This window comes from Camelina sativa, chromosome 15, assembly GCF_030686135.1.
Source record: "Camelina sativa cultivar CO46 ecotype springtype chromosome 15, ASM3068613v1".
In the NCBI taxonomy this organism is placed as follows: Eukaryota; Viridiplantae; Streptophyta; class Magnoliopsida; order Brassicales; family Brassicaceae; genus Camelina; species Camelina sativa.
In genome coordinates, this window is record NC_141894.1 from 30,225,558 (window position 1) to 30,278,681 (window position 53,124).

Sequence of the window (53,124 nt, forward strand, 5' to 3'; positions counted from 1 at the left end):
ATTCCAGACTTGCCATCCAACAGGAAATTATTCCTGAAGATGTATGTGAATGTCTCTTCACAGCTCTTTGACCTCCTTAAATCATGACAACATTTAACAGGATGGACAGACCGGCATGACAGGCAACTATTTACCACAGTTGCTTTCAGATTGTTGATTTTATATATATCCTAGGATTTCCATGATCTGTCCTAGCGCACGTCCCTGTCTTAGATCAGCACAGCATAGATGGAGAGGTTAGAACTCACAAATACCAACGGACTTCCTCAGATTCGCGAACCTGTTAAATTCCAAAGGCTTAGTAAATAAATCAGCTAACTGAAAATCATTGCTTACATGGTCAATCTCAATCAGTTTCGCCTCAACTAGTTCACGAACAAAGTGGTGTCTGATATCAATGTGCTGAACAGGATTCTTGGATATATTTATTGCACTCAAATTATCACAATGAATTAGAAGAGTATCAGAATCCATACCATAGTCAGAGGACATTTGCCGCATCCACAGGAGCTGTGTATAACAACTTCCTAAGGCAATGTATTCAGCCTCAGCGGTTGATAGAGAGACACTGTTTTGCTTCTTGTTGTGCCATGATATCAGGTTGTTGCCCATGAAGAAGCAACCTCCACTTGTACTACGACGATCATCTACCGAGCCTGCCCAATCTGCATCGCAGTATCCACTCAGGCTGGTATTGGTGTCCTTGGTGTAGAAAATACCAAAGTTCACTGTCCCTTTGATGTACTTGATGATCTTCTTCACCGCTAGTAGATGTGACATCTTGGGCTTGGCTTGATAGCATGCACAGATCCCCACTGACAGACATATGTCTGGACGACTTGCTGTCAGATACAGCAGGCTTCCAATCATTCCTCTGTATAGTCGCTCATCCACATCCTCCCCTCCTTCATCTTTTGAGAGTTTTTCATTTATGCCCATAGGGATCTTTGCTTCATTACTCTTCCCTAATCCAAAGCGTTGTACCAACTCTTTAGCATAAGTGCTTTGAGATACGAAAATTCCATCATGCGATTGTTCAACTTGCAACCCCAGAAAATATTTTAGCTCTCCTACCATACTCATTTCAAATTCCTGAGACATGCTTTTCACAAACTGTTTTACTAATGGTTGACAAGTGGAACCAAAGAAAATGTTATCTACATAGATCTGAACAAACATCAGCTCATTGTTGTTGTTAAGAACAAACAGCTGACTGACACGAATCAGATTTGCATTCAAACCATCGACCAAGAATACATCCTTCAGATGCGGTTGAGATTCACCCCCAGTAGTACCTTTTCCTTGGATTGTGCCTTTTCCTCCATCTCCAAAAGTAACTCTCCCTCCAACAACATCTTCTATATGGGATAGATTTTCAAAGGCATTTGTCATATGTCTGGAGCACCCGCTGTCAAAGTACCATTTGGCCTGATCAACCTTTGTTCTTTCAGCTGTGTATGCTGCTTAACAATAGAGCTCATCTTTCCTGACATACCCTTGATTGTTTCTCCTTACAGTTGGATAGAACATGCCATGTTGCATCAGATTTGACACACGGTTCTGAAATTTGTAGCACTGTGCCTTATAATGGTTTAGATGACCACAGTACCAACATCCTCTTCTTTTGCTGAGCTGGACAGGTCTCTGAGCAGTCTACATATTCATTCTTCTGTGTTTCGGGTTCTCCTTCGTAGGAAGCTGATCATGCTGACCAGTCGTTGTAGGGAAAACCTTATCTTTCAGCTTCGACTCAGATTCCAACCCTTTGACGAATTGAGTAGACTTGTCAGTGTTAGATCCTTGATAACCCAGACCCCACTTCACACTGCTTGATCTTCCAGTACTGAGTAAGGTATCCAGATCTTTAGTTCTTTTACTCAGCATCTTGATGTTATTCAGTTGTTCCTCTAATTGCTTCTCAAGTCGCAGAGCCTTAGCCTTCTCTTCACTCAGTTCTTTAGAGAGCATTCCAGTATTCAGCTGCAGAGTATCCCTCTCGGAAGTCAATTGGTTGTTGTCTTGAGTCTTTTGAACCACTGTTTTGATGAGAAGCTCTATCTGATCTTCCGCCGACAGGTCAGCCTCCTCTCCATCCGAGTCAGAGTCAATCTTCTTGTCTATGCCTTCTTTTACCACCAAAACATCATCTTCTTCGTCTTCCTCAATGACACACAGCAGTGCCACAAAGCTGTTCAGAGTCTCACCTTTGCTGTCTTCTTCATCTGAATCACTTTCACTCTAGGTAATGTAAGATTTCTGCTTGTTCTCACGCGAAGGACAATCAGACTTAGTATGACCATAACCGTTACACCCATAACATTGTAGAGAACTCTTATGTTTGTTGTTTGGACACTCATACTTGTAATGTCCATATCCCTCACACTCAGCGCATTGTCGCTCCTACTTATCACTTTTCTTGTACTCCTTATCCGAATCAGTTTTCGTGAGTGGAGTTGTTCCCTTCCGCTGACCTCTCTCCATCTTGCGAAAGTACTTCTTAACTAACAAATCCACCTTTTCTTCATCTGCAATCACCTGAGATTCGGCAAGCTTTTGTTCTTCTATAGCTTTGAGAGCAAACGACTTTTCATTCATCTTCTCTTTCTTCTTCAGCTGTATTTCAAACGCTTGCATCATTCCAACTACCTGATTGTACTTGAACTCATCAGAATTTAAGGACACGTCTATGGCAGACCTGTGTGGTTGAAACTTGTCAGGCAGACTTCTGAGGAATTTTTTCACCAGCTTATTGTCCTTGTAACGTTTCCCCAAAACTACAGCTTCTTACGCAATACCACTCGACCGACTACTGTAATCCACCACTGACTCGGTTTCAGTCATGCGCAAGTTTTTGAAGTCTCATGCAAGATTGTCCAGCCTTGTGCGCTTAACCCTGCATGTGCCTTCAAATGTGACGACCAGGATATCCCATGCTTCCTTGGCTGCTACACATCCTTGAACTTGATTGAGGATGTCCCTTGGCAGAGACTTTAAAATAACTGACAGCGCCTGCGAGTTATGTTTGAACTCTACTTTTTCTTCTGTTGTCCATTTCTTCTTGTGCTTCGGAACCAGTTCCCCTTTCTCATTCTTCTCCATAGGATGTAACCAGCCGTCTTCAACTGTAAACCAAGCTTCCATGTCGATGCTTGAGATGGCCTGCTTGATTGGAAACTTTCCAATAACCAAAGCACTCTGGATCGAGTTTCAATGGTGTTTGCACAGCAACAAAATCCAGTGATATCTCCATACCCTTGTCGTAAGATCTTACCTGTTGAAAAAAGATACCAGAAATTTTATTAGGTGTCTGCTATGATACCAATTGTTAAGGTATAGAGAACACACACAACAAGTAACCCGCTTGTAAACACGCCAAGCAAACGCTTTTTATTCAATCTTATACAGAAACTATCGTTTCTTACAAGACTTGAATCTAAGCTCACTCTCCTATCTATCTAACACAACACCCTGTGTAGATCTAAAAGAGTTAAACACACTCACCTTCTAAGCCTTTTTATGAATGTTTGAAGGTTACAAATCTCACAACTTTCTACCTCACGAGTGCTAGCTCTTTTCGTGGCTAGCCCTAGTCTACTTATACTCGCACCAAGGATTTCTAACCTAAATCTATGTGCATCCTAACAAAAAGGAAATATTCTTGATCCCTAAGAATATTACTTCTTTTTTCCCTTATAGAAATATACTCTCAATATCTTCGAGTATATTATGATTGCTTCTTCCTTCCAAACCCTACGACTCGTCATCTCGTCGAACAATTTTCCTCCACATCAGCACTTCATGTCACGTCAACAAATCAAACCTCTGAAACTCTGCACAGCAACTTGTCACCTTCAGAGCTCTTATACACTTTCAAATACATCCACGACATCATGCACAACTCACATGAGGATATGATTCATAAACTATATTTATCGGTTTGCGGCCTCTCTCTCAAAAGCTATTAATATACATATATTTAAGTGCTAGACACATTCGGACAATCAAATATGAATTTGACAAATTTGATTTCTTTTGGTCGTCTACAGTAGTACCTAAAATTCACTTTCTCTATTATAAATAACCGAAAACTAATATAGTAATATATAAAGTGACAACCCTCCGCAACTTATAACTACACCCTTTCTTTGAGGTGACCATTTTGCTTTCACCTATTAACCATGAGCAAGCCTAGCTTTGTGCTTGGTTCTGATACACGCTGGTTAATCATACACACATATATTTTGCTTTCAATGCGTCGACTTTGTAAAATAACATTGTTTTCTTTTCTTGTTAAGATGTTATCGTGTTACCCAAAAATAAAAGACCACAAGGTTCTTCACGAAGCCAAATATACGTATCCTACTTTTTATTAGTTTATACAACTATTTTCACAAACACCACGTGTTTTATTTTTGATGTTAAGATGACTTGTCATATTCTTTATTACAACTCACGTACAAGTTGACTACTGAGGGATTTGCCTAACAAAAAAAACAACTTACGTACGTACAAGATGATACTTAAAGATCTCTCTGAAAATCAAAATAATAATGTCCCTTGATTTACTCGTTATCTGATCTGTCGTCTCTAGCCTTGAAATAGAATTTACATCTGCCAGTTTTTGTTTTTTTTTTTTTGGACAACGTTGTTGTCTGTTTCTCTCTATTTATGTTTATACGTAGATTCTTCTCTTTTCAATTCAACGTCAGCATTTTCAGATTTCTGGTAATTAATTTCCGAAAATGGCCGAGGGAATGCTCAAGGCATTGTTGTGTGTCTTTGTGGCCACGACATCTGCACTGGCCGAGGTGGCTCGTGGACAACGAGTGCCTTGCTATTTCGTTTTCGGAGACTCTGTCTTCGACAATGGTAACAACAATGCCTTGAATACCTCGGCCAAAGTCAACTATTCACCTTACGGTGTTGATTTTGCTAGAGGTCCTACCGGTAGGTTCAGCAATGGTCGTAATATTCCTGACATTATCGGTTAGTCCCCCACATTTGGTTTATCTCTTTGCCAATATTGTTCTGAATAAAATTGTTGATATAAACTACGAAAAAGAAAAGTGTTATAAGAAAATAGTAGCACAATATTTTTTATTTTTTTTGCCTAGTTTCAAGTTTGTAGGTACTATTTTGTGAAAAAAAAAAAAACCAAAAAAAAAAAAAGAATGTAGGTATTATTTGTTTTGTTTACTATTGATAGTTAAAGTTTGTCTCCACTCGGTTTTCATAACTAATATGTATTGCGGGATAAGTTTTTCAAAATTTGTGAATGTTCCTGTCTAACATATTTTCTTTCTAATTTAGCTGAACTAATGAGATTCACTGATTACATTCCACCGTTCACGGGAGCATCGCCGGAACAAGCTCACACTGGAATAAACTACGCTTCTGGTGGCGGTGGAATTCGCGAAGAAACTAGCCAACATTTGGTGAGAACTAGACAACATTAACCTTGGTCATGTATATATTGCTTCCTTAGAAAAGACTTAAACTAATCTTTTCATGGATATTTTATATGATATATTATTTTTCACGATATAGGGTGAAAGTATCAGTCTTAAAAACCAAATAAAGAACCACCGGACGATGATTATGACGGCGAATGTTCCACAAGAGAAGCTGCAGAAGTGTCTATACACAATTAATATTGGAAGCAATGATTATCTCAACAACTATTTCATGCCACCTCCGTATATGACCAATCGCAAGTACAGTTTCGATCAATATGCTGATTCTCTCATTCGAAGCTATCGCTCTTATTTGAAGGTACGACTATGCCGCGTAAGGTTTTAGGGAAGAAAAGGTTGTATTTGTGTATATTTTTTTTTTGGTCAACCTATGCTCTTTTTCAAAAAAAAAAAAGACTTAGTGATTATCATAAAGTATTTTATTATAATATTTCAATTTAAAATTAATGTTGAAATAGAAGAATAGCTATATCGGAATTTAGATTGCATTTTCTAAAATTATATCATTACTTATATTACATACCAAATAATATGATTCCTTCAACAACAAATAATAAAATAACAGAGGGGAAATTTTAATATAGTATAATAGTGGTATAAACAATTAATATATTGTGTAAGCAAAATAAAATATGAATAGCTATATATATATATATATATATATATATTTTTTTTTTTTTTTTTTTGTTAGGTAGATAATTTATAGATATATTTTGTGTATAGTCGTTGTACGTTCTAGGAGCAAGGAAGGTGGCTGTGTTTGGGGTGAGTAAGCTCGGGTGCACACCTCGTATGATTGCCTCCCATGGTGGCGGTTATGGCTGTGCTGCTGAAGTGAACAAAGCGGTTGTACCTTTCAACACGAACCTCAAAGCTCTCGTTTTTGAATTCAATAGAAACTTTGCTGATGCTAAGTTCACCTTCGTTGATGTCTTCACCGGCCAACATCCTCTCGCATATCTCGCCTTAGGTATGTAAACTATATATATTTGATTACACTCGTACTATATATATTTGATTACATTTCCTAATCTAGGAAACAAACTTTTATAGGTTTTGTAAAATATTATCATGACTATTATCCAGAAAACTAGTTACTAAAAATAAAATTGTCTCTTTTTATATACAGTACTAAATTAAATTCATTAAAGATGCAGTTTGGTTTTCTCACAAATTTAAAATATTTATTAATTAATAATATTTTGTTCATATATGTAGTAACATAAATGCATGCTATTTTTGGATTATTTTCCTATAATGTAATCATATATATGTCACATATATCTTTGTAGGATTTACGGTTTCAGAAAAGAGTTGTTGTACCGTAAAACCAGGAGAAGAACTTTGTGCGACCAATGAACCAGTTTGTCCGGTTCGAAGACAGTATGTGTACTGGGACAATGTCCACAGCACAGAAGCAGCCAATATGGTGGTAGCAAAGGCCGCGTACGCTGGACTCATTGCGTTTCCTTACAGCCTTTCTATGCTCGCAATATGATAGGTGCAACACTACAAAATATATAGAGAAAACCATTTTTTTAATTAATTTTTTTTTGTTGAAAATTTTTTTCCTTAAAATGTTTTTAAATTAAAATTACATTCTTTTTATAAAGTTAATTGTATGATGATTAACTTTTGTTCGTTAATTCAATTATTTTATTTATCAAGATTTAAGAAGACTTTGTTTCAACTGGCCTGTGAACATTACTTTATGAGATGAAAAGAATTAAATTATATACGAATTTATGTACGTCACTGAATTTTCTAAGCTAAAATAACAACGCTAGGTGGCTTAGTTTTCCAAACTTGAAAAAACAAAATGAATACTGCACGAAACCCTCTTAATAATAAAAGTAACCAACGTTAGTTTTTACGAGTCGAAGCACATATATAGAGAATATAAATTACTTGGAGCAAGACTAAAACCGAAAAATTACATCTTATTTTTCTATTTACACAACAGAAATTTAACTTATTTTTTTATTTCGCTATAACAGTCTTCTATAAAAGATTAACCACCCCAACAAGTAAAAAAAATTTATAGTGTTCATCAGAATTTGTGTATTATGATAAATAGTTTCTAGCTAGTTTTTTTTCTTTTCAATTTTTATACAAAAACTTTGATGTCAGACTAAGAGCTGTCTTAGTGCTGAATATATCCGTTGAGCTTGTAACGCTTCAGGTGTTATCTATAAGTTAAAGATGTATTTTTCCATACTCTCTATAGTAATTTCATTCTCATGTCATTATCGTTGTTTTTAGTTTTGCATATATATGTAACCAAATCCCTAGTTTGATGGGATTCACGACGTGTGTGAAGTTTAAATAATTTAGCAAACTACAGCTCATTGTAGAGGTCATCACAATAATTAACGCCAAACATGTCCAGTGCGTCGACTTGCAAACTAATCTTTTTAAAAAAGCTAAGAAGAAATGGTCGTTTTATTCAACTAAATAAGATTAAAAAAAAGGTTCTTCATGAAGCCAAAAATATATGTATCAGACTCAAATTCAAAATAATGATTATTAAATAGTTTTTCTAAAACACCACGAGGTTTTCCCTCTCGAAATAACTTATAATTTTCTCATTACAAGTTGACTTTTGAACATATTTTTCCAGAAAAAGAAAAAAAATGATTCACGTCAAGTTGAATATTATTGAAGATCTTTCAAAATATATATATATATATATATATATATATATTAAACATCACTGATTTACTCATTATCTATTGTCTTGCGTATGTGTCTCGCTCTATGTATGCTTATATATAGACTTTTCTCTTCATACATTAAAGTTGTCATTACATTTTATTTTTCTGGTTTATTTGCATAAAAATGGCCGAGGGAATGTTCAAACCATTGATGTGGGCTTTTGCCACGGCGTTTGTAATGGCCGAGGCAGTTCGTGGACAAGAAGTGCCTTGCTATTTCGTTTTCGGAGACTCCGTCTTCGACAATGGTAACAACAATGACTTGAACACCTTGGCCAAAGTCAACTATTTACCTTACGGTATTGATTTCGCTAGAGGTCCTACCGGCCGGTTCAGCAATGGTCGTAACATTCCAGACTTTATCGGTAAGCTTCAAATTTGGTTTATCTCTTTCGCCGATATTGTTTTGGTGATGATATAAATTACTAATTAGTTCTGTTTATTGGAAAGTGGCATAACGACCTAGCTTGAAGTTTTAAGTGTAGGTATTATTTGGTTTTAGCAAATGATCAAATGAATTAGTGTATACACTTATTTTTTTAACCATATACTTCTTTTCATTTTGCTCTATAAATGAGTTTCAATGATTCTTTTTTTCCTTTCAGCTGAACTAGTGAGATTCAGTTATGACATTCCACCATTCACCAAAGCATCGACAGAACAAGCTCACACCGGAATAAACTATGCTTCTGGTGGTGGCGGAATTCGTGAAGAAACTAGCCAACATTTGGTAAGAACTTGACCAATTTCAGGGCCAAATAGATTAGATTATAGAGATTTTTTTTCATTCATTTTCATTAATAGAGATGAAAAAAAGGTAATCGTTTTTTCATTATGTTTACATTTAAGAAGACATAATATTTTAAGTATTTAATGTAGAACATTTTCTAAAAACATCCAGTTAATATTGATACAGTAATAAAAAAAATACGTACTTTAATGTTATGGATTATGATATAGGGTGAAAGAATCAGTTTCGAAAAACAAATAGCGAATCACCAGATGATGATTGTGACGGCGAATGTTCCACAAGAGAAGCTGAAGAAGTGTCTATACACAATTAATATTGGAAGCAATGATTATCTCAACAACTATTTCATGCCAGCTCCGTACACTACCAATGCCAATTTCGATTTCGACCAATATGCTGATTCTCTCATTCAAAGTTATCGCTCTTATTTGAAGGTACTAACAATATATGCCTTCAATTTTGATTGTTTTGTAGAAATTTCACATTAGGTATATATTTTTTATCACTACAAAATTTTGAATATCTAGTGATTCTATATTGTTCAAGAATAGTTTTAAAGTATTATCTTACTTATAAGAAAGCTGAAATTAATTTTATAATTGTAGAATGATCTTATCGGAATTTGGATTGCATTTGCTATATCACTACTTATATGCCATGGGTCATTTATATTACATAATCAAATCAAAGACAGAAGTATTTATTATGTTTTTGTAGGAAAAAAGTAGAAATTGAACAATTGCTATATTATGTAAAATAAAAACAAAAAATCTCCAAATTTCAATTTAATTTTAAAAAAAACATAGAAATGATGGAGTAGATTGGATCTATATCTCTACTGTATATTCCTAATCATATATCATAGATATAACGAAACGATACAATTTTGTGTAGTCATTGTACGTCCTAGGAGCAAGGAAGGTGGCGGTGTTTGGGGTGAGTAAACTCGGGTGCACACCGCGTATGATTGCTTCCCATGGTGGCGGTAATGGCTGTGCTGCTGAAGTGAACAAAGCGGTTGAACCTTTCAATGAGAAACTCAAAGCACTTGTCTATGAATTCAACAGAAACTTTGCTAATGCTAAGTTCACCTTCGTTGATATCTTCAGCGGCCAAAATTCAATTGCGTATTTCGTTTTGGGTATGTACACTATATATAACTCGCTATTTTTTTTACCTAATAGGAAACAATTTGAACAAAACTAAAAACATAGATTATGAAAATATTTCAAAAATAGTGCATTTTCTGTTTCTGTCATCATCACGTACTATTACTAATCATTAAATCTATTCCATTAACGACACACGTCCACACAAAATATATATAATATCGTGAATAAGTACGATTTTAATGGTGTTTGTTTCTTGCAAGAAACAATATGATGTTTCCGATTCTGTTTATATAATTTAATCATATATAATTTTGTAGGGTTTACGGTAACAGACAAGAGTTGCTGTACGGTGGAATTGGGGCAAGAACTTTGTGCCGCAAATAAACCGGTTTGTCCGTCTCGAGAACGCTACGTGTACTGGGACAATGTCCACAGCACAGAAGCAGCCAATAAGGTGGTGGCACAATCTGCGTTTTCCGGACTCATTACGTCTCCTTACAGCATTTTTCTGCTTACTATATAACATTATTTGGAAAATGTGTATACTTATTATCAGTATACAGACATACACACGTAAATTCATCATATTAAAAAAAAACAAATGATCATTACCAAACAAAAACCCATTCTAAGTCAAATTCATTACAAGATTATTACCAAATGTTGTAATGGAGAAGCACGATCTCTAAATTCAGTAGCAATTATCTTATAGGCCAAACAATAATACTGTATGTAGTTTATATGTGTGAATTTATTAATACAGTTCAAGAACCACAGCAACAGAAATATAATTCAAATGAAAATGCATAAATATTTGTATACGTCATGTTTATGACAACATATAAGCCTAGATATCTTCATAGAAGTGTTTCTTGAAGGCCTCCATGTGAGCCACTTGTAGACAGGTAGCGAGAATCACAGAGCCGTCTTCGTCGTGATCCGGCAAGATCAGTGAGTCGCCATCGAAATCATGCGTGCCTGGTCCCGTGTAGAACTCCTTACCCCATCCGAAATCTAGACCGTACATTGGTAAAGTTAACCAGCTCACCAATCCAAGATTAGGGTTTCCGTAGAATGGACCCTCCGTGCTTCCCAAGGCATGTAGGTCTTGAAACTTCTTGAGATCTTCTTGGTTCTTGAGATACTCGATCCCAATCATCACGTATTCGTTTGTCACATTCTTTATGGCTTTACTAATTAAACTCGCCGCGAAACCCAATTCATTCGATATCAGTTCACCTATAAGCATCACAACATTATCGAAACAGACGTTGCATTGTAGAATTAATACTAACCTACCTTTAAGCACAAGACAAAAGGGCAAAGAAGAAGATTCAGAAAACAAAACAAATTTAATAATAATAGAAAAATACGCGTACCTGAGGTGCTTGCTGCGACCACGTCAAGAGTAGCATTGCCGAAGTAGCCGCGTGGAAGAGGTGGCTGCATCCGACTACGAGTATCTATACAGATTCCTAAAGCCGTGGGTTGCTCCGGAGAGTGGCCACGTGCTTTACACGCACACCTCCACACATGTCCCGTGACCGTTTCGTACCTTGTAAACCCTCTCGATGGATCAGCGTATTTGCTTCCGTTCGCTTTACTTCTTAGCTTCTCAAGCTGAGGCTTGCTCAGTTTCAGCATCGCCACAATCGTTTTCTTCTTTCTCTCTTCTACATTGTCCTTCTCGCCAATCAAAAAAGGCGGCTGATCAAACTCTTTGTGGTCGAACTTTGGCGGCGATGCAAACGGTGGGAGCGGTTCGCCAGCCCAGAGTATTTTCCGGTCGAGAAATGGAACGGTTTCTAACGGTTCACCGCGTGCGAGTCTCGCCCATTCAGAAATAAAGTGAAGCGCGCTTTGGCCATCGACGATCGCATGAGAAATGTTTACACTAAGACTTAATCCACCGCATTTGAATTTGGTAAGCTGAGCTAAAAAGAGAGGTATCGTTTCGATAGGGTTTTTATAGTTTACTTGCGGCATAAGGTTCTCGAATTCCGGCGTCGGAGAGAAATTTTCGAAATCTGAAAGCTTTCCCTCGGATTCAGCTTCGATGAACTCCACTCCCTCGGCATTACAATTGAGCTCGAATCGCCCCCGAGGGAGCCAACGTAGACGGCCGGCCATAGGGTAGAAATGGACTAGCACACGGCTTAACGAGTTTTTTAGGGTTTCGACTACATTGCCTTTGAAAGATTCAGATGGCTTGTCATAGAAGTAAAGGGTGGGAATGTGAGTTATTGTACCAACTTGATCCCACTCGGCTAATGGAAACCGACCGATCCACGTTGGTGCGGCCGGTACTATAGTGCAAGATTTTCTAAAAGTTATGGGAGCCATAACACAAACCCCCTTTTTTCTCTTTTCTCTTTTCAAAGTTTGTGCTAAACTAATGTTTATATAGTACTTTCAGTAACATGGTTTTTATCTTAAGTTTGTAGCACCGAGTCAAAAATGTATTTCTCGTGGTTTAGTTTGTTGCCTTGGAAGCAGCTTATTTAGTGGAAGTGATAATAAGGTTTAGTTTTGTTCGGTTGTATGATCATGCGTATTGTCCTTTCTCTCATTTATATTCACATTGATGTTGAACATTCCATGAAAAAAAAAAAATGAAAAAAAAAAGTTCCGTCTACACTTGAGCATATATTAGGAAATGTATAACTTCAAAAAAACAAAAACGTTAAAAATTTAATCCCAACAAAGTCTGAAAACCAAATGCTAAATCAAAAGCACAAATAATTAAATACTAACCCCTCTTGTAGCATTAATCCTAAAACCTTGAAGAAAATGATTTATGTTAAAAATTTAAGTCCAATTCCAGCCTCTACATACTTAATGGGTCGTGGGCCTTTTAAAGCCCAAAATGGGTGGAGTATTTTAAAACCCTAATTTAAAAACCCGACCGACTAAACCTTGACCCAGACCCGGACCCGACTGGATCTCTTCCTGCTCTCTCATATTATTATTATTATTATTCTTCTTGACCAGAGCTCTCTCTCTCTCTCGAATCAATACACACACGAACACGATAATGGAAGGCGATCAAGAGACGGAGGTTTACACTTTGGTCGCAAGGAAGCCTAGCTTCGATCTCCCAACAGCTTGCCCTAATTGTCTTCCCGCTTACATATATCTCAAATTAGCAAAGCTTCCTTTTGAACTTGCCTTCAATTCAACCTTCCCTGATTCAGGTATCAACGCGATGTTTAATTGTTTAGAATAAGGTTTCAGTTGCGTGATGTGTATATGGTTAAAGACTTCAATTGTGAATTCAATTAAGCTTGAATTGAGGATCGAATCATAGACTAGATAAATTCAGTTCTTAATTCAGAGTTGAAATTGGGATTTTTAGGTTATAGTAATTGATGTTTGAACTTTTTGGAAGTGTTTAATTTGACATTAGATAACATTGGTGAACTTTTCTGAATACGAAGAGTTTTATAATTTCTTCTTATGGCTTTTGGTTGAATTGCTCGTTCTCGTACTTGATTCGAAGTGAATAATGGTGTTTTGTTACAATGCTTGTGTATGAGAATTTTATAATTGGTTTTTGTATTTTAACATTGGTGCAATGGTGTAATGTTGGTTAATTTCTCCAAAACTTTTGTGTATTGATTTGCGTTTTGAAGTTGAGATTTTGAGTAACCTTTTGCTCTCTGATATATACAGATTTGTGCATTAGATGTTTTAAGCTAATGTATTGAGAATCGACCATGTTATCAAATTGTTTCCTTTTATTGTGGTTTTGTATAGATGAACTGCCGTACTTTGAAAATGGTACATATGTTGCTTACAACAATGAGGATGGAGGAGTAATTGAGAAACTGAAGAAAGATGGGATTGTCAATCTTGACGCTCAGCTCCAGTCTCTTCCGGAATATTTATCGTTGAAGGCTCTTATTGCGTCTTGGCTGGAAGAAGCTCTTACCTATGAAATATGGGTTGGTACCGAGGGAATATCTACATCGAAAATCTACTATTCCGATCTTCCTTGGGTAATCAGCAAGGTCCTGTTTTATAAGCAGACATACATGGCCAAGAACCGTTTGGGAATCACCAAAGAAACCGCAGAGCAAAGAGAAACACAGGTTGGCTTTACTTAAAGTGTTGTTGTTTTATGACAAGACATTTGGTTTATATTTTGTGAACATTCAAACTAGTTACTAAAGTTCATAGTCTTTAATGAACAGATATACAAAAGAGCAGGTGAGGCATATGAAGCTTTGTCGACTAGGTTAGGCGAGCAGAAGTTTCTCTTTGAAGACAGGTATTGCAATCACATTGATGAACATGATTCTTTCTCTTGAGCCTTCTTTAAAAGGTTGACAATGTTTTTGTTATTCTCCTCCCACAGGCCATCGAGCCTGGATGCTTTCTTACTCTCGCACATGCTTTTTATAATCCAAGTATTACCGGTGAGCAGCTTTAAAAATTTCCAACTATTATACTTTTCACTTATTGATTAATCAGGTAGAAACTAGCTTCAAAACAGTTTATGAAGTAGTTTTGTAATGATACATGATCAGGAAACATCTGTGCTTCGGTGCAAACTTCTGGAACATAATAATCTTGTCAGATATGCTGAGAAACTTAAGGCAGAGTTCCTCGAAGCCTCTTCTTCATCTCCATCACCTCCACTTCACTCGTTCCCTTCCTCATTTACTAGAAAGGGTAAGACGCATACAAGCCTTACAACTTCCATATCATGCACTCTTCAGATTTTGTATTATACATCTGTCATATATGCGAGTAAATTATGTCTAAGCCTGTAAAGCAAATGAATTTCATCTTTTGTTCAGGTTCGAAGCCAAAGAGCAAACCAAAGGTGGAAAAGACCGAAGAGGAGAAAAAATTCAAGAAAAGAGCAAGATTCTTTATAGCTGCTCAGTTTCTAGCTGTCGTTATATACTTATCCGTGATGGGAGGAGGTAGTTCGGATGAACCGGAGTATGAAGATGAAGATGACTAGACTAAAGCTTCTCTTATTAAATGGATTGGTAACTCTCAGGCAAACTCATAAACCTCGCGTCTTCCTAGACTACCATAAAGGAACCAGTAATCTCTGTGCTTTTTTCTTGAACTCTTAGTTAGCGAGAGGATACATATCTGAGATTTAGTCACATTATAACGGTTTTTGTTCTGCAAGAGATTGAATTGGCTTTTTCATAAATTTCATTGGTTCAAGACAATGTATCAGAATTGGAAGACTCTTGGTACATTCTCAAAATCAACTGAACTAACTCTATTTGTCTTACTAATAATAATACGGATCTCATCCATCTATAAACTATCTTCTGATAGCAAAAGATGATGCCAAAAACCTACCTAAATCTAAACTCTCTAAAACCAAATAAATTAAATGACAATTAGGAATTGCAATTTACATCCGGAGGCTGCTCCGACGTATCTTCTTCTGGTTGGCTACCAAGCTTCGAGTGTTCATCAGCCGAGTTGATGGCAAACTCAGCGAGTGAACTAACAGCAACAGACATTCCATGGCAGAGAACCTTCACTGCAACCTCTGCAAGTTTCTCAGCAGTCATCACAACATCTTCATCTACCTTATCAGCCACCACAAGGTCCATGCTCTCTGATCCTGAATATCTTCTTGACCCGCTTCCACTCCAATTGGGATCTTCCCTAACTTGTCTTGCATAGATTGAACCCATTCCTGAGGCAAAGAACTCAAGTTTGTCCAAAACCGGTTTCTCGTTCAAGCTGTTAAGCAACCTTGACCATTGGATGCAGACTCGGTATATAGGATGGGGACATGAGGATAATCTAACTTTCTCGGGGTCAGGATCACATCTGAAACATCTTAGAAGCCAACCGGATAATGCTTTCATATAGGATCTCTGAGATGTGATCCATAATTCAAAACATGCTCTCCAGTTTCGGAGCTGAGCTTCAAGATTCAAAGCAGATTGAGCTAATCTTTGAGAGTTGATAGCCTCTGGCGTTATCGAAGGTTGTCTCTTCTTGTGACGTTTTGAAACTGGTGTGCCTGCAAGTAACAGTTTGGCTTCGTCTAGTGTTCGTTTCTGTATCTGGTGACTTTCTGCCATTACTTTCCACATCCTTGTTAATCTGTTATGATCATGATTTACCATTTCGTCAGTATGAGGGTTAAAAGAGAAACCAAAGAGGAAGAAGAAGTTGTTGGTGTTACCCTTACCCTTGAACCAGCTCAAGAAGCTGAGGCAACAGTTCTTGGTCACGAAGAGTCTCAATCCTTTTAGAGATGGATTCAATCGAGTGTATTGAGACCTTGATCTGTGTGTCTAAATCTCTGATTGTAGCCCTTGTTTTATCAACCGCAAGTGGATCATCTCCTTTCACGTCCTGATTTTTCAGCTGCATACATTTCTTCTCATATGCTCTTCGAACACGTTCCCCTGACTGTCACGACACCAGAAAGACCATTTGTTAAAATACAACAGAGATAAAACCAAGATTTCAATTGTCACCACTTGCTTAGATCTCTTGTCACTTACCCTAACTTCATCGTAGAGTTTCTTCTCCCACGCAAAAAGTCTGTCCAACGTTGTTTGGTGGCTACCTGAAATCATGCAAGATTCATCTGAAACATCGCTTCTGCTTTCAGAACCACTCTCTCTGGAACCACCAGAAGAAGTGATCAAGAATCTTGAAGATGAAGATCTTGATGAACCCGAGCGGAACAAAGCTACTGGATTCAGCATTTTCCTGGCTACAAAAACCACAGAAACAAAAGGAGTTCATTTGTAAGTAAGTCATAAAACATAAAAAGATTGCAACATTGTATCATGAACTTACCACTATGGTCATTAGAGGATGATGCGTATTGAGCCTTACTAGCTTCCAAAAGCCCCGAGACTTCTTTAGCCGCGTCACAAATAGTTGTGAACTGATCTTCAAGATCTTTGATTACCTCAGCCATGCTTGTTGGTCTGCGGTTCACATACACTGTGAAACCTGGAGACTTTGTATCATCTCTAACACCAACAACATTCTTCATCTCTTGAACCTTCCCTACTCCAACAACATTCCCTGTAGGTTGTTCTCCTCTAGACACCTCAACTTTCCTCTGTTCTTGCGTTGGAGCTACGCATTTCTCACCCCCCTCGTTCTCACTTTCACACCCGCTATCCGTAAACTCCCCATCATCATCATCATCATCATCATCATCATCATCATCATCTTCATCCTCATCCTCATCCTCATTAACATCTTCAACTTTAACTTCCTCATTGCAACAACTCTTATCTATTTTACCTCTAGTTTCTTCGGTTGCTTTCGGATTCGGATTAGGATTATGATTCTGAAACCTCACAGGTTCAGGTTCATTAGGCTCATCATCTTCTTCCAAATCAGGAATCCCTTCTTCCTCTCTAACACGTCTTAACCCTTTAATCTCATCATCCATACCAGTACCACTCCTATTATCAACACTTCCTCGATCATAACTATTGTTATATCCATAATAATCCAATGAAGAAAACGGATTCCAGAAGAAATCCCACTGAGAATTCTGAGGTGAAGGAGGTGGAATGTTATGAGTACTTAGCCTTTGCTCAGGAGAGCTCAACGGATTCCAAAACGAAGATGAAGTAGAAGCAGAAGTGTTCATATTCATATTCATATTCATTCCAAAGAAACCATCTGCCTCACCATATTGGTTACTAGGTGGTGAAAATGTCTCAACTCTATACGTTTCAGGGGATCTCTGTTCTACTCGAACAGGTCTGCTTCTATTAGCCATCAAGTAACTAGCTTTCACATTCGATCTTGGCCTACCTTGAATCATCTTAGGAGGCATTGAAGAAAGCGTAATGGAGATGAACTCACCGCTGCTGTTACTACGGTTGCGGCGTCTCGGTGGTCTTCTCTTAACCGGAGTGATGAATGAGTCTTGACTCAGAGGAAGGAACTCGTTGTTGTTGTTGTTGTTGTTGTTGTTGTTGTTGTTGTTGTTGTCTCCTTGGATGATAAAGTCATGGAGAGCATCAGAGACTTTTCTAAGAGATTGGATATAAGCAATGTGACCAGAAGCAAACTTGGTTCTATGTTCTATGGCTTGTTTGATGAAACGTTTCCTGTCTTTACAGATCTGAACTGCTTCTTCATCATCTAACTTCGAATGAGAACATCCCATTTTCTTTATTGAAGCTTTTTTAATCCAGAGCTTAAGAGACTCATACAAAGCTACGAAACAACTGAAGAAGAAGAAGAAGAAGAAGAAGAAAAGAAAATTAAAGACATAGCTTAATTATAATTAACTGAGAAGATTCTTTGCTTAATATACAAGACAAAGCTTCTTGAAAACCCTTAAACCCTCTTCAAGAAATGCGTAGATTTTGCGATTTTACTCAAAAAAACGACAGAAACTCAGATGAGAAATCGTGTGAAAATCTTTGGATTTGGTCTTGAGAAATGTCCAAAAGAAGAAGAAAAAAAAAGGCAATAAGCAAACCCAGTAAAGAAGTTAAAGAAGAGAGAGAGAGAGAAGACAAAGAAATAAAAAAACCTAATTATGAGTCAAAAGAGAACTGAAGGAGGAGCGTGAGGGATACACAGTAGACGGAGAGAGAGAGAGAGACGTTGGAGAAAGCAACGGTCAAAATTACTGTCGGATTATAAAGGAGAGAGAAATGAAAGAGAGAGAAGTCAAGACTCTATTACTCTACTCTCAATCAAGATGGAGAAGGAAGACAGAGTACTCGCAGGCAACAAGAACATTAATAAAAAAAACAAATAAAGTGTATGGGGAAGTTGGAGGTGGAGGCAGAGCTGAAAATAAAAAAAATGAAAACTAAAATTTTTAAAGCAATGGCGACGAGAATAATAATATTTTTGGCTACGAAGCAAAAAGACCGGACACGGTATACGACGCTGTTTTGTTTCTATCCTCGCTTTTCATCTTTATTTTCACTTTTGCCACTCTCATTTGTTTTTTTAGTTACACTCGACAAAAAGATTAGCAGTATCGAAAATTGTATCCTACTATATTAATTGGGAAGTACAAATATAAAACTAACTTTAAAATGGGTAAAAAATTACATTCAATTGCCATTAGAAAATTTTAATTAAGCTTAATTAATTAATTAAATAAATATAATTAATTTTTTAAAAAAAAAACACTCACAGATAAAATATAAAAAAATTTAGAAATTATGGACGAAATTACTAAATATTTTTTTAAAAAAATAAATAAACCAATCAGAATTTTAAAAACTAAGTTTTTATATCCAAATATACAATATAATTTGTTTTTAATAACTAAATTTCGAAAATTTTGTTAAAATTTCAAAATATGATTTTTCTATCATCTTTATTTTATTTACAAATTGTTTGGAATTTTTATATAATATTTATGATTAATAAAGTACAGAATTTTTTCTGTATTTGTTGTTATTTGAATTTTTAAAAAACGAAAATATATTAATTAATCTATGAAAAATGTATGTTTTAATTTCTACATTGGCAGGATGGTAAAACTAAATTTATATAGATGATAAATTAATAATTTTTATTTGCTCACAATTATAATATTAAAATTACTACTTTATATTTCACAAAATAATGAATCAAATACAAAAAACAAACAATATAAAACTGTAATATAAGTTAATAAAAAATAGACTAATAGATTTACAGAACAATTAAAAATAAATATTATCTCAAAAAAATATTTTTAAAAATATGTAACAATAAATTTTATTATTATATTAGAAATTTTTAAAAAAATGTTGAGCCGTGCTTAAAGCACGGGGTATCTCCTAGTTTAAAGTATTATTTATTGGTAAATTCGGATAGTGATATCCATAAATGATAGTATTTTGCACGGTGTATGTCTTAGGGGTGGTATTGGTTTGAAATTGATGAAAATTTTTGAAGAGTTCAACAAAATCATGAAAAATGAATAAGTGAAAGATTGTTAAAGATTGCTAGAGAGTTTTGTTGATTAGTTTTCTAAAATCTTAGTAAAGTCCTCCAAACAATCCATGTATTTTTATGATACTTTCCATGACTTTATTTTGTAAAGAAAGTGTCTAAAATCATGAACCAATAACATAACAATTGAACTCATTAACAATCCTAGATTCTTTTGTTTTAATTGAATAACACAAAACTTTTAATGACTTTATAAAAGTCTGAATCCAATAACCCAGATTTCTTAAGATTTTAAATAACTTTTTATAAATCATAAACTAATAACACTAAACTTTAACAAGAGTTTAACAAAATCTTGATCTAATAACAACATATTCTACATAACATTTAAAATCTTTAAAACTCTATTCAAATCTTAAACCAATAACCTCTACTTAATTCATGTCCAATCGGCAACATGCATAATTTTGTTAGTCATTCTACTATATTTATGATATTATATTGCTAAAATTCAAATAACTTTTTTTTTTCTTGATAACTCTTATGTTTTTCATTATAGACGTTATTAATATAATATCACAGATCAAAATTATATTCATATTGAATCAATCCTTGGAATATGAGAGTATAAATTGTGATAGCAAAGCAATGGGGCATTATAGTAACTGCGGACGCATCACCAGTGGGAAAATACGTTGGAAGAATTTAGGAAAAGCAAATCAAAAGAAGGGGACCTGCCTCGGCCTCGCTCACTCAGCCTGTTAAAGTAAAAGCCAGTATTTGGACCCTACCATTCGTAAAGGATACATCATCGATAAAAATATGCCTCGATACCTGATCTTTCTCCTTTTTTGTTCCAGTGTACTCATTTTATTCACGACAATGCCATTGACATTCATATTAAGTAGAGTTCAGTCCTAATCTGGCCCAATGGAGAATTAGCCCGTAGGACTTGTATATAACTTCAATCATTGTGTTGTGTTTTCACAAAGTTTTAGCTCAACATATCTTTTATTGTGTGACATTGCCACAAACGCGTATTTTGTCAAATATGATATCTTAAAACCGATCATAGTCATATTGTGTGATTCGGTCTCGACAACAATTATGCTTAACTTATATGATATTTTGTAAAAGAAGAACTCACATTCAAACAGTTTTTACATATGGTTCATGCTTTGTGTGATTATATGCAAGTTTTTTTGTTCTGATTAAAAAAGAAAGTATACAAATAATGAAATTCAGTATATAGTTTGAGTAAAGTTTTATCACCCTCAAATGTGTGTTTGACTTATTTACATGAAAATGGTATTTCTTTTAGAAAAAAAAAATGTTGTATCACCATATTTTAGTTTATATGCTAATGTTGGCTGTTGATCGTATGTCCACTATAACCTGATCGTGTTTTTCACTGTGTACATATCATGATAAGACACTTGTCTCTTGCCTTTTTCCCCATTTTTAATTCAAAGACACCTTCACTTATTTGGTGGCAGTGGTCTCTACAAGAGAGATCGAGAGAGGTGGTGAAAATGATCTCTTCAAGAGAGGAACATGATAGAAAGGATTGACCCAAAATGAGAAATCTCAGCATTATCGTTCGAGCCCTATGCTTTAAGTGTCAAATAGTATCAGTTGAGAATATAATCTTAAACTATTGGCATGAAAATGGCGTTTTATATATGTAGTTTGGCTGGTTAGTTTAATTACAATTTGTAGTTCAGGTATTGACGAAAAAAACTTAAGAAAAGATAAATGCATGGTACGTTGTCTTCGTCGTAGAAACGATTATATTATCAGTTAGTATATACATATACAAATTTTGGACGTATGAAAATTTCAAGATGAATGACCAAAAGTAATAGAAGTACAGAACTATATAACCAAAGTTCTCTGTATGACGGACTGGTCATCACTCACCAGGATGAAAGTGAATCTCACAAGTTAATGCGTAGTGGTATAAATACTTTGCATCAAATCTATCATATAACTCCAAGGTGGGAGTATCTTATATTATCGATCGTTAAACGGTATGCTTTTCTTTAATAAAGATATGATTATGATAAGATTTAACAAATTAATTATACAATTAAGCTTGACCACCTCATTGCTAATTTATTTGCGTTGATCAACCTTTATAACCACATTATCAACTTTTCTCAAAAGTATTATATATTGACAAATAATAGGTGTCCATTATCGTTTTTATGTGTATTCTAATGCATCACGATACCATATCCATTAATATTTTACTTCATATTCGTGTATTAATTTATACAAGAAACTATAAAGGTTAATTAAGACCGACCAAGAGATTCTAAACCTCCTATGTTTTTAGAAATCTATTAGTCAGATGCTTAGATTTTAACAATTCTACTTAAATCAACTATGAAATTAATCCCATAGTAAAAATGATTTGCTTAATATATAATTAACCTAGTTAATTAGTAGCTTACAAAACTCAAACTAATTTCTGTCACATATATTCTCTAAATATAACCTACAAAATAAAGAATTAAGTTCATGAATAAAATGTTTTCTGGAAAAAATACTATATAGAAAAAATTGAAAGAGAGATGAATTGTTTAGTGATCGAAGTCTGAATATGAAATGTTTCCTGTATTGACAAAAAGGTAGAGAAAACTGAAAATAATAAGTTACTATTCTGAGAAAAAGTTCCAAAGATTCTTTTTTTTTTTTTGTGCAAACAGTTCCAAAGATTCAGGAACTACTATTTTAATGTATCAGGTGGTAGAATGAATATAAGCACAACCACTTATTGAAACACAAAAGAAGTTTCCTTATTATTACATTCCAATTCCAGTTTAATCATATGTTCTTGCTCACTATACGTGTGTGTATTTTATTGTTCACCCGCACTGTGTATTTTCTTACGATATATATTCATAGACCTATAGTGTTGGCTAATTTTGTTTGCCTTTTCAATATATCTTAATGAAAATTAAACTGTTTAATTTTATTTATAATTTAGAAAAAGAATTTTATATTTTACACTTTGGGTGATTCGTTTGAGAAGATATAGTGGATGTGTGTGTTACTTTGAACTATTTTACTCTTTTTAGAATTTTAAAGGAATATGTGTGTTTTAAAAAGGAAAGAGAAAAATTAAACAAATCGTTGGTACTTGGTAGCATGCGGTTTATTCAAGAAGACAAGAAGAATAAGCTACTGTAGACTTGTGTATCGTGAGTGAACATAGAGAATGTAGAATGTTTTTGGAAGCCAACGCTCGAACAAGTCTATTCGTTAGAACTTAGAATAGATCCTGAAAATATTGTCTACCTAATATGCCATTCTGTGATAAGATTTAAGTATTAATGCATAGATATGCTTTGCAAATTTACAATATCAAAGCTGTTGATCTTAAGAAGATTCAATATGGGATGGTGTGATTTTTGTTTTTACAGCTTATGTATATGTTATGCTTCATGTATGTTCAGCTTCATTTGGATCGATCACAATTTAAATAGAAATACAATTGAAATATAATAAGCTGAAACAACTACCACTTACAAATAGTGGTTGTTCCACTGGCGCATGCATGACTTCTCTGAAAGAGTGAGAAGTCTTGCCCTCATATATGAGTGATGTTTGAGATACACTGGTCCAAATGTTGTAACATACGAGTCTATACTAACCTTTTGGAAAATAAAAAAGTAATATATTTATATGATCACTCAAACTATATACGTATTTTTATAGGACCTAACCCCCAGGTACAAAATTTGTATGGCTCTTCGGGCTATTTCGTATTCTTATGTTTGACTATGATCAAGAGGACGTACGTCCACTTAATTTGTTAATATATAACAAAAGTTCATTTATTTTAAAACCCACTATTCGTTGCTATTAAATTTTTCTATAGAGAAAATCAACGTTCAACCAAGATTACATAACAAAGACAAGCCACTCAGGGAATCTACAAATCTTTAAAAAGTAAGACTTTGCATATTGATAGATGATTTATATTAATACTAGATTAAAACAAATTAAACAAAAAAAATATAGCTTCTGCAGGATAAACAGATCATGTGAAACAATGGTATAAGATAAACATAACAAAAGTTGAATAGTGACTATAACAAACGAGATTAGTTTTGACTTGTTTTCTTATAACATTTCGAAGAACCAAATTAATTTGTTCTGCATAATTTCGTTGTGTTGGTCGACAAAATATATCTGAGTAAGGTTGTTTGTAACATAACATATAGTAACTGTTTTTTTATTGCTACAATAAACATGACCAAGATTTCAGGTTTCTCAAACCTAGAAAATGAACTCGTAACCTCTTCCTCTTCATTATGTACCATGTTCTCTTTTTTGTTTGTCTTCATCTAATCATCCATTGAAATCAGGATTGACTGAAAGTTGAGTTTAAAGAAAGAGATAGATGTAGGAGATAAGAAATTACTAAGGTTTCACGGTAAATCGAATGCGATAACCTCAACAAGATGTAAAACTTGTATCGATGTTGAGAATTAAAAAAAGGGTACTTATACAAGCAAATAATTTTAGGATAAATTCCATGTATAGGGATATTCTTAATGCAATTTTCAAATAAAAATAAAATATATGCATGGTCAAGTATGTGATAAGTTTATAAAGTTTTTTTTTTGTCAAACAGCCTCGTTTTTCATTCAAATAAAGCCTCTAGGGCAGAGTTTACAAGCTCTTCAAGCATAACAAGGTTACAAGAAACTTTAAGAGGGTTACAAAAAGCTTAAGAAGGCATACAAAAGCAATAGCAACGGTTTGATAGTCCATAGAGGATCGGAGACCGAAGCAAAAGAGCCACAAGCCACAAGAGATCCCATGGTGTGTCATGATAGACACTTCTGCAACTAAAATATTCTGTTCTTACACAAGAAGTTCGTAAAATGAAAAAGTAAAATAAAATGAGAATATGATCTAATAGTCTTACATTTATATAGTAGTGTTAGAAAGCTAATCGAGATATGTAGGGTGAAGTATAACTAAAATGAATTCTAATTTTGTCTAAAACAGCTTATATATGCTTAAACATGATTTTATAGGTTGGTAAGAAGATATATATCTAGGGAACTTTGCATTATATGAATTTATTGGAGTGACACTAGCAAGCAGCCTCACTAACGAACATAGGGTTTTCCATTATTTGTTTATGTTTTTCCACAGTACTACCTATAATAATGGGTCAGACTCATATATATAATTTGTAACGATTTTGCTGCGACTGTTTGTGGATCACGACGTCCATAATGGTTGGCGGCAGCATGCTATTTTGCAAAACTTGTTAGGTAGTCTTTCATATCACTACGATTTGTTTTTTTTTTTCCCGTATTTGGTTCTCATTTATACTGTTAACTTTTATAATTAACCAATTATACGAATTAGTGAAATGGTTCATATTTGTAAATAATTTAAGTTTTCATTTTACTTATGATGTAAAATTCTTTAAAAGAGAGAGAGAGAGAGAGACCGTGAGCGTGAATGCGTAGGTTCGGATTGTGTAAAACAATCCGATTTATATGAATTTTGTAGGTCATCTTGCGGGTTTGATACAAATTTCAATATTAAGATCAACCGGTATTTTTTTAGTATATATTATTTTACATCTCATCTCATTCCAATATAGGATTTCTAACATATACGATGTTATATACTATTCTACATATATAATCCCTAACGTATACGGTACTAAAAAGCATTGACAAAGACAAAAAGTAAAAAATTATTTTTCTACTATAAATTACTCATTCTGACGAATTTCCAAAGTTTCTCATGTGTAACTATAGCATTATCATGTAATATGTTACAGCACAAATAATCAGATTAGTTTTTGTATAATTTCTTTATAGCCACAAACATATTATTAGAATTAAAAAAGATTAAGCGATCTTTAACTGAAATTTGTTGAACACAATATGCTGCATATTTTAGGGCTTGATGCAACGTGGTCCCTATAGTGTCCCAGATTACTGAGATAACGTTTAAATTAAGGAAAAGATGTAACCAATTATTCAATTCTGACTACTAACAGCCCGCAAAGAAAAATCCAATATTTGAAATTATGTCAGTACTGTACTACACTACTACTGTTCAATCTACGATCTATTTTTTTTTTTTATATACGTAATGGGTTGATCCGGTCATGTTTTAATAGAAACACGTTGAAATGATATAGAGTGGATTTTTCTATGATGGTTATCACACTGTCTATTCCAAAATTTAAAATGATTCTCGACTAATGTTGAGAGTATCCAATTAGCATAATTTCGAATACATTGTAAATTGTTTGGACTTTCAACCCAAATCCATATTTTCCAGACAAATATGATTTTTTTTTGTTTCCAACGTAGGTCGAACATGGGTTAGTTCCTTTCATCATTTCATAGACCACGTCCGTGTGGGCATCTATGATGCATTCTCAACTCTCGAGAGCTTATTCTTGTTTGAATATAACAAATAGACACTACAAGAAAAATGCTTATTAATAGCACATTAGGATAGCACTATTTTCGTAACTGTTATAAATGATAGATTTTTGATTTTGGTTAGTATTAATAGCACTAGAAAAAAGCTATGATAAAAATTCATTAAAATGTAAACCTAAAATCATTTATTCTGTCTATACTTAAAAGGAAAACTTTACTTGAGCCTCGTTCGTATCTAAAAGTTTTAATTACCCCTATATTCTTTTCCCTTCTCTATACGATGAACAAGAGAAAAAAAAATCTCCAAACTGAAATCTAGGTCTTCAGTCTTCTCGACTCCGCCACAGACTCCACCGTGAAGCTCGTCGCCGGCCTCATTTCGCATCCATTATGTCAACTCCGAGCCTGAGACTGAAGACGCCAATGGAGACAACACCAATCGGGACAAAGATCGAGACTGAGATTGAGATGGGGACCGAGTACGTGACCGCGACTGGGAGAATGATAGGGGTGAGATCGAGATTGCGATAGGAATAGAGAGAGAGAGAGAGAGAGAGAGAGAGAGAGAGAGAGAGAGAGAGAGAGAGACCGTGAGCGTGAATGCGTAGGTTCGGATTGTGTAAAACAATCAAGAGTTTCATGTTCTTCTTATTCGTCCAAGTGCACCCACCAGGTGTTTGCTTTTATTCCTTACTCACAATTTAAAAATTTTAATTAATCGAGCTTAAAAATTTCTTAGCTTTGGATGTTTGTCTGAATTTAAGATTGTTCTGTTCTTTTGGTTATTAATCGAGCTTGGATGTTAGTCTAAATTGAAGGTTGGATGCTAGTTTGAAATGAAGGTTGTTCTGTTCTTCAATTCTTCTTTTCTATTTAGTTCTTTTGAAGAGGACTTTGAAACTTTGTTATTTGGTTTTTCTAATCCGTTCTCTTGTTACTGTGCTATGTTGGGGGTAACTATTAGATTGTGTATCCATTAAACCCTGAGGTATTTTTGATGAGTTGGTTGCAGATTAGTTCTACTAAGATTGAAGTAAAGACAAAAGAGGGAGATGTTCTTGCAGTCATGAAGCGTAAGGAGATAATAAGAAGGTTTGAGAACTAAGTCTTTTTGTGAATTTTTTGTTTATCATTTTCATGTTTGGATGTTCTCTAAACATTTTGAATCTCATATAAGAAAGAAGAAGGCTGTTCACAAGACCATTACAACCGATGACAAGTTTTGTTGTCCCTTCTTTCGATCTCCCTTGCTCAAACTTTGTTTTCGTTGAGTTGTTGTTTTTATTCTCATTTTTTTTTGTGTAGAAAGGAGATAAGAGAGCCAGTCAGCCAGAAATTCTATGCCACAAGGTTAGATTTTTCGCTGTTATATTGTGTTACTGTTACTAAACAAGACCTTGACACTTTTGGTTACAGAGTCCACTTCCTACCAATTTGTATTGCTGCATTTGGTCTGACATTTACTTGAATGTGCAAGTTTCTAAAATACTTTCATGACTAGCAATTCATCTAGTGTCTTGTCTTTTTTTCTGTCCATTACTAGTTTTCTCTGTGAGTCTTTCTCTCTTTGCCTCTATGATCTAGTTCTTAAACTATATGTTTTTTTTCACTTCGTGTGATTCTTGTCTCTTGAAATCTGTTATAGTGTCTCATTCTCTTATTCATTTGTGTTTTGGTTATAGGCTGAAAAAACAGATGATAAAGTTATATCCTTACTTTTAGACTTCAACTTATGTGCTTTGTGTGAGAGCTTGCTTATAAACACTTATAATCTTTCTTGTTTGTGCAGTGTGTGACTGTTTGGAGTTTCCAACATGAATAAAGAGTCTGGCGCCTGAGCAGAGGTAACAGAAGAAATTATTTTCAATAAAACCCTCCTGCAGAGATTGTGGAATGGCCTGAATCTGGTGACAAGCCCATACATAGGTAATTATATATATCTTATTACCTTTCCATTAGTGGATGTTGCATGTTTAGTTGGATGTTACCCCATCTATTATCATTCTTATTTGCACCATTGTATGGTTGAGCTGTGATAGCTGTTTAAGAAGGGTGAATGCTTTGTTTTGATTATCAGAATGGTGAATGCTTTGTTTATCTGATTCTCTACTTGTCTTATAGAAAACCTTAATGTTGATTCTACTCATCCATAAGTCTCTGATATTTGAGTTTGAGCTAAAATGTCTTTATTCTATCTGTCAATGTTTTGGATTCGTGAATATCTTTCTTTACTTTACCACAAAAGCACCTTAGTATTGTGGATACACATGATTACAGGGAATATGGATGGGAATGCTAACTGGAACAGTTCTTCAGACATGTGTACTGCTTTTGATGGGAAGGCGAAATAGATAGAGGAGAAGAGACGGAAGATATCGCAAGTTTGTCTCAATCCTTATAAGTTTTAATGTTAGCTTTTTTGGATAAAACTTGGCAGCATAGTACAAGACTTGTATGATATGTAAGACTTGTTTAAATTAATGTTATGTATGTTGATGATATTTATGAAATAATTTTTTTTTATATCAATCCATTTAAATAAGTCTGCAAAACTGGGGTCAAATATATAAATTATAAAAATCAAATTAAAATTTAAATTTCTCCATATAGCAAAATAAAAATGCTATGACATAATATAAAATAGCACAAAATATGTGTTACGGAAAACTATATTATATCATTTGATTAGTGCTATAAAAGAATGACATATAATAGCACATGTCAAAAACGCTATAATAGAGGTGACACCTAAGATAGCTGCCGATAACATAGCATTTATGAAAACGCTATTAAACACATACGATAGCATTTATCATGTGCTATGAATATTGATTTTTCTTGTAGTGAGAATTTCTAATCTCTGAGATAAGTTAAGAAGAAAAAAACATAATTCACATATTAATGATTTAACTGATTAAAATAATTGATGTTTTTATTATATTGTTAGTTTTAAATTCAGTTCCAATTGATTAGAAAGAATTTCACAATTTATAAAACTGCCACAAATATTATCATCAAAAACAGCTTTCAAACCTAGAAAGACTATGAGACTGAGACAATTAGGTGATTGCTATGAGCCTATATATGGCTTACTCTATTACATTCCATAGCTCATCCGTGATATCATTTTTTTTTTTTTGATCAAACGGTTGTTTCTATTCAATCAGACAGAAACAATACAAATAAAAGGATATAAATCCCAGAGTTTAAAAAGCGACATACAAAGGTTTTCCCAAAACCATAAGCATGAGTAAAGAAAGATAGAACATCAAGCAAGAGTCCATGATCGGTATGAAACAAAAGCTATGGAGCAGTTGGATACATGCGGCATCAAGGTTGCAAGAATGGTCGTCGTCGATGAGTTCGACAGATGACAAGTTGGTCACAGTCGAGAGACATTGTGCCGTTAAAATGATCGGTAGAGCCAAAAAGCTCACCTGGATGAAGAGCACTAGCCGAAGCAAGGCCAGGTCAAGGAGTTGGGGGACAAAAGTCCGGATGGTAATGGAGGTGGAGATATTGGGTTGCTTGGAGCGGTGGTGTTTAAGGCAATTGGCCGGAATTGACGAGAGGTGATTGCTGATAGAGAAACCTCTAAGATCAAGATCACATCCTCGGTACTGTGTCATCAGAGTTGCGGAGCCATAAGGCTTCAAGAGTTTAGGCAAGGTAGAGTTCATCATTGGAGCTAAACCAGGTTTCGTGAGCAGCATGTGTACATTCGAATCATAAGTGGTGGATCCTCTCTGCCATGAAAATGGTGATCAAGAATTCCACACACATTATGCAACCGATAGGATATTGATAGATATAAACCATGCTTGAGCTTCGAACGAGGGGTTGATAATAGGGTGTTGTGAGCAGTAGAGCTTACCAACGTAGTGATTATTAGGTGCAGAGGATAAGTGTCAGGTCGTGACCAATCAGGTGGATCCTCTCTGCCATGGAGATGGTGATCAAGAATTCCACACAAGGATTGAGCTCGACAAAACACGGAACAGGAAGCAACAGACCTGAGTTTCGGGAAGTAAGGTGGGCGTTGGGGGTTGACATCCCTTTGATAAAGGGAGTTTCGGGATTCACCCGACAAAGTCATGAGCAGAGTAGCCACCAAAATTCTAATATACCCTTTATACATCCAAGACAGCCTAACTAAATGGGTTCTTTGATGCAGTCTTCGGACATCGAGTATAGCCAGAAAGTTTAGGCAAAGTCAACAGGATAATAGAGGGTTAGATAAATAGAACCTGGGATCTTGGAAATTGGGCAAAACCTTCTGTAAAGCTAGCGTGCCGAGCTTTGTTTTGATGTTCATCCACAGGAAAAGTGCTGTGAAGAACCGAGAGAGATGATACGTACAGCGGCTGACCAGGGAGAGTGAAGGAAACTTCTGCGTCTCCGGTGGGAGCATATACAGGGCTGCCAAGCTCAGGGAAAGGTAAGTGTTCAAGACGGTAGTCCAAACGCAGAGAAAATTCAATTCTCTGGAGGAGTCCTCTCCAAACGTCGTCGCCGTCTCCGCCTGCCAAGGCTCGGGTGACATTGGGGAAGAGAGATCTGCAGAGTTGATTGCCATTCCGGATCTATGATTAAAGTGACCAGGGGACGTGATTTCCGTCGGTAGTGAAGCTGGATCTGGTTGATTGAGGGGGGTTTGCGTCGATTGACAAAAGAGAAACAAAAGGGGAAAACAGAATTGAGAAAGAAAACTAAGAAAGCAGAGAAGATACAGAGCGAAAACTATGGTCGAGATACCCTGACGCCGGCGAGCCAAAGCTCCACCGGCGTCGGTGAGTTTTGGTGTTGACGGCTCCTCGATATTCGGGTCTGGGAGAAAAGGTTTTAGGGCGAACTCTTACGTGTTTCTACATGCCCAAGCAATCTTTACTTGGATTTTGGCCGGCTCACGCTCATCCGTGATATCATAAAATGCATGATTTAAGCCGTATACGTCTTTACTCCATCTGTTTCTCCAAGCAAAAGTTATATATTATGCAACCATGTGAAAATTTTCAATAAAGTATACAAGATATAGGTAGATAAGCTACAAAAAGTAGAAGACAATTGGTGCGTTGCATTAAAAGAATGTGTAGTTAATTATTTATAATGATGATAAAAATAAGAAAATCGTACCAAAAACTAATAATAAAGTAAGCAATGAAATGAGGAATCACACATGGATTCCATTTTGTGACATTCCACTTTTGGGGGTTTCCACTAAAATTTTGGTAACTTTGAATTCGTGTCTTTCACTCACGAGATAAAATCCTCTTTTGATCATTTTTTTTGGTCCAAATTAAAATACAATCTAGCAAAAGTTATTATTAATAATAGTAATTCCAATTCGTAGATATGCTATATAATAATGTGCCTAAACTCGTGACGTATTGGACCTTTCCAACTTGTAGTAATGTTTTGTAATCTCAATACTTTTCCTTTATAACCAATTTATATAGTAGATAAATAAAAGTTTACCATATTGTAACCCCTAAGAGAAACTTATTAGAATATGTAATTGTTTTAACCAAACTCTAATCAATCATCTCCGTTGATGATACTTGGTTTCAAGACTAACTAATATCGAGTTCCCCAAAACAAAGTCATATGGGCAAACATTGATTTTCTTATTAAGAATGTTTATTTTCTTATGAATTATGACAATTTACGAAATGATTGTTTATTTTCTTATGAATTATAACAATTTACGAAATGATTTCTAACGCTATTGATTTGTTGGAAATAAGATTGTCGATTCAAATTTTAATTTTTGTATACTATATTTGGATCATCATGAATTTTTTTTTTAAAAGAGTTAGAATAGTCTATAATCCATTATTAAGAATAAATAGTTAACTTAAATATGGGAACTGAATCTTGATTCTTGAACATAGGAAACTGTCGTGGAAATTAGTTCCTGAACATAGGATCTGCCCTGGAAAGTGGAAACTAGGAACGATAGAAATTGAAAACAAATAACTAAACATAGCTTACATGGTTCGTTGCACAAAAAAAAAAAAAAAAAAAGCTTACATGGTTAAAAAAAAAAAACTTTAAACCCCATAAAACCAAGTTTTTTTTTTTTTTTTTTTTTAACACAAAACCAAGTTATAGTTCCAAAAATACCAAAACAATAGTATATCAAAAACACAATAAATTTAGGTTTAAGAAAGGTTTAAAGTTTTTAGTAATGATTCTTGAATCACTTGGTAGCCTTAAAAATTGACACACCTAAAAATTGTGGCATTTTTGATAATCTTAAAAATTTTGTGGTAATTTTGGAAAAACAAAGCATGAATTTTGCAACACTCTTATTTATCTGATAGAAAAAAAAGAACAAGTTATAAGTCTTGAAATTCTTACCCCTGGAAAACAATTAAATAGAATTCATTATCCATAAATATATTTGATAGTTTCGAAAAAATGATAAAGAAACCAACCAATCATCTTTCATCTAACATTCTTAGTTGTCTGCCTATATAAGCAACTACCATTTTCTAGATCTATTCACCTCAAATCTTCTTCTCAAGGTTCTTCTAACACTTCTCTCACTCCCTCTCCCAACCTTTTATGCTTAAACCTAATCTGTTCCAACCGATCCAAACCAAACCAGTCCGGCCTTTCTTCTCAGCTTCTCCTCTTTGCTACTACTAGCTTGTAATCTTATCTCTGATCTCTGGTAATTTTTCTCTTCTTGATTCACATATATTTCATGAGAAGTGATCTAAAACAAAACGCTCTTCTTCTCTTGCATTTGTTTTTTTTTTTTTTTTTTTTTTGTGTCCAATTCTTAGATTCCAAAAAAGAATAAGCAAAAGTTGATTCGTCTTCGTCCTCGTAATTGAAACTTTTTTTTAAAAGCAAATGAGATAGTGATAATTTGTTGGCCTGATCTTTAATTATTTTTGTATTTTTGTTCTAAAAAGTAAGCATTTTCAAGAAGAAAACACAAAAACCTATATCCAAAGTTTCATCCTTTAAAAAAAGAAATGAACAAAGCTGTTTCATGATAATGATATCTCCAATCTTCTAATTGACATTTAAGCCAACACTTCAAAAAGTTTTTTGCTTTCTTCTTTTTTTCCTCCTCAAAAACAGTAGTAAAGTAACGCCATAATTAAGCCTATGTATAAATCAATGATAATTTAGTTGTTTTGATCAACTTTTAAAACAGAAAATGGCGTCGTCACAAAACAAAGAAGAAGAGAAAAAGAAAATGAAGAAGTTGCAAAAGAGTTACTTCGACGTTCTTGGAATCTGTTGTACATCAGAGGTTCCTATTATCGAAAACATTCTCAAGTCTCTTGATGGTGTTAAAGATTTTTCCGTCATCGTTCCGTCGAGAACCGTGATTGTTGTTCACGACAGCCTCCTCATCTCTCCGTTCCAAATTGGTAAATCATCATTAAAAATTATTTTTATTTTTATTTTTATTTTCCCCAGTCAAAAAATAATAACTAAATTATCAAATAATCACTTCGTTTTTACCAAAACAAAAAAAAATCACTTCGTTTTCATACTAAAATCTCTCTTCATTTGCTATTTACTTTATATCTCTTTAATTAGTGGATTTCACGTCATAGTTTCACGTCATGGTTTCATACGCAAACGCCATCTTTGGTCACTAGATAGTCAAGTATGTGATCCAACAAGTCACTTCAATTAAAAAGTGTAAATGTTCTACCACTAATCTTCTTTAACCAAAACTACTCTTTTCTTTTTTTTTTTTTTTTGGACAACAAACTACTCTTTTCTAATGGCTTTACTTTGATTTCTGTGTTCTGTTTTAAGTGGGGTAAAATGGGTATGTTTTAAACCTAGGAGGTTGCCTCGGTTGAAGCTAAATGTAAATTTTAAAATCAATAGTTTTTTTCTTTTCTTTTTCATTCTAACAACAAAATAGGATAAACCGTTGCTAAATTTTTCAATTCTTTCCATGAAACTCGTTCAGTTTGTATAACCAAAGATTGTGAATAAGTCAAACGGTATCTACAAATCTAACAAATTGAAAATGATAACATCTCTATAAAAACGCAACTTTGGCATAATAACGGCAATGATACAAACGATACATGTTTTTTTTCTAATATGTACATGATATAATTTTTGCATATTCTAATACCTTTACCATAATGTTTTTGGAATATTATAACTCACCTAATACATGCATATGTATTTTGCATGTATTAAGCATGCTACGTTTGTAAGCAATATATCTAATTGACATCATATATATCTAATTTCCAAAACCTTGTATAGGAAAAAAGTTGTTAGAAAAAGCCTGTCGAGATACTTACCAAATCTTTTGATACGAATATTTAAATAGGTAGTGGATCATACTCGTTACGTAACTATATTTTATAATTTCTTTTTATTTAACAAAAAAAAATATTACATATTAGACATAAAAGTTATAATAATCAAATAAAATATTCTTTTCAAAATTAAGGAAATGCACTATTTTAAGGTTTTCATTTTAATATAGGCTAATTATTTGTCTTTTTCCCTCACTAAATTTTGTTTTCTTTTAAAAAAATCTTCTTCCACTTTTGTTGATTATATGATTTAATTCTGAGAAAATTTGTGTTTGCAGCTAAGGCACTCAACCAAGCTAGGTTAGAAGCAAACGTGAGAGTAAACGGAGAAACAAACTTCAAGAACAAATGGCCAAGCCCCTTCGCGGTGGTTTCCGGCATACTTCTCCTTCTCTCCTTCTTAAAATTCGTCTACTCGCCTTTACGTTGGATCGCCGTCGCAGCAGTCGCCGCCGGGATTTATCCGATTCTTGCCAAAGCCTTTGCTTCCATTAAAAGGCTTAGGATCGACATCAACATTTTGGTCATTATAACCGGTAATACCACTTTTTCCTTTCTTTTTTTGTTGTCTTATACCACTTCTTATTACATTTCTCTATATTTATATTTATTCCGTGACTTAAGAGTGATGTGTTATACAATGATTTGTTGGTTTATGGTTATCCGTGATCGATGTAACAACCTTATAGTATTAGTTATGGCTAAATACCGAATAAAAGCAGTAATAGCTTAGCAAATTGTGGTAAATTTAAAACTACTAATATATATAATTTCTTAAAACTTGTGATCCAGTCTTTTATTCGGTATTTAGCCCTTTTATGGTACTTTATAAAAGCTTTGAAAACTGCTTTCCCTGCGAACCCAACACTCCACGAAACCTTTTCAAAAAGTTTCCTTTATTTTTTCTTGATATTTATAAACACCAAAACATATACTAGTATATATGATATAATGTTCAATTTTCTTATAGAAGTTCTACATAAAAGATAAGAATTTAAGTTTGAATATTTTGTTGTATACTGTATAGAAGAGTTTCTTTGAGTTATATAAGTTACCGAAAATTAAAACCGGTTTATATATATGCTGCATGTAATGTAACTTTGATAAAGGAAAACACCAAAATGTTCTTTGGATGTTATTAGGATATAGGAAAAATGAACATGTGAAAAGACTTGAAAGTTGGTGTGGAAGATATTGCAATAACAAAAAGGTACACTCAAAATATGGAAAAAAGAAGAAGACGCCTTTCACTTTTCTGTTTACAAAAACATTCAATTTAGTTCATTTCTAGATTAGAAAAAAAAAATTATAGGAACAAAAATATTTTTAAATCATAATTTTCTATGAGGATAATTTTCCTCGGATTCTCTTTGACGATGCAGAAATTGTATGAATTACTAATCTTAGAGAAACAAAAATTAAAGACTAGAGAAAATTATTTTAAAAAAAATATATATATATATATTTTTTCTATGTAACACCCAAGAAAAATACAAAATAATTGTATTAAGATTTTTTTTTTCCTTTTCCAAACTACAGAAATCTTCAAACTAAATATGCAGACTAGTTTTCGAAGTTTTTAGAAAGTCTCGAAAATAAAAGTGATATATTTTATAATCATTTTTAGATATATTGCAGTTACGTGCTATAGAAGGAAATACCTTTAGTAGGTTTTGATTGGCTTTTCTACAACTCAAAATGGAAAAAGCATCTTTAAGGCTTTAAACAGAGAAAAGAACAAAAGTGCATAAAATAATTGAATAAAGATCATCAAATCTCAAAAGTAAAGAAATTATTTCAGAAATTTGGAACTGTATTTTTAAATTAGACTTACCCTGCGTCATTGGCTGATTATGGAACTGAGTTAAATTTATTTGTAATTTCCGTTTATAAACCTGATTAGCAAGAAAAACATATTAACTGTGAATTTACTTTTGTGAATATTTTATTTCGTTTGGAAAATGTATATAGTTACTTGAAGCTTTCTTTGATTTTATATTTTTATCAAAACAAATATTGTACTCTGAGAGGTTATGATTGTTATAGGTTTAACTGATAATACTCCAATTTCATCAACACAGTGATTGCAACACTCGCAATGCAAGATTTCATGGAGGCTGCAGCAGTTGTGTTCTTATTCACCATAGCTGACTGGCTCGAAACAAGAGCTAGCTACAAGGTTTGTTAACTAATAATTTTGAAATTTCTTGCTATCTTTATAATGATATGAAGTTGCAAGTGTAAGTACTGATTATGGCAAGTGTAAAATTTCAGGCGAGTTCGGTAATGCAGTCTTTAATGAGCCTAGCTCCTCAAAAGGCAACAATAGCCGAGAGTGGAGAAGAAGTTGAAGTAGATGAGGTTAAGGTTAGCACAGTTGTAGCAGTGAAAGCCGGTGAAACCATACCAATTGATGGAATTGTGGTGGATGGAAACTGTGAAGTAGACGAGAAAACTTTAACGGGTGAAGCATTCCCTGTGCCTAAACAGAGAGATTCTATAGTTTGGGCTGGAACAATCAATCTAAATGGTATGTAAACCTCTCTAAAATAGCTTCAAGCTTTGTATCTTTCAGTCTTTTGATCTTTCTCCATGTGTGTTTTTGCAGGTTATATAACTGTGAAAACAACTTCTTTAGCTGGTGATTGCGTGGTTGCAAAGATGGCTAAGCTAGTAGAAGAAGCTCAGAGTAGTAAAACCAAATCTCAGAGACTAATAGACAAATGCTCTCAGTACTATACTCCAGGTAAGCAAAAACATAACCATAACTTGTTTTTCTTTATATTCTTGATTCGCTAATTTGAGACCGTTGTGATTCTTGTTTTGTTTCAGCAATCATCATAATATCAGCTTGCTTTGCAATTGTCCCTATTATAATGAAGGTTCACAACCTCACCCATTGGTTTCACTTAGCACTAGTTGTGTTAGTCAGTGCTTGTCCTTGTGGGCTTATACTCTCTACACCAGTTGCTACCTTCTGTGCACTTACTAAAGCGGCTACTTCAGGGCTTCTGATCAAAAGTGCTGATTATCTTGACACTCTCTCAAAGATCAAGATCGCTGCTTTCGACAAAACTGGGACTATTACCAGAGGAGAGTTCATCGTCATAGATTTCAAGTCACTCTCTAGAGATATAACCCTACGCAGCTTGCTTTACTGGTAAAAAAAACAAACAAACATGTGTTCTGACCAAAACCTGTTTGGTGAGATAACTTGTAACTGAGTATTGAATTTTTCAGGGTATCAAGTGTTGAAAGCAAATCAAGTCATCCAATGGCTGCAACAATCGTGGACCATGCAAAATCTGTTTCTGTTGAGCCTAGGCCTGAAGAGGTTGAGGACTACCAGAACTTTCCAGGTGAAGGAATCTACGGGAAGATTGATGGCAACGATATCTACATCGGGAACAAAAGGATCGCTTCTCGTGCTGGTTGTTCTACAGGTACATTGGCTACACAAACTCAATGGAATGAGGTTTTGTATATTCTATAGTATGATCACTTAACTGTTGTTCTTTCTTTTGACAGTTCCAGAGATTGAAGTTGATACAAAAGGTGGGAAGACTGTGGGATATGTTTATGTAGGTGAAAGACTAGCTGGAGTTTTCAGTCTTTCTGATGCTTGTAGATCCGGTGTATCTCAAGCAATGACAGAACTGAAATCTATGGGAATCAAAACCGCAATGCTAACAGGAGATAGTCAAGCCTCGGCGATGCATGCTCAGGAACAGGTGAGACTTAAAAACAGAATTTTATTACTCTCTTAATCCAAGAGGTTATGTAAAGCCTTGAAATGTTTTTATGAAACAGCTAGGGAATGTTTTGGATGTTGTACATGGAGAACTTCTTCCAGAAGATAAATCCAAAATCATACAAGAGTTTAAGAAAGAAGGACCAACCGCAATGGTAGGGGACGGTGTGAATGATGCACCTGCTTTAGCTACCGCTGATATTGGTATCTCCATGGGGATTTCTGGCTCTGCACTAGCGACTCAGACTGGTCATATTATTCTGATGTCTAATGACATAAGGAGGATACCACAAGCGATAAAGCTAGCGAGAAGAGCTCGGCGCAAAGTTGTTCAAAACGTGTTTCTTTCCATTACTTTCAAAGCAGGAATACTGGCTTTGGCCTTTGCTGGTCATCCTTTGATTTGGGCAGCGGTACTTGTTGATGTAGGGACTTGTCTGCTAGTGATTTTCAATAGTATGTTGTTGCTGCGAGAGAAGAAAAAGAGTGGGAACAAAAAGTGTTACAGGGCTTCTACATCTATGTTGAATGGTAGGAAGCTTGAAGGCGATGATGAAGATGTTGTGGATTTAGAAGCAGGCTTGTTGACAAAGAGCGGGAATGGTGAATGCAACTCAGGATGTTGTGGTGATAAGAAAGCTCAAGAGAAGGTGATGATGAGACAAAGTCATACAACCAGTTCTGACCATTTTCACTCTGGTTGTTGTGGCGATAAGAAGCAAGACAATGTAAAGGTTGTAAGAGATGGCTGTTGCGGTGAGAAAACTAGGAAACCAGAGGGAAATACAACTTCATTGAGTTCATGCAAGAAGTCGACTACTCATGTCAAACATGACCTGAAAATGAAAGGTGGTTCAGGTTGTTGTGCTAACAAAAATGAGAAGATGAAGGAAGTAGTGGCAAAGAGCTTTTGTGAGAAACCCAAACAGAAAATGGAGAGTGCTGGACACTGCAGGTCTGGCCATTGCGAGAAGAAGAAGCAAGATGAGGAAATACTGCCGAAGGAGGTTCTTGGTCAGGAATTAACTGTTTTGGAAATAGAGTTGCAGACAAAGGATGGTGAAACCTGCAAAACAAGCTGTTGTGACAAAAAAGAGAAGGTTAAGGAAACAAGTTTGTTGCTTTCAAGTGAGGACACATCTTACCTGGAGAAGAGAGTGATGATTAAAGATAAAGAAAACTGCAAGTCTGGCTGCTGTGATGGTGAAAATCAAACTGCTGAAGTTACAATTGTGGATTGTAGCTCAGGATGCTGCGAGAACAAGGCGACAGAGAAACAAACCTGCCATGAGAAGGCAGCTCTGGACATGGAAAGTGGTGTAAGTTGTGATCTCAAGCTGGTTTGTTGTGGTAAGACAGAAGGGGAAGTGGGAGAACAATCTGATATGGAGATAAAGATTGAAGCACACTGCAAGTCTGGATGCTGCAGTGATGAAAAACAAACCGGGGAAATAACTCCGGCTTCTGAGGATGATACAGACAATCAGGATTGTTCCTCGGGATGTTGTGTGGACAAAGAAGAAGTGACACAAAGCTTTTATGGTAAGAAGCATGCTGTGTTGGTAAAGGAGGAAGGTTTGGACAGGGAAACTGGTTTATGCTGTGATCCCAAGTTGGTTTGTTGTGGCAGCACAGAAGGAGAAGTGGAGGAGAAATGTGGTATGGAGATAAGGAATGAAGGTCACTGCAAATCTGTTTGCTGCAGCGATGAAAAACAAACCGGGGAAATCACTCTGGCTTCAGAGGAAGGGACAGAAAGCACGGATTGTTCCTCGGGATGTTGTGTGGACAAAGAAGAAGTGACAAGTATCTGTCATGAGAAGCCTATTACCTTGGTGGTTGCAGGCTTGGAAACTGAAGGTGGTGGTGATTGCAAATCACTGCAATCACATTGTTGCGGAACTGGTTTGACACAAGAAGGGTCTTCTAATTTGGTCAGTGTGGAGAGTGCTCAATCCGGAGGCTGTGGAGCAGTGAAAGTCTCTAGCCAAACCTGTTGCAGCGAGCGAGAGACAGAGAAAGTCTCTAGTCAAAGCTGTTGCACAAGTCCTACTGATCTGGTGTTATCTGACTTGCAAGTGAAGAAGGTTGAGCGTTGCGAGAGCTCAAACAGAGCCATCAAGGTAGAGACCTGTTGCAAAGTGAAGACTCCGGAGGCTTGCGCATCAAAATGTAGGGAAAGAGAGATGCGTCACAGTAGTAAAAACTGTTGCAGGAGTTATGCAAAGGAGTTTTGCGGCCACCGCCACCATCATCACCGCCACCACCACCACCACCACCATCACCATGTGAGTGTTTGACGGAGACTATGATTGAATAGTAAACTCACGCATCCAACTTTTCACATAACGTTTCGTCTTGCATTCCATTAATGGCGAAATAAAACAACCATATATATATATTTGTTCCAGCAAATGCAGTAGTATAGATTAAGCAACTGTATATTTATTAAGACAATGCCGGTCCTTGTGTCCCTTATTTATGTCAAATCCTAAAGTTCTATACTCTCTCTTCTTGAAGATGCAGATAATGTTGCAAAACGGATTTAAATTTTGGTCTTAAGAGTCTTAAAAAATAAAAACAAGCAGACAAGCAGTTGAAACAGATCTCAGAGTAAAGTGAGTGTTACCATTCATAAGTCTTTCCTTTTGTTTTCCAAGTAGCCGGTGTAGTAGAATTTAGAAACCAGTGTAAGCTATGACTTAATGAATCTGTGAAAGTGAAGGAGAAAATGATGTTACAAGAATATGATTCTTCATTGATCGATGATAACACATAAAAAACAAAGGAACTGTGTTTTATATAATAAAGGAGATAGAAATACTAAAAGATAGTGGGATTATATATACAAGATGCTACAATAGTGCCCTGTGTGGGTATATGATCTGTTCATCTATGTTCTCTCCACTACATTTCTAATCATCTTCTTCTCCTTCATGACAAAAAAAACTGGTTGAGAGAAGCTAAGCTACCATTAACCAAAACTCATAGCTACGTACAGTCTTTTGTAGTTCTGCTGACCCAAGCTACAATCAAAATCCAAAACCCTCTTGATAGAGTCTTCAAACCGAGGGTAATTATCAACAAGTTCCATAGTTATTGAGACACAAATGCAGCTTCAACGTAAATTCAGTGTGAAGGCCTATGATCTGGACGTCTGAAGGGTGCAGCTTCGACGTAATATTGTTACCCTGTAGCAGACTTCATGTCTACCCCCTCCAGATATCAAATCAAATGTAATTTGAGGATAACTAGTCTCTTCTCGCCAAAGCCTGTCCAAAATTTTGCTTCCTCTGATTCCCATGCTGCCAGGAATTCCTATACTTATCCCCAGACATATCAAAATCATCATCCAGTGATTTGTCCCTTTGAAAATGATCACTTTTTGCAAATGTCGATGTCTTCAACTTCTCATCATTTTCTGGTGGTGCTGTCCTCGACCTGGATTCAGTTTGCATATCAAAAGATTCGATTCTTGGTCCACCTGATCTGAAATCTCTTGCACTAGTTGCCTTGGGATTATAACTAGGTGCTTGAGGAATTGGAAAATCCTGGGGAAGAGAGTCCATTTCCATAAAACAGTTCCTGGCTCTTGCGTCAGTGATCAACGCTCCCCAGTCCTCAGACTTCATCAGAGCAGAGGCATTTCCCATCACCTATTCAAGACTATAGTCATTAAAAGAAAAACATAACATATTTATCAAACAAATTTTGTGCTTGCAGAGAGAGAGAGAGAGAGAAACCATACCCACAGAGCTCTTCTCGCACGGGTAAGAGCAACGTTCATCCGCCGGATATCTGAAACAAAGCCAACCCCGTGACCCGAAGCACGCACACACGACATGATTATGACATCACGTTCTTGACCCTGAAACGCGTCTACTGTATTAATATAAATCTCTTTCAGTTCATCTTGTCCCAAAGCATTGCCAAACTCATGCTTCAGGCATTTCAGCTGCAGTTTGTACGGGGTTATTACCCCCACAGATACTTTACCCGCACTCAACGACTTTAGATTTTTCTGAAGATGCATGTACAACCCAACACAGAATCGAGCCTCATCAACATTCTCGTAAGATACAGATCCACCTCTATGGGACTCTCGTCCATGGCTGATATTGAAGAAAAGATAAGGCCTAAGAATAGGATCTTTATAGTAAATCTCATCAGGAGCACTGGATATACTTTCACTGTCTTTGAGGCGTCCTTGGTAGAAGTACCTTGAAGGAAAATCTCGAATTTCAGGATGCATTCTGTATTGAACATTTAACAACAAAGTCGGACAACCTGCTAGCTGAAACCTTTCAAAGAGACTTCTACTATATAAAAGAGTTCCAGCAGCCTTGCTAATCACTGTTGCAGGTAGCTGCTGAGGATCACCGACAAGTACACATCGCGCAGCACCAAGAGCAAGAGGAGGAAGAACTCCAACCTCACTAGCTTGGGCAGCTTCGTCAATGACAACCATATCAAAACCATGGGTAAGACGAGAAAACAATTTACGACCACTGCTTGATACGGTGGTAAAAACTATTTCAGCCTCGTTTGCAAAACTTGCCTCAAGACTAGCTCGAGCTTCTTCAAGATTAAAATTTATACCAGCACGAAACTTTCCCTCCAAAATAAGAAGGCGAGACATTTCAACAAGAACTTTATCTCTGGCTTCAACCACAGCAGCAAGGTGCTGTAACAAAGCATCTCTTTTTTGGTCTCTTGAAATAAGAACTTCAGGGTCAACTCCCACAGATCCCTGAGAACGTGTGGCAAAGGCTGCAGCATTAAGTTCCCTTTTAAGCCCAGCTATATCTCGAGAAATATGAGTTTCTTGTAGTCTAAGGTTACGCATGTGTCGTAGAATCTCGTCACGAGATATAGCTAATAGCTGATCACTTCTTCGCTCCACAGAAACTGCTTGGGCAGCTCGCGATTGAGAATCAACACCAACTCGAGCAACATCAGGGCGATATACCCTCATCTCCCCATCAATGAAACCACGGTCAAGGACACGTGAAAGAAGTTCATCAGTTGCAGCATTCGAAGGAGCACAAACGAGCATCCTCGGTTTAGCACAGAGTTTGGGCAGGGTGCGGAACAGATTCTGGTCCATGTTTTGTAGGACTTCATCAATAGAGCCTGACAAAATATTATCTGAACTGCACTCGTTTGCTTGATTATAGGTCTCAGGTGCTAATTTCTTCAGCAACGAAGTGTAATAGTGTTGATACTGAACCAAATGGATGACATTCAACATTCCCCAAACAGTGTGTGTCTTGCCTGTTCCTGGAGGGCCCTGAACAAGAGTAAATGGCCATAGTTCTTGCTTCTTTCCCCCACTACTAGTACCAGCTGCAGTATGCATGCCCGCCCAGTGGATTGCAGCGAGCTGTGGAGCATTAAAGCTTCTATGTAAATGGTCTGCAAAGCTAGTAGTGAAACAATCAGGCATTCCAGGGGTTTGTTCCTCGTAACTAGGAAACTGCTCCGGCCTAGGATTGAGAATGGCATTTTGCATCTAACAAATATTTTAAGTTTCACCAACATCAGCATATTTTAAAGCATCTATAGGAGATCTGTTTGAGAATAAAACAAACAATAACCTGTGGGTTAAGTCGAGAAAACGCATGAAGTGCAACATATTCCCTCTGTGTGGTTGCAAGTGAACCAAGCACTGTTAGATGCCAGATATCCTTAGGTTTAAGCTTCCGTAAAATATGACTATTATCAATCTTGCTGTAAAAATAAAATTTCCATGCATATACATGGAAAAGAGATGATAGACTGTATTAATATTCTTTCACTCTCTGATAGTTCATGAAAAATAGAAGGATAGAAACTCAGATAGAGTATCAACAGAATAAACATAGAACATATGTACCTACCTGCCAGTCCCACTAGAATCTCCAACATAGAAATGAAGAGTAGCTCCAAGAGGATCACGGGTATCAACTGGTATATGTCTCCTAACTGTACCAGCTAGACGTCCAGCATCCTCATGGTCTTCAGCTTAGCATAAAGAAAAGAAATATGATACAAAATGCACAGAAGCTAGCAATACAGAAACAATCAGACATCAACATATCCAAACATACCTGATTCAGAAAGTGGAGTTGAAAGAACTGCAACATCTCCCTCCTTGAAAGCCCATTTACAGCCGTTTAAAGAGACAAGTATTACATCATACCACCCTGAACACATAAACAAAGACTAGCAGTCAAGTAATATAACAGATGCTTGACAGTGTTTCCCAGACAGGCAGACATAAAAGGATATGAATAAGGTTGTCAATCCAAAGAGATATAACATATAAGAGAGCAGTCTCCACAACTCAAACCTACTAGAGAAGATAATAAACAAGCAAAATTAAGCGCAAACACAGTTGTTATAAGATAGTGAATTAAGGGAAAATTATTTTTCTAGATAATTTGTGTGCTTACATTAAAACTTTCTGAAACAAGGAGAAGAAACAAAGTCCAATATGTCTAATAATGAAAAAAGTGGCTCATTATGCATGCTTACACAAGTGAACATGATCTAGGAAAGTTACCTCTCTCTCTTCTTTCGATGGATTTTATTCGAACTTTCACATATGCATTTGCCTCAGCCAGTTCTTCCCATGTACTGTAAAGTTGTGCCCGACATTCCTCAAAAAGTAAGGGTTCAAAGACTCTGACATACTCCTCCATAGATTCAAACCGCTCAGGTACACTTCGGAGTTCGGTAACCTCTAATAGACAAGAAAAATATGCAACATATTTAAATGCGCGAACGAATACACAATGAGCTGAAAAATTATGTTTGGAAGAAACCAGCAAACATCTCCACTATAAAGTCTAAAAAAAGATGGAAGACATATAAATCAAAAAGCGAACTAGTATTCAGTATTCTCTCACTAATATACCATTCAACTTTTAGATATAGCATCTTCTCAGCTGGGGAGAATTTTTATCCCAATATAGTTTCGACCAAAGTGCCAGCCTGATAAACAATTTCCATCGACCATGAACCAGGTCTAGTTACAAAGCTAGACTTTAAGTTCAGTGCCTTAATATGAAGGCAACAATAACAATGGTGGAAATAGATAGGGATGTATCTGCCACAAAATAATTAGAACTTCTATCAAAATCTATATGAGATCTTTCTGACTAGAGAGAAGCACGACATAAAACAAGAACAAGTCAGATCACTTAAGTCACTAGAATTCTTCAATCTACTTTTACAGTACCATAGTTTGTTCCAGATTCCATATCTTTTGGCTTATTTGATTCTCCATTCATGATTTCAGAAGCAGTACATTTTTAAGAGCCATAGGGAAATGGCTTCAGAAGCAATAAATTTTACACATATAAAAGTTTCTACCATAAAACAAGATTCAATTACTTCTAGGGAAGTAAGACATATTCAAGAACACGTTCCATAGGTAGCAATGTAATATTTAACATACCAGGATGACGCCAGAAATTTTCGTTGGTCACCTCTCGTATAAGACGCTCCACTGATGTATCCTGATATTGGGTACTAGTTGTGGCTGGCTTCGTGAAAGATCTTTGGCTGTAAGAGACTTTTCTACTAGATGAATGACCGCTCCTAGGCTGCCGTAAATTAGTAGTCTGCTTCCAAGAAGCCTGTCTTGACACAGATGTTCCCATCCCTTCAGTAGAAGATCCATCATCCCCGCTGAGCCTCCCAGGTTTACCAAGTAAACTCGAATTTGATTCACCATTACTTCCAAACTTCTGTTCATCAGATTCTGGATGTATACCATGGCTTTGAATTTCTCCTCCATGCTCAGTAGGTGGATTGGCTTCAAGGGAGCGTGTAACTACAGGCTGTGGAAAGTTCTGTCTCCTAGGAGTTGGTGTGGAAATAGTACTTGCTTGTTTAACATCTTCAAGATTAAGAAACATGGTCTGCCTATTGCGTTTCTTTCCCAACATTGCCTCTTTATGTTGATCCATCTTTCTCTTCACAGTGGTATTTGCACACTTCATAGCATGACTTGCTTCAACTCCTTTAACCTGATTCACCGCCAAACCTTGTTCCTGTAGATCATCTCTACCACTGCCTTCACCACCAGTTTCTATCATCCCCTGCTCTTGCGTCAATGAACCCTTGTTCTTGGCACAAGGATCAGACTCCATCAATTCTTCCTTCTTCTTCTTCTCTTACTACACAAGTTTATGCAGAGAAAGATTAAAACCCCAAATTAGAACTAAAGCATAGTGATCAAACAAAGTTGCAAACTATAAAAGAGATGATTATAAATTGAGCAACCAAGCGTTCTTTCATCAAAGAGAAGATCAAGATTGAGCAAACGAACCAGTGACAGAGTCGACGGCGACGGCGACGGCGAATAGTCTAGTTAGGGTTTTAAAATCGTCCAAAAGAGATGCCTTACGTGAGCAAAAACCTAATCTCACTCTCCGCTTACGCAGAGATTGTACTTATGGGGGTATACGGTTCAATGATACTAAAACATCAACTTGTTTCCCGATATCGCCGGCGACGGAGATCGGAGGTTTTATAATTTTTGCTTCTCTCTTTGTTTAGCTCTCTTGGTGGGGAGAGTAATCTGATGGTTTAGTGACTACAAGACTTTCTGTGAGACTGGATTTAGAACCGTTAGATTAAGGGATTAGTAGATAATCTGACGGTACTAGGAGCGAGTTTAGCTTATGTTACCTTCTGATCTAAAACCCTTTTGACACTTGTTTATAGATAGTGAAGCATAGAGTTACTTTTTCATAATTCGTATTTTCAGATTCTTTTTGTCAAATATAATTTTAGGTAATCAAGGGTTTAAATTAAAATTACTGTATGTAGTTTTGTTTTTTTATCTCGCAGAACAAATATATTTGTTTTTTGATTATTTTTGAATCTTGAGTATCATTTCATTGGAACGATAACTTAACATTTCTATGCAGTTTAAAAGGTACTAGATTTGGACCCGTGCTACAGCACGGGTTGAAATACATTTTATTATTTTTAAAATATTATATATGTAATTGTATATAATATTATTTGGATGCAACTCATGCAAATAATTTTTATTGTAAATATTATTCATGAAATGTAAATGTATTATGTAAGTCTTATATTGTTAATTTTAACCCGTGTTAGAGTATATAAAATTATTAATCCGTGCTAGAGTGTGTCCAGCAGCTTATGTGCTAGAGTATATAAAAATTTAACTCGTGCTTGAGTTTGTAAGTCTTAAAATTATAATATAAAAACAAAATTCAATCTGTGCTCTAGCATGGTCCTAATTTTTATTGAACGTTATGGTTTATCAATAAAATCTGTGGAAAGTAAATTTCTAATATTGTGTTTAAAGATCTTTGGAAACAACTTGATATATGACTAAAATCTTCTGAAAATACAGTTTGAAAGATCCATGATTTTATTTATTACCATTAATATATCAATTATCAATTTGGAATATCTCCAATTAAGGTTGCACCCAATATTTAGGTGTAACCATTAATATATGAATTAATCTATAACCTATCTATAACTTATTTGTAATCATTTATAATTAATTAAAAATATAAAGTCTACAAAAACTATATTGTGTACTTCTTTTTATTAAAAAGGAGATCATTTGAAATAACTCCGCGATTATAATTTTAAATTAAATAATATAATTTAATCACTATAATATAAACTATATTGTGTACTTCTCTTTATTTTATATTATAATATAAATAATATAAGCTATGTTATGTACTTTTCTTTTATTAAAAAGAAGATCATTTGAAATAACTATGTTATGATCTTCATGATATATTTGCTCCACGATTTATGGATTTATTATTTATTATCTATATATAAAGAGTTATCTTATGAAGAATATATGGTTAATGTATATCTTATATATAACCTATTAGTATGCATTTGTAACCATTTATATTTTTTATAAAGTCTACAAAACTTAAGTTGTGTACTTCCCTTTTATTAAAAGGGAGATTATTTATTAATCACTCGAAGGTCATGTTCGTTTTCTGTATAGACCATTAAAATTTTCTTAGAATTATGATTTCGAATTATGAGAACGGATCAAATTTTGATCCACATTGAAGGTGTCTGTCTCTTTCAAAACCACTGATCCAAAAAATTTGATCACTACTATAATCAAGTTGGTAGGTTTGGACCTATTACAAATGTTTTCGGTTACTTATTTCCGATTGTATAAAAGTATACTCATTATCATCTACCAGACAAGAAACTAGTCAAGACGTCAGAGACTTTTCAATCATAGTGCGATTTTGGGTGGTTCGTTTTTGTTTGAATGCAAACTACGCATTTATTCACAACAACACAACACAACACAACGTCCAAAAGACGGCAAAAATATAATGTTTATTAGAGTTTTTGACGAGGTCAAGCGAAGACTCACATTATGTTATTTTGTAACTTGTTTGACTTTTCCCCAATAAACAAACAAACCAACCACACAAGACTCTTCTGTTTTGTTCATTCTAATTCGCCAATGACAAACCAAACATTCACGGAGTCTTTAAATATTTGTCTAGCTTTCTAAAAAAGCAGAGAGACTCTCTTCATAAATCATATGATCTCTCTCCATCTCTCTCTCTCTTTCCTCTAAGCTTTTTTTTTCTTCATGGTTTCGTTCTTCTTGACCCTCTCTTCTTTCTTCTTCCTCTGCTTCTTCATCCATGGATCTTCCGCCGTCGACACAATCTCCGGCAACTTTAATCTCTCTGGCGACCAGACGATTATCTCCTCCGGTGGAACTTTCGAAATGGGTTTCTTTAAACCAGGTGCTTCGTCAAACTTCTACATAGGTATGTGGTATAAGCAACTCCCTCAAACCATCCTCTGGGTAGCCAATCGAGACAAACCAGTCTCCGACAAGAACTCATCTGTTCTCAAAATCTCCGACGGAAACTTGATCCTACTCGACGGTAATAACCAGACTCCTGTTTGGTCCACGGGTCTCAACTCCACCTCTTCCTCTGTTTCTCCCCTCGAAGCGGTTTTGCTCGACAACGGCAATCTTGTTCTCAGAAGCGGACGCAACGACTCATCAGCCAACGTGTTGTGGGAAAGCTTCGATCACCCGGGTAACACGTGGCTCCCTGGAGTGAAGATCCGGTTAGACAAACGAACCGGAAAGAGCCAACGACTCACCTCGTGGAAGAGTTCTGAAGATCCATCACCAGGTTTGTTCTCTCTCGAGCTAGACGAGTCCAATGCTTACAAAATCCTTTGGAACGGAACGAATGAGTACTGGTCAAGTGGTCCTTGGAACCCTCAGAGCAGGATCTTTGATTGGGTTCCTGAAATGAGACTCAATTACATCTACAACTTCAGTTTTGTCTCCAACTCCACGGAGTCATATTTTACTTACTCCATCTATAACCACATGAACGTGTCCCGTTTCGTCATGGACGAGTCTGGACAGATCAAACAGTTCTCTTGGTTAGACGCAAACCAAGAATGGAACTTGTTCTGGTCTCAACCTCGGCAACAATGTCAGGTCTATAGATACTGTGGCTCCTTTGGGATTTGCACCGAAAAGGCTGAGCCATTTTGCCGATGCCCTCAAGGGTTTAGGCCCCAGTTTCAGAAAGATTGGGACTTGGAGGATTACTCTGCAGGCTGCGTTAGAAATACTGAGTTACAATGCTCTCGTGGAGACGTCAACCAGTTTTTTCCCATTCGAAATATGAAACTAGCTAATCATTCAGAGGCATTGACGCAAACAAGTCTTAGTATTTGTGCCTCTACTTGCCAAAGGGACTGTTCTTGTAAGGCTTATGCACATGATGAAGGCTCGAACCAATGTTTGATTTGGGCTAAAGATGTCTTCAATCTTCAGCAACTCGAAGAAGATAACAGTGATCAGGGGAATACGTTTTATCTTAGGCTCGCTGCTTCTGATATTCCTAATGGTTCTTCCAGTAAGAGTAACAAAGCGATTATATTTGGCGCGGTTATTGGCGCGTTAGGAGTAGTAGTCCTGGTTCTGTTGGTGGTAATCTTAGTCTTAAGGCATCGGAGAAGGAAGAGAATGAGAGGAGAGAAGGGTGATGGTACATTGGCTGCGTTTAGCTATAGAGAACTACAGAATGCGACCAAGAATTTCTCAGACAAGTTAGGTGGAGGAGGTTTTGGTTCGGTGTTCAAAGGTGCTTTACCGGATTCTAGTGACGTAGCGGTGAAGAGGCTTGAGAGTATTAGCCAAGGGGAGAAGCAGTTTAGGACGGAGGTAGTGACAATAGGAACGATCCAACACGTTAATCTAGTGAGGCTTCGTGGGTTTTGCTCCGAGGGAAACAAGAAACTGCTTGTTTATGATTACATGCCTAACGGTTCTTTGGATTCTCATCTCTTCTTTAATCAGCAAGTTGAAGACAAGATCGTCCTCGGGTGGAAACTACGGTTCCAAATCGCGTTAGGGACAGCTAGAGGGTTAGCTTATCTACACGACGAATGTAGAGACTGTATCATTCACTGCGATATAAAACCAGAAAACATTTTGTTAGATTCACAGTTCTGTCCCAAAGTTGCTGACTTCGGGTTGGCTAAACTCGTGGGACGAGATTTTAGCAGGGTTTTGACGACAATGAGAGGTACAAGAGGCTATCTTGCACCAGAATGGATCTCTGGAGTTGCGATAACAGCTAAAGCCGATGTTTACAGCTACGGGATGATGCTATTCGAGCTTGTTTCCGGGAGAAGAAACACGGAGCAATCAGAGAACGAGAATGTGAGATTCTTTCCGAGTTGGGCAGCGACTATACTTACCAAAGATGGAGACATCATGTCGCTGCTTGACCCTAGACTAGAGGGTCATGATGTCGTGGATACAGATGAGCTCACGAGAGCTTGTAGAGTGGCGTGTTGGTGCATACAAGACGAAGAGAGTCATAGGCCAGCGATGAGCCAAGTTGTTCAGATTCTTGAAGGTGTCTTGGAAGTGAATGTGCCGCCTTTTCCAAGATCAATTCAAGCTTTAGTCGATACAGATGAAGCTGTGGTCTTCTTTACCGAGTCATCATCTTCTTCAAGCCATAATTCTTCACAGAAACACAGCCATTCGTCTTCTTCTACTTCTTCCAAGAAAACGACCAACGAGAACTCTTCCGCTTAGCTAATAGTGTAAACTCATGTTTATTGTTTATCATCAATGTGTAAGTTAATATGTATAGTTGTTGTAGTAACATAGCAAGAAAATCTCTGTTTTTTTTTATAATTATTTATATTTTATTTGGTAAAAGTAAAATTGTGTAAAGTTCGAAGGTCAAATAGCCTAATCAATACAATAAAAGAAGGATGTGTTGACACATCAGTAAAAATCAATAACCAATTAAATTATAACAAATAATACACAGCTAAAAAAACTGCCACGCTGGACGCACTCCAAATCTTCCGCTCTATATGGACATATGGAGGAGTATGAACCGTTGAGTCAACTATATATATATGCACATGTTGATAAGGACATCTACAAGGAGAGAGTAGTTGAAGATCATCATATTTCTGAGCACAAAACTCATAGTTGCTATCCATGTTCCGTCAATGAGACACTCAGATTTATTAAGAATTCTAAAGGTATACCTAAAGCCAGTGAGATGGAGATGAATGTAGAACAATTTAACTGCAATGGGGGTAGACCTCTTATAGATGCTGAAATGTTATTAGGCATCAAGGATGTGTTTAGATATCCTACTTTGGAGGAGGCTTTGAGACGCTTAGAGACGCATCCGGTGATTGCAACTTTACTTTGTTTTGAGGGTTGGGAAGAACCAGTAATCTACAAAGCATTTTTCAATGGTCCTAAAGTTCCTGCTTATATTACAAAATATTTGAAAAACACAAATTAATAAAGTAAAGAAAATCATTTTGATGAGTAGGAACATGTACTTAATATGTGCAAAATTTGAATGTTTATATTTGGTTGCATCCATTCCATTAGTTGAAATGCATAATTATATTCAATAAGATATATATTTAAACTATTTTTACTTGGATATTTTAGAATAGAACTTTATATTTGTAAAGAATGTAATAAATATTTACCTTGAGACTTAACCAAAAATAATTAACTTATCATTTTATTATTTCCAATAGGTATTAGTTGGCTTGTGGTCCAACTTGTCTCCTCCCTAACAACTTAAACAATAAAGATATTTGTGTCGTAATATTTTCCATAGTAACAAGAAAGTTTTGTTTTTTATATGTTGATGTCTAAATAAACTATGGATCTCCACCGTAAAGCTATCTTCAACAAATCGGCTCCAGATGTAACTATGTAAGACATTAAATCTGGAAGTTAAGATGTGATTATTGACCTATGTTTTTGAAACAGATACGAAGCTTACAAAGCTTTTGCCAATGATTGTATGATTGTATTGATATTATTTTAAATTACTTTTTAGTAATTAATATAAAAATTATATCTTAACATCAGTTATAATAATCAATATTGTTATTAATTTGTATGACATCATTTCATTATAATTGATGCAAATCTAGATCATCTACATCACTTACGAAATACAAATCTATAAATTTACTTCACTTAATAATTGATGTATATATATTCATTTATATTAACATCACTTAAAAATGATACTATAAACATCACTATTTGTTCATTTTATATTGAATAGAAAAAAGTTATTGAATAAAAACTATAGCTCAAAAAGTTAAAAACAAAGACCAAAAAAGAGAAAT

The 53,124-nt window shown here is 35.6% G+C and overlaps 7 protein-coding genes, 2 long non-coding RNA genes and 1 pseudogene across 16 annotated transcripts; 6 read left to right on the forward strand and 4 right to left on the reverse strand.

Annotated features, from left to right (window-relative positions):
- The first annotated feature begins 4,637 nt into the window (after positions 1-4,637).
- LOC104748870 (GDSL esterase/lipase At2g19050) lies at positions 4,638-7,141 on the forward strand. The gene is made up of 5 exons (XM_087489498.1): positions 4,638-4,986; positions 5,311-5,435; positions 5,548-5,772; positions 6,198-6,444; positions 6,767-7,141. The coding sequence occupies exons 1-5, from the start codon at positions 4,743-4,745 to the stop codon at positions 6,970-6,972; spliced, it is 1,047 nt and encodes a 348-aa protein (XP_087345624.1). The 5' UTR covers positions 4,638-4,742; the 3' UTR covers positions 6,973-7,141.
- A 945-nt stretch (positions 7,142-8,086) lies between these two features.
- Positions 8,087-10,825, forward strand: LOC104747750 (GDSL esterase/lipase At2g19060). Its single transcript, XM_010469439.2, has 5 exons — positions 8,087-8,553; positions 8,794-8,918; positions 9,149-9,373; positions 9,834-10,080; positions 10,369-10,825. Exons 1-5 carry the CDS (start codon positions 8,313-8,315, stop codon positions 10,572-10,574), a joined length of 1,044 nt encoding a protein of 347 aa, XP_010467741.2. The 5' UTR covers positions 8,087-8,312; the 3' UTR covers positions 10,575-10,825.
- LOC104747749 (spermidine hydroxycinnamoyl transferase-like) lies at positions 10,761-12,447 on the reverse strand. Its single transcript, XM_010469438.3, has 2 exons — positions 11,431-12,447; positions 10,761-11,290 (listed from the first exon to the last, which is right to left on the reverse strand). Exons 1-2 carry the CDS (start codon positions 12,392-12,394, stop codon positions 10,899-10,901), a joined length of 1,356 nt encoding a protein of 451 aa, XP_010467740.1. The 5' UTR covers positions 12,395-12,447; the 3' UTR covers positions 10,761-10,898.
- A 558-nt stretch (positions 12,448-13,005) lies between these two features.
- On the forward strand, positions 13,006-15,281 carry LOC104747752 (mitochondrial outer membrane import complex protein METAXIN). The gene is made up of 6 exons (XM_010469441.3): positions 13,006-13,245; positions 13,808-14,142; positions 14,245-14,321; positions 14,409-14,469; positions 14,581-14,725; positions 14,854-15,281. Exons 1-6 carry the CDS (start codon positions 13,086-13,088, stop codon positions 15,021-15,023), a joined length of 948 nt encoding a protein of 315 aa, XP_010467743.1. The 5' UTR covers positions 13,006-13,085; the 3' UTR covers positions 15,024-15,281.
- LOC104747751 (uncharacterized) lies at positions 15,202-18,957 on the reverse strand. Its single transcript, XM_010469440.3, has 4 exons — positions 16,850-18,957; positions 16,549-16,763; positions 16,230-16,453; positions 15,202-16,141 (listed from the first exon to the last, which is right to left on the reverse strand). The coding sequence occupies exons 1-4, from the start codon at positions 18,186-18,188 to the stop codon at positions 15,421-15,423; spliced, it is 2,499 nt and encodes an 832-aa protein (XP_010467742.1). The 5' UTR covers positions 18,189-18,957; the 3' UTR covers positions 15,202-15,420.
- Positions 18,958-26,451: 7,494 nt separating this feature from the next.
- LOC104747753 (uncharacterized) lies at positions 26,452-28,890 on the forward strand. Of its 3 annotated transcripts, none has more exons than XR_015582425.1 (6): positions 26,554-27,034; positions 27,374-27,453; positions 27,539-27,580; positions 27,667-27,711; positions 28,151-28,287; positions 28,639-28,890. It is a non-coding gene; the product is annotated as an uncharacterized LOC104747753 (long non-coding RNA). The 3 variants fall into 3 exon arrangements; XR_015582426.1 differs by having other exon boundaries at positions 27,543-27,580; XR_761225.3 differs by lacking the exon at positions 27,539-27,580 and having other exon boundaries at positions 26,452-27,034.
- Positions 28,891-29,348: 458 nt separating this feature from the next.
- LOC104747754 (uncharacterized) lies at positions 29,349-31,437 on the reverse strand. The gene is made up of 2 exons (XR_015582427.1): positions 30,236-31,437; positions 29,349-30,107 (listed from the first exon to the last, which is right to left on the reverse strand). It is a non-coding gene; the product is annotated as an uncharacterized LOC104747754 (long non-coding RNA).
- Positions 31,438-32,682: 1,245 nt separating this feature from the next.
- Positions 32,683-40,928, forward strand: LOC104701108 (putative cadmium/zinc-transporting ATPase HMA4). Of its 2 annotated transcripts, none has more exons than XM_087488235.1 (10): positions 32,683-33,037; positions 33,533-33,752; positions 34,952-35,209; positions 36,755-36,852; positions 36,948-37,203; positions 37,282-37,419; positions 37,506-37,833; positions 37,914-38,116; positions 38,202-38,404; positions 38,484-40,928. In XM_087488235.1, the coding sequence occupies exons 2-10, from the start codon at positions 33,536-33,538 to the stop codon at positions 40,722-40,724; spliced, it is 3,942 nt and encodes a 1,313-aa protein (XP_087344361.1). In that variant the 5' UTR covers positions 32,683-33,037; positions 33,533-33,535; the 3' UTR covers positions 40,725-40,928. The 2 variants fall into 2 exon arrangements, with proteins under 2 accessions (XP_087344361.1, XP_087344362.1); XM_087488236.1 differs by having other exon boundaries at positions 32,868-33,037; positions 36,720-36,852.
- A 233-nt stretch (positions 40,929-41,161) lies between these two features.
- LOC104747757 (putative helicase MAGATAMA 3) lies at positions 41,162-47,030 on the reverse strand. 4 transcript variants are annotated; one of them, XM_087488238.1, is made up of 9 exons: positions 46,742-46,935; positions 45,866-46,589; positions 45,323-45,514; positions 44,969-45,148; positions 44,514-44,609; positions 44,304-44,421; positions 44,022-44,154; positions 42,173-43,936; positions 41,162-42,080 (listed from the first exon to the last, which is right to left on the reverse strand). In XM_087488238.1, the coding sequence occupies exons 4-9, from the start codon at positions 45,105-45,107 to the stop codon at positions 41,676-41,678; spliced, it is 2,655 nt and encodes an 884-aa protein (XP_087344364.1). In that variant the 5' UTR covers positions 45,108-45,148; positions 45,323-45,514; positions 45,866-46,589; positions 46,742-46,935; the 3' UTR covers positions 41,162-41,675. The 4 variants fall into 4 exon arrangements, with proteins under 4 accessions (XP_087344364.1, XP_087344363.1, XP_010467748.2 ...); XM_087488237.1 differs by having other exon boundaries at positions 44,304-44,427; XM_010469446.3 differs by lacking the exon at positions 45,323-45,514 and having other exon boundaries at positions 46,742-47,030.
- A 1,828-nt stretch (positions 47,031-48,858) lies between these two features.
- Positions 48,859-51,664, forward strand: LOC104747759 (G-type lectin S-receptor-like serine/threonine-protein kinase At2g19130 pseudogene; annotated as a pseudogene). Its single transcript, XR_015582187.1, has one exon. The product of XR_015582187.1 is annotated as a G-type lectin S-receptor-like serine/threonine-protein kinase At2g19130 pseudogene (transcript).
- Positions 51,665-53,124: the final 1,460 nt, after the last annotated feature.

Bases quoted from the DNA above. Each gene is read 5' to 3' on its own strand.
- LOC104748870 (XM_087489498.1), top strand. From the start codon at position 4,743: ATGGCCGAGGGAATGCTCAAGGCATTGTTGTGTGTCTTTGTGGCCACG. The intron at 4,987-5,310 runs GTTAGTCCCCCA...TTTCTAATTTAG, and splicing joins TAATATTCCTGACATTATCG to CTGAACTAATGAGATTCACT. The intron at 6,445-6,766 runs GTATGTAAACTA...ATATCTTTGTAG, and splicing joins TCTCGCATATCTCGCCTTAG to GATTTACGGTTTCAGAAAAG.
- LOC104747751 (XM_010469440.3), bottom strand. From the start codon at position 18,188: ATGGGATGTTCTCATTCGAAGTTAGATGATGAAGAAGCAGTTCAGATC. The intron at 16,454-16,548 runs GTAAGTGACAAG...GTGTCGTGACAG, and splicing joins AACTCTACGATGAAGTTAGG to TCAGGGGAACGTGTTCGAAG. The intron at 16,142-16,229 runs GTAAGGGTAACA...TGATCATAACAG, and splicing joins CTTCTTGAGCTGGTTCAAGG to ATTAACAAGGATGTGGAAAG.
- LOC104747750 (XM_010469439.2), top strand. From the start codon at position 8,313: ATGGCCGAGGGAATGTTCAAACCATTGATGTGGGCTTTTGCCACGGCG. The intron at 8,554-8,793 runs GTAAGCTTCAAA...TTTTCCTTTCAG, and splicing joins TAACATTCCAGACTTTATCG to CTGAACTAGTGAGATTCAGT. The intron at 9,374-9,833 runs GTACTAACAATA...AATTTTGTGTAG, and splicing joins GTTATCGCTCTTATTTGAAG to TCATTGTACGTCCTAGGAGC.
- LOC104747752 (XM_010469441.3), top strand. From the start codon at position 13,086: ATGGAAGGCGATCAAGAGACGGAGGTTTACACTTTGGTCGCAAGGAAG. The intron at 14,143-14,244 runs GTTGGCTTTACT...TTTAATGAACAG, and splicing joins CAGAGCAAAGAGAAACACAG to ATATACAAAAGAGCAGGTGA. The intron at 14,322-14,408 runs GTATTGCAATCA...CTCCTCCCACAG, and splicing joins AAGTTTCTCTTTGAAGACAG to GCCATCGAGCCTGGATGCTT.
- LOC104747749 (XM_010469438.3), bottom strand. From the start codon at position 12,394: ATGGCTCCCATAACTTTTAGAAAATCTTGCACTATAGTACCGGCCGCA. The intron at 11,291-11,430 runs GTACGCGTATTT...TGATGCTTATAG, and splicing joins GGTCGCAGCAAGCACCTCAG to GTGAACTGATATCGAATGAA.
- LOC104747757 (XM_010469445.3), bottom strand. From the start codon at position 46,562: ATGGAGTCTGATCCTTGTGCCAAGAACAAGGGTTCATTGACGCAAGAG. The intron at 45,149-45,865 runs GTATGTTAAATA...CTTGTCTATTAG, and splicing joins AAATTTCTGGCGTCATCCTG to AGGTTACCGAACTCCGAAGT. The intron at 44,610-44,968 runs GTAACTTTCCTA...TTATGTGTTCAG, and splicing joins CATCGAAAGAAGAGAGAGAG to GGTGGTATGATGTAATACTT.
- LOC104701108 (XM_087488235.1), top strand. From the start codon at position 33,536: ATGGCGTCGTCACAAAACAAAGAAGAAGAGAAAAAGAAAATGAAGAAG. The intron at 37,834-37,913 runs GTAAAAAAAACA...TGAATTTTTCAG, and splicing joins CTACGCAGCTTGCTTTACTG to GGTATCAAGTGTTGAAAGCA. The intron at 38,117-38,201 runs GTACATTGGCTA...TTCTTTTGACAG, and splicing joins TCGTGCTGGTTGTTCTACAG to TTCCAGAGATTGAAGTTGAT.